Source organism: Mercenaria mercenaria, unplaced genomic scaffold (assembly GCF_021730395.1).
Source record: "Mercenaria mercenaria strain notata unplaced genomic scaffold, MADL_Memer_1 contig_4303, whole genome shotgun sequence".
Classification (NCBI taxonomy): domain Eukaryota; kingdom Metazoa; phylum Mollusca; class Bivalvia; order Venerida; family Veneridae; genus Mercenaria; species Mercenaria mercenaria.
This window is the reverse complement of record NW_026462523.1, coordinates 1-64,145: the sequence shown is the minus strand read 5'-3', so window position 1 is coordinate 64,145 and position 64,145 is coordinate 1. Positions and strand designations below refer to the sequence as shown.

The 64,145-nt window shown below is 33.5% G+C and overlaps 1 protein-coding gene across 1 annotated transcript; it reads left to right on the top strand.

The window, feature by feature from the left end:
• Positions 1-19,894: 19,894 nt before the first annotated feature.
• Positions 19,895-56,636, top strand: LOC128553771 (uncharacterized). The gene is made up of 2 exons (XM_053534948.1): positions 19,895-20,378; positions 55,750-56,636. The coding sequence occupies exons 1-2, from the start codon at positions 19,895-19,897 to the stop codon at positions 56,610-56,612; spliced, it is 1,347 nt and encodes a 448-aa protein (XP_053390923.1). The 3' UTR covers positions 56,613-56,636.
• Positions 56,637-64,145: the final 7,509 nt, after the last annotated feature.

Below are 64,145 nucleotides of genomic sequence, written 5' to 3'. Positions count from 1 at the left end.
ATTCAGCTATTGTTGTTGGTGAAATTATCCTCTTACGTAAACTGGATATAAACGTTGTTTTTGCATGTGAAGTCTCCTGCACGAAAGAACATTTAGATAAAGCGCAACGTATAAGCAATATTTATACGAATTCAGAACTTGTAATTCTTTTACATGGTGGAGGGAATGTTATAGGTTATCCGCACCATGATCACATGCGTTCAGATGTGATTCCACGTTTTATACGATTCAATATTATCATGTTTCCTCAAAGTATTTTATATTTAGAACAACAGGTCCATATCAATTTTTGCAAGAAACTGTATGCAATGCATCATAATTTAACATTCATATGGAGAGATAAAATCTCATACATACTTGGAAAAGAACATTTCCCTAGAGTGCGCTCCTTGTTGTCGCCCGATATGGCTTTCCAGATTGGATTTGTGCCTCGTTTCATGCCACCAATTTATGATATACTTTGGCTCAAACGCGAGGATAAAGAATCACCAGTATACGAAACACCTCAAGCCCCAATAGGCCTACGTATGCACGTTTCTGATTGGAAGAGTTGGAAAACTCCGAGAGGCCTTTCGCCGATGGAGGATACGTTTCTTATGACAACAAACGGCATGATGTTTCTGCAACGAGGGCGAATAGTGATAACTGATCGCCTTCACGGGCATATCTTATCAATTCTCCTTGCCATTCCACATATCTATATAGACAACAGAGAGCGAAAAATTTCTAACTATCACAACACTTGGACAGCTAGGCTGGAAGATGTAGTTTTGGCCAATTCTAGCTTAGATGCTATCGCAAAAGCAAGACAATTGCTGATTAAGCTGGATAAAGATCTGCCTGAAATAAAAGGGTTTTATGCTAATACAAGTTAATTAATGGGTTTTATGCTAGTACAAGTTAATTAATTTAGAATAAAAAATGTCTAGTGTAACAGTTACTTATTTTTAATACAAGTCATGCTTCAAACATTATTTCGACACGTCTCGACGGACTGGTATTACGATAGGAATTTTCTTTTAACTAAACAAAAATGACCAAATCTTTCGAATCCCATGAACATTGATCAGCTTGTTTCCTATACGAGCAATTACGTTGACACACTTACAAGCATCAGTTGCAATATATAGACCCAAAGTGACTCTTTCTAAGATAAAGTTGTTTCGGTCAATATTTGTCAGTATACGTATCCGACAAATATTATGGTATAAGTTATCTTTTAAAAACTGAAACTGAAAACTGAAACTGAAACTGTTTTATTTGATTAAACGCCTATTTTTACGCAAAAACATATTCAATGGCGTTTTACAAATACATAAAAAATACGACAAAAATTAAGACATTCTGACAAATGACATATGACATAAATAAGCATAAATATCATTGTGAATAAACTATTTAGTAAGCACTAAACAAAAGATCAGGCATCAGATAAGATTAATAAAATATTAGAATATTAAGATATAGTAAGACAGCTGTTTGTTATTAAGTAAGAATAAGTGGGTTATTGCGACATGTCCAGAAGTTATTACAATGTTTTTCGTATTTGTTATAATCTAGTTCATATTTGAATGTATTTACACAATAAAATAATCCAGTTCACGTTATTTCAGTCTCTTAAAATGTTCAGTCACAGTCTCTAAAAGAGTGCAAAGTTATTTCCAAAATGATGAGTTTTCAACTTCTTTTTGAAAACATATATTGTGTCTGAGTTCCTTATTTCGAGAGGCAATTCATTCCAGAGTTTAGGTCCAACAGTACCAAAACTTCTGTCGCTGAACGTTTTGCGCTTGTTGAAAGGAACAACGAAACACACAGTAACGGATTTTTTTTGAAGAACGCAAGTTCCTTGTCTGTGTTTGTTTTATGAGAAGTTCAGAAAGATATTCTGGAGAGTTTCCAACTGAATAATAACCTACTTTTAATGCTATTTTATTTCAACTATTTATTTCTTTATATTTATTTTGTTTCTTTCTTTTTTTCAGTTTTGTCTATGAAACACTTAAATTTATATTGAAGCATATTTTCTTTAGTCTCATTTCTAAACGACCTTAGCAATGCATACACATACACTCACACTTAACAAAATTTCTAACGCAATACATTTTACTTTTGAACAATATATAAAATTCCAAAGATTTTCTTATTACATTTCTACAATTTATATTTTTCTTTCTTACACGAATCGGGCAATAATACATTTTATGTCACAATGTATTGCGTCTGGAAATAGTTTATGAAAACGAAAAAATATTCTGTGTTATTATTCTTTTTATTTTGAGGCTCGCAATCAGGAATGACCCCTTTTATTTGCACCGTCATAGGCAGTGTAATGGTCGAGGCGCATCCCCTACCTGCTTTACAATGACGATATTAAAACGCATACATCTAATTTTATAAATAGAGTAATCAATATGAAACTTAAAAAATATAAAACTTCTTTTCCCTATCTAATAATTTATTAACTATGATCATGGTCATGATTCAGGTGAATACAAGCGTTACAAGCCCGTTTTTACATTACATATCGAAACGAAATGTTAAGGCATATGTGGGAGACACCTGAGCAAGGGCAGAGAGATTTATTCCCACTCATTAAGTACGTGTGCTGTTATCACCTTGCAATAGACAGCGTCAAGCATATTTCAGTCGTTATATTTCTTTTTACCTATTTGGTGTTTTCGCAAACATTATAGCATATATTTGAGACGCATGTTTGCGTTATATAATTTTGATCCGGAATGGTATATATATTGTTTGTACGTGACTGTTTCTAAATTTCTACATTTGTCATTTGGTTTCAAAGATTAGAGTATTAATTATTGGCGATTTTGTTCCCGTGATTATATCGGTATGAGCAACAATGTATGTAATTCCCGTGTTTTTTTGTTTTGTTTTTTTTATACTTTTTAAATTATCTTTTGAAATTAATTTCATATTGTTTGACTTTATCGCAATCCCAGAATAGGTGGGTACAGGTTTTTCTTTTAGTTTTGCATATTCGACATAAACCATTAGAAACTTTTATGATAGCTGATTGATGTTCCGTGAAAATAAAATTATGGGAAAACTTGAACAGTTCCACTGTTTAATTTTTAATGACGACCCGGAAGAGCATATATATATACCCATATTTAATTCCAATTCATTTGATCAGCAATAGCTTTTGTCCCCATTTTGATTCGCAGGGCAGTTTTTGCTTGTTACAACCATAATTAACTGTTTGATAATATCTTTAAGTTTTAATTCTGTGGGCATATAGCTTCTCCACACTTATTATTTATTAGTCCATGTTGGTATCATAAAGTTTTAGTCAGTCTTTTTATAACCACTTAAAATTTCTTTATGGTTACACATTCCGTTCAAAAAGAGCTAAACCATGGGTCTTGTCGAGGACAACAGGTCATATTGGTGTGTACGTCCAATCTCCGACATTTCATCTGATAAAGAACGCTCTAAGAGGCCTGGGAGTGATTCATTTCTTTGTAAAAAATATTATTCCAGTACGGAAGGGTATTTAATAGCAATGTATTAGAGAATATTCTGTGTTTTACAAGTAAAACTTGTTTCGCTAAAATCTTTTCCAACACAGCTCAAAATACAAACAGTTATTGTTTGTTCTTCTGTAATAAAAGCTTGTGTGAAGGTAAACAAGGGGATGTTACTGATGTACAGTTAAACACCTACTGGTTAAGCTACGTTTATTCACGCACACCTAGGGAAGTTTAAAATTGTCCCTTCCGCTAGCCGGATCTTTACACGATAAAACAAAGTAAGGATTTCTAAATGCAGATAGTAAATGCTGTTGAGATCGCGCTAACTGATAATCAATTATTCGAAAATCGACTAATTACATCCTTACGAAAGTTGTCGTTTTTTATTATGTTGTTTTACATTTGACAGTATTGCTTAAACTAAGTTTTCTTTGTGATATGTATATATGTTGACAGTCGTATATCTATATTACAAGACCTAGAATTGTACTTAACAGTCCGTGGACGAAAGTATGAAAATTTTGTTAGAATATTTTGTTGGGTTGATCCACTAGGTTTCTATAATTATTAAATAAACTAATAACGATAATTTTGTATAACGTAGGAATAGTTACTTAGAGAACATGCACGTACAGATCATTTTAATATTTCCACCACCAACCAAACTTGATATTGTTGATAGTAGTCAATACAGATTAAGAGTCTCTGAGCACCATTTAGTGGCGGCACAAACCACAAAAATAGTGATAATGAAAGAAGATCACAGTAATGTTACGCCCGTCTGTACATCGTCCATCCATCCATCCGTTCATCCGCCCACGCACCCAGATCCAGCATCGATCTGTCTTAATAATTTGTATATTTGATATATTGATAACGTAACACAGTCCTTGACTCCATTTTTATGCTATCATTGCTATAATTGTTGTTGAATTGCTGTTAATGATAGGATTTTGGTCGTTTGTGGATGATTTGGGTAGATAAAGTCGATAGCTTGATTTCAGCATCACAAATTATGTCATAAGGAGACCACGTATTTGTTACAGCAAGTACTCATTGGAGAAAGTTATGTATAATTTTGAACCAATCATAAACAAGTTCTATGAACAGCACCAATAAAAGCTCACGTCTGCAATGCTATAAAAAGGTAAATTAAGGACAGAGAGATCATTCGGTATCCAGCGATTGAAGAAGACATATCGGGAATTCAATTGATAATTTATCCCAGTACCTTGATGAGGAATTTATTGCAACTGCATTGTTCGGGTGAATAAATAATTAAAAAGAAAAAAAATATGAAGTTAATAGACTAAGAAGTGTTGCAGAATGTTAACCAGGTTTCCAGCTATAGGCGATATAGACGATAGCAAATATCTTTCTGACTACCTTTATTGTACACCGACGCACTACCTGAGCCGCGAAATGCAGACTATATTTTAAGGTTCTCAATTACCATTACTGTTTCGCAGGCGGGCTACCGGAGATGACTAATACTTACCAGAAAAAATGGGGAGCTCATCTCCAGAGTACATAATTCAATATTTGAATAAAAGTTTATTTTTTTTCGCAATTGAAATTCTTCTGTGGTACTTATTTGCAGAGCAAACATACTGGTATTTAGCATTGCCGGTTTATGTGAAGTCTGACTGTGAACATCGAATGTGGATTGTCTAGGGAGCGTTTCAAAACACATTTATTCATTTATTGGTTTGTTTTGGTAAGCGCCGTTTTTAGCTCACCTGAGCATAAAGTGCTCAAAGGTGAGCTTTTGTGATCACCCTGTGTCCGTCGTCCGTCGTCGTCCGTTCGTCCGTCTGTCGTCCGGCGTCAACAATTTGTCTGTTAACAACCTAGAGGTCACAATTTTGACCCAATCTTAAAGAAACTTGGTCTGAATGTTACCCTCAATAATATCTTGGACGAGATTGATATTGTGTCATCTTGAGTCAGAAACTAGGTCACCAGGTCAAACCAAAGGAAAAGCTTGTTAACACTCTAGAGGTCACAATTTTAGCCCAATCTTAACGAAACTTAGTCAAAATGTTACCCTTAATAAAATCTTAGAAAAGTTTGATACTTGGTTATCTGGGATCAAAAACTAGGTCACCAGATCCAATCAAATGAAAAGCTTGTTAACACTCTAGATATCACAATTTTGGCCCAATCTCATTGAAACTTGGTCTTAGGTTAGGTGAGGTTAAAAAATAGGTCACCAGGTTAAATCATAGGAAAAACTTGTTAACAATCTAGAGGTTACAACTTTGGCCAAATCTTAATAAAACTTGGTCAGAATGTTACCCGCAATAAAATCTTGGACAAATTTGATATCGGGTTATCCTGGATCAAATACTAAGTCACCAGGTCAAAGCAAAAGAAAAGCTTGTTAACACTGTAGTAGCCACATTTATGACCATATCTTAATTAAACTTGGTCAAGTTGTTAATTTTGATGATCTATAGGTCTGGGCCAGATAGGGTAAAAAACTAGATCACTAAGTTAAATCAAAGGAAAAGCGTGTTAACACGCTAGAGGCCACATGTTTATGACTGTATCTTCATGAAACTTAATCAGAATGTTAATCTTGATGATCTTTAGGTCAAGTTTGAATCTGGGTCATGTGGAGTTAAAAACTAGGTCACCAGGTCAAATCAAAGGAAAAGCTAGTTTGAAACTTGGTCAGAATGTTGATCTTGATGATCTTTAGGTCAATAGGTCAGGTGAGCGATACTGGGCCTTCATGGCCCTCTTGTTTTACAATATTTCTGTTATGTTATGGCAAGCAGTTGGCCTAACCAGTGTTCCTGGATTGTTTTCCTGTACAATAAACCTGTTCTCAGCAAGTAACTGTTGCTATTTTTGTTTTCATGGAAAACGTTAAAATGTAACGAGCAAACTATTTTTAAATTGCTTTAACACAGTGACAAGTCACGCCCATTAATTCTGCATACTGAAATTATAGAATGATCGGAGAGCATGTAATTACAGTTTGGTGATCATCTGAAGTTCACTTTAAGCTAGTGTAGAGATTTTTTTTAAAAGTTTCAAAATGTGTAACCCTAGTGAATAAAACTGGTAGAAGCCGTGCATTTCATTTTCAATAACTACAATTATGTGCTTAAAGTGCGCAATCCTAAACAAACTATTCTCTTTTTAAATTATTTTCTCGACAACGTGCTATTAAGTGCTAACATTAAAAACTACTTTGAAGGGACCCTGACTCCACAAATAAACAAGGATACGCAAAACAAGGCGTCATAATATAATTTCTGTGAAGTTCCGTTTAAATCCTAGCAGAGGATTTTGAGAAGCTAGATCAGACTATATGATGACGGATAGACGGACGTACATATGATGAGGGCAGAAACAAAATGTATCAAATGAAATCAGAAACATAGTTTATGGAACTTTAGTAGAATTACTATCTTTTTTAAAAGAAATCTTATTCTAAGTACATGTATATTTTAGAGAGCATTTGATAAAACACTTTACTCTTACTTGGTTAAAGTAACTCTTCTAATGTCTTATGATAACTTTCCTATACTAACATTCATTTAAATTGTCCCAAATTTAATTACTTCATATACAAGCATAGAACATAACCAAGACGCAGTTTCATTCTGTCTGTTTATATAATACTTGAATGACGTTCTGTCATGAACAAAGTCAGCTACTGTAACAGTGAATGAAATACAAGTATGTCTTGAGAAGACCCCCAGGGTTTACAGCACATTCACAGTTCATTGTCCACATCAACTTAAGCCGACAATGTCTACTTACGAAAGAGAGGCTTTAATATATTCGTGTTAGCATATGCGGTGTCTTGGTATCTTTGGAATTTTCAAGTTGAAACAGTGTTTTGTTGTTTTGTAAAGACTCTAAGTTGTATTTCTTATATAAATACACTTATATGGAAAACAGAAATGTCTGTCCTATAACCCGTAATAACTTACAATGATTCTGTGGTTAAACTGCATTCCTAATGCCTATGGTGCCGAGAGCTGACTGGAAACCAAACCAGCTGCTTAGTATTTACAGTTCAATTTCATGAATCAATATTGTTCTAAGGATATATCAAGTCGTCTTTTACTGACCGCATCTAGTAATTTAGATAACTGTCAGTCTTAATTACAGGAGTGAGCATCGCTTATGAGGCATCCGCCGTTGCATGTTGTTAGACATTCATGAATTACTAAAGATAATAAATAAGGGTAGATTTCTCGAAAGCACATAACACCGAAAATCAACCTCAGAGCATGTGATTGTCCTTGACCAAATAACCATCGAAACAATCCTAAAAATGTTATTGCAACCGATTGTGACACTAATGAAGAAAAAAAAACATATAGAAGCACTTACGCAGCATCTAAAGACCTTGATATTAATTCTGGGTTAATAAAAATGTGCTGTGAAGGAAAATACAGAGTAAAAAGTGTAAAATCGAAAACTAATGTAAAAAGATATAAATTTAAATATTTTATTTCTTCTTAAACTTTATTTTTTTGTTTCTTGCGTAACGAATTTTTTTCTAAATATAATATATAGATGGCTGTCAGAGAAATTGAGAGGTCTTTAAATCAATATATTAAGAAATTTGAAATTAAAATTACATATAGACAAGATCCAAAAAATCAATTATATTTAACTATAGAAGACTCATTTAATATTCTTAAATCTGAACTTAAAACTTTAAAAGGTATAAAAATAAATGTTGTTTTAAAAATAACTTTTCCAAAAATTAGTTAAACAGATACAATATATAAATCAGTTTATTTTCAATCAAGGGCTTTAATCATTATTAACACAAACGAAATAAAAAACACTTTACGTCAAGCCTTTGATGAAATAATAAATAGGATTGGTAATTAGATTTCAGAAGGAAGTGTTGCTAATCAGTAATAATAAAATAACACATTATGTTTGGATAAAAGATTTTAATAGGTTAATGTGTAACAAAACCAAAGATCAACATAAAAAAACATTTTTGCAAATCATGTTTACAAAATATTTCTCAAGAAAGAATATTAAATGAACATATTCCAAATTGTTTAGCTATTAATGGCGTTCAAGCTGTAAAAATGCCAAAAGATGGAAGTAAAATATATTTTAAAAATTATCAAGGCTTAGCAGTACCTTTTGTAATTTATGCTGATTTTGATTCAATAACTAGGAAAATATCTACTGTTTTACCATCACCTTAATTTTCATTTACTGAACCATATCAAAAACATATAGATTGTGGTTACGGTTATAAAGTTGTTTGTTGTTATGACGATAAATATACTAAACCAACACAAGTTTACAGAGGTCCTAATGCAGTTTATACGTTTATTGAAAAAAAAATGCTAGAGGAAGAGGAATATTGTAAGGAAATATTTAATGAAAACTTTAACAAACATTTGAAAATGTCTAAAAAAGATGAAGCTTTATTTAAAAAAACAAACCCCTTGTCATATCTGTGGAAAAGAATATAAGGGAAATGAAAATCCTGTATGAGATCACTGTCATATAACAGGAAAATTTAGAGGAAGTGCTCATTCAGAATGTAATATTAATTTTAGACTAACACACTAAATTCCTGTTATTTTTCATAATTTAAGAGGTTATGACGGCCATTTTATTTTGCAACAAATAGGAAAATTTAAAAAAGTAATTGATTTAATTCCTAACAATGTGGAAAGATACATTGCATTTATGGTAAGTGATTTGATTTTTATAGATAGTTTTCAATTTATGTCTCAATCATTGGATAACTTAGTAAAAAATATTCCAGAATTTAAGTACACATCTCAAGAATTTGATAACATTGAATTATTAAAAACAAAAGGTATTTATCCATATGATTACATGGATTCATTTAAAAAATTCAAAGAAACAAAATTACCTCCTAAAGAAGAGTTTTATTCAATTTTAAATGCAACGCATATATCAGACAATGAATATGAGCATGCTAAAAATGTTTGGAATAAATTTGAAATAAAAACAATGGGAGAATATCATTATCTATATTTAAAAACTGATGTCTTCCTTTTAGCTGATACATTCGAAAATTTTAGAAAACTATGTTTGGAATATTATAAATTTGACCCTTGCCATTAATTTAGTAGTCCTGTGTTAGCTTGGGATGCAATGTTAACAATGACTGGAATAAATTTGGATTCAGTAACTGATATTGATATGTATCTTTTCATTGAAAAGGGACTGAGAGGAGAAATAAGTTATATAGGTAATCGTTACAGCAAAGCAAACAATAAGTATATGAAAGATTATGATCCTGAATTTAAATCTAAATACATTATGTACATCGACGCCAATAATCTTTACGGTTGGGCCATGTACCCACTGGAAATTTTAAATGGGTCACTTTAAAACAATATAAGAAATTAATTGCAAAAGGTAAAACTAACTTTATAACTGAATGTGATCTTGAATATCCAAAAGAATTACATGAACTTCACAATGACTATCCTTTAGCTCCTGTAAAAATTAAAATACCAGATCAATGGCTTTCGAATTATAGTAAAAATATTAAAACAAAATTTGAAATAGGAAAAAGTAATGTAAAAAAATAGTTCCAACTTTAATGAAAAAAAACAAAACAAAATGATGTTGTTCATTTTAAAAATCTTGATCTTTATGCACAGTTAGGATTAAAAATAACAAAAATACACAGAATATTAACTTTTGATGAAGGTTCTTGGTTAAAAATGTATATTGATTTTAATACTCAAAAAAGATCTAAAGCAAAGAATTCTTTTGAGAAAAACTTTTTTAAATTCATGAACAACTCAATATTCGGTAAAACAATGGAGAATTTACGCAAAAGAATCAATATTAAATTAACACGTAATGAAAATATTTTATTGAAGTATATAGCAAAACCTTCATCTGTTAGTTCAACTATGTTTGATAAGAATTTGTTTGGTATTCATAGAATAGAAGAAAGTTTGTTATTAAACAGACCTTGTTATGTTGGAATGTGCATTCTAGATTTATAAAAATATTTAATGTATGAATTTCATTATAATTACATTAAGGAAAAGTATAAGGATTCAGCAAAGCTTCTATTTACTGACACTGATTCATTATGTTATGAAATAAACACTGAAGATGCATATGAGGATTTTTATAAGGACAAAGATTTATTTGATAATAATGATTATGATAGTAATTCAAAATTTTTTTTCGATAATAATAAAAAAGTAATTGAAACATTCAAAGATGAAGCTGCCGGCATTCCCTTTGTTGAATTTGTTGGATTAAGAAGTAAAATGTATTCATATTTATTACAAAATGAAGTTAACATTAAAAAATGTAAAGGAAATAAAAAACATGTTGTTAAGAAAGCAATAGTTTATGAAAATTACAAAGATACTTTGTTTAATTCAACCGAAATAAACAATACCTTTAAAGTTATTCGTTCTGATAAACACAATCTTTCCAGTTATGTTATAAATAAAACATCTTTATCATGTTATGACGATAAAAGATATATTCTTGATAATGGTATTAATACATTAGCCTATGGTTATATAGAACCATAAATTGTTAATTGAATATTGTTAACGTTTAAACCAAATATATAAAAAAAACATCATTCATTTTAAATTGAACAGCATAATTAATAGAAAAAGATTCATTTTTTCTGTTATTTTTTACATTATAACTTTGAATAATTTTATTTTCTTTGCCTTTTAATTCCAATTTAGCTTCTCCTTTATCTAATTTAATTGCATCTATAAGAATAATTAAGATGCAATTTTGTTTGATTGTTATATTATTACCATTTTCAATTAAACCAGGACTAGCATTTACAACATTCCATTTGAATAATCCAGCAACATCTTCTGTTTCAGATGTTAAAAGCAATAGAGGTTTTCTTACTGTTTGTCTTTTTATTTTACTTACTTTTTCATTTATATTATTGAATATTCCCATTATATAAAATGGAAATAAATGGAAATTAATCAATTGATTAGGTAAAATCTTACCTAACTTCCTGGTTCTACAGTAAATTGACCATTTGGAATTGACAATATAATTAATTGAAGAATATCTTCATGAAATAAATTAAAATACATTCCTTTGCTTAAATTAATTTTAATTTTTTTCTTGAAAACAAGTGTATGTTTTAATCTCAGGTGATATATACTCTTTTTCATTTGTTTGATCACCCCGCCAGTCAAAAATGAAATTAAATTTGGGTACAGAATAAGTGCCTTCGAATTCTATGATAATATTTACTTTAATTATGTAATCCCCGTCTTGTTCGACAAGAAATACATTCTTTTCCACTCCATGAAAGATGACATGTTTCTGATCTGTTTTAATAAAACTTTTATAATCTGTAATCTTATTAACTCGTATTCCAAATAATGCAAAACAAATTTCCGTTTCTAATACTTTTAGTTGTAACTGTTTATCTTCAATATCATATCCTTTTGCAGCAAAATGTTGTTTTACATGTAGTTGTCTGCTATTGTAATATTGAAAAAGAAACACTTCGCGTCTTACTGTTTCTAGTTCCTCTTCCAAAGCCTTATATCTATTTTCATGTTCAAGAATTACTTCAGCCAAATCATCAAGTCGTTTTGTTGTAGCAACTTCAGAAGCAGATAAATTGTCAGCAGTATTTTTTACTTTTGTAATTTCTTCTGCATTAGTGGAAATTGCTTCAGCACTAGTGGTTATTGCTTCAGTATTAGAGGTAATTAACTCTCCTTGTTTAACTGATTTTTCAACTACAAAGTCCAGTTCATTTTTATTATTTTCAATTTTATCATTAAATTCGTTAATATCTTTTTGTAAAAAACATGTAAGTTTAATTAATTCCTCGTACTTTAAATTGAAACGTACGTCAACATTACTAATCAAGTTCCGAAGCTGTTTCTTAATTTTTTTCTATTTTAGAATCAAGGTTATCTAATGTTGTATCATGGTCATCACCTCTTTGTGAAGCTGCCTTTTCAAGTTCAGACTTATATTCTGCAAGTTTATTTGAAAATGTGTTGAACAAATGTTCATTCTGTTTTGTAAGGTCATTATTTAGTTTATTTATTTCTGTTCTAACTTCTAACTGATACATATTTTGTAACTTTCTCTCAGCTTCAATAATCTTGTCTTTTAGTTCTTTGTGTTTAATCATAGTATTATTTATTTCCTGAACTTGATTGTATAAGTTTTCAAAATTGGTTCTAAATACTTTTTTTATGTTGTCATCTGTCAAATCAGATTTCTCTTCAAGTTCTTTAATAGAATCAACCATAGGTTTCATTTCTTCTTCAAGTTTACCTTGTAATTGAACTAATAATGCTTGATTGTTTTTTTTAAGTATTTTGTTAGTTCTTTAAAAAAATTTACTTGTGTTTCTAGTGTCTGTTTTATACTTTTGATATCTTCAAGATTATAGTCTACTATTATACTTTGAATTTTTTTTATATAAAAACCGTCCTGGGACTGCATCAGCGTGTTTATCTGGATTTCCTAGGTTGATTATTTCATTACCTCCCATATCTAATGGTCTGTTCATTGTGTTATCAAGTTCCTTATTTTTATGAAGATACGAGTCCATGTCCTTTTTAAGCTTTTTGAATTGTTTTTTATATACATAATCACTTAAATCAATATCAAATTTAACTTTACTTATACTTTCAGGTTCACTTATTTGTTCTATATTATTAAAAACTCCCATTATATTATACCAGTAAAGTTTTTACTTAAAAACTTCCTTGGTTTGTCAACATATAAGAAATCATATTTTTGTTTTGTTGCATTAGCCAAAGAATCACGATCTATATTTTGTTCATTACAAATTATACCATTTTCCTTTTTACCAGGACTTTCAAACATGATATAGTGTGAACAGTTAATTCGAATATCTTTTGGTGTTTTATAGTAAGACTGGCTTAAATAAATAACAGAACAGTTTTTGTGACGTCCTTGAATAAAGTATTTTGTTATTTCATTTGGAACCTTTTTTTTCTTCACATATAAAATCATCAAATGTTACTAATTTTTGTTTACCTGATTCAAGATCATTAACATCAGTTATTTCATTATTAGAACATTCAAGTATTTCATTTGGATCTAATTTAATAATTTTTTCAATTTCATTTAAGTGATCTATTAAATCCTGATATTAAGATTGTTCTAGGTTTTTAGCATACAGGTATAATTTATCATAATATATAAGAGGTTTTCGAAGAATATGCATTAGTGTATTTGTTTTCCCTGATCCGGAAGATCCACATATTAACATTCTAAAACATGAATCTGGCATAAAAGAATAAAATTGCTTAAAGTTATTAGATTTATCACTTTTTGTATCATAATTTGAAATGTCCATTATATAATAATATTACATTATCTTACAATATCTTACATTATCCTACATTATCTTACATTATTATATAAATACAATCAAAACCTAATGAAATAAAAATAAGGAAAATCTTAGTCGGGCAAAAGGTAAGAGCTCTTAGAGATGAAATAATGAGAGAAAAAATCAGAAAAGCTATCGGTCGGGAAATGTATAGTGAAATTTATAAACCGATTACGGAAGGAATAGAAAGTCAAAAAGAAGAATTGAGTCAGTTAAAAGCATTACCTGGAATCAAGGAGCAATTAGCGTTACTTCCAAAAAGGTTTGTTGATAAAATACAAGAAGTAGAACTACAACAAAAATTAGCAGAGTTATTGGAAGAATACCACCACAAAAAAACGGAAGAATATGAGGATGAAACAAGTGAAGAATCATAAGAAGAAATGGGTGTAAGACCAAAAGAAAAGAAAATACCTACAGTAAATATAGATGCTGGTTTGGATAATGATGTTTTAAAAGAATATGAATATTACAAACCGTCTGAAATGTTTAACCTTTTTTTACTGCAGACAAATCTGATCCTGATAAAATAGATAAAAAGGAACTTCAAGATACAATAGGCGATGTTACTAAGAATATTAAAAGTTTAAATGGTCTAATCGCTAGCAAATCAAGATCAAACAATCCAAATAAACAAAAAGAAAGAAAAAGAATTAAAACATGATCAAGGTGAACTGATAAAGTACAAAAGCCGGTTAAATAATATTCGTAATATGTTTTCTACATATGGACAAGGAACAAAACATTTTAATCCATATAAAGTTTCACCAAATGGACAATATGGTAATTTAATTATTGATCTTAATAAATTTTATAGTCAAAACAAATTGGTTGCTAAAAATAAAAACACTGGAAAAGAAGTTATTAACGTTACGGTTGATAATGATTTGACTGATCTAATTAATAAAAGATATAACAATAGTAAAAAACATTCAACACTTTCTAGAAAAATATTTTAAAAAATAACAGAAAAACCAGGATTACGTATCAATAAAAGATCTATGGAATTTAAAAATGTAATTAGGGGCCAAGGTTATGACGTTTGTCCATGTAATCCAGAAGAACTGGTTAATGACTTAGAACTTATTTGTGGTTCAATTGATGCTGGAAATAATAATGAAGAACTCAAAAATGAAGGTATTAGCATAATTGATAAACTATTAAAATGAATGAATTGTTACCAAAAGAACATGAAATGTTATATAAAAATATTTTTCTTGAATATAAATGGAACAAAAAAATAGTGTTAAGTTCTGAAGCAGTTAAAAACGATAATAAAATACTCCAAGCGATTTTAAAGTCAGATTCAGTCGTTCTTTAATTTTAGATAAAAATAAAACTTTTGTTGTTGGTTTGGATAGTATTAACACTATGACTTACTCTTGGCATAATATTAATGATGAATATGACAATAAAAGAATCCGTTATAATAATGGTAAAGAATGGAAAGATATTATATTTACAAATGGTTCTTACAGTTATACGGACATCAATAATTATATTAGGGAAACACTAATAAGTAATGGTGATTTTGAATTTGATAAATCAGACATTGCTCCAATAAGTTTGGAATTTGATTTAAGTAGTTTTAAGATATTAATTTCAATTCATGATAATTTTATATTGGATTTAAGAATGTCAAATTTTCATACATTGTTTGGATTTGAGAACAAAAACTTTGAGAAATACTGAATGGGGAACTACAACACCAAATATAACTAACTCTGTGAATACAATTTACAATCGTTGTGATCTTATTGATAGTTCACTTGTTGATGGAAATTTTAGTGATATTATCTATGCAGTACTGCAGATTTCACAAAAGCTTATTCATTTACAAAAGAACCACAAAGAGTTGGATATTCTGAAATTTATAAAAATGTTATGAATTCAATTAGAATATATATTACAGATGTGTTTGGTAGATTAATCAATTTTAATGGAGTTGAAACAAGTTTTACACTAATTTTAAAAGAAATATAAATTATGAAATTATAAAATTTAGTTTTATATAATGTACCAAAAAGTTTATGACAAAAATAAAAGAATATTTATTTATGTTGATGCTCAAACCGGAGAAGAAATTATACAAGGTTCAGGTATCTTTGACACTTTAACACATTTGTATTCATCTTCTGTTGCATCTTCAATTGGTAGTGCTGGAAAAAAAGCTCTGGAAACTGCAGGAAAAACTGCACTTGAGACAGGAACAAAAAAGATTGGAACGGAAGTCGGGAATTTAGCTGCTAATAAAATTACAGAAAAAAATAAAAGTTTCAAAGAACCTGTAACACCCGCTGCTGGTAATTTAATTGCTAAGGAATTACAAAAAAAAACAAATTCAAATAATGAGGAGGAGGATATAAATATAAGATTAAATAGATTATTGTCAGGATCTGGAACGCGCAAACGTATTAACAGATTAATATATAAAAAATAAAATAATATATAACATACATGTTTAGAACAAAACAATATTGTGAAAGATACGAATTAACTCCTATTCAATTAGATACAGCTTTAATATCCGTCTTGGGAAATGTTAAACAACAAAAAAGTGGATATCATTTTACAATTAATGATAGAAGTTCATATTTTGATTGGTTTAATGGTTATTTTGAAGTAAGTTTTAAAGTTGATAAACTTGCTAATGGCAATAATTATGCTGATGGAGATCAAATTGCTTTAATTAATAATGCAGCTTCAATAACTGATCAGCTAATAGTTAAACAAAAAGGAAAAATTATCTATGATTGTAATAATTTATACAAGGAAATAAATGTAAAAACATTAGTTGAACTATCTAAGGATTATGCAGAATCAACTGGAAGAAATGAATTTATTTATTTAGATACTACTGATGTTGCTGAAAGTATGAATAACCAAGCTGGATATAATCCAGGTTTCAAATTTAGAAAGGTATTAACTCAGAGTGGTAATGAGGTAAATGCTAAAATTCCGTTAAATAATTATTCATATTTTCAGGGTTTGGAACAAAAGATGCTACCACCAAGTCAAATACAAATAACATTACAATTAACAGATGATGATGAATTAATTTACAGAGCTAATGCTGCTGATGCAGGTAGAGTAATTGTAACTAAATTAATTTTGTGGGTTCCACGTTTAATTTTTAATGATTATGGACTTAATTTAATTTCTGAAAGATATACAAATGCAAGGTGGAAATACCTAAGAGAAATGATAACACAGTCAACAGATACACAACAGATTAATATGCCTTTTAGAATAACAGCTGGTGTAACAAAACCCAAACATGTGTTTGTTTATTTACAACGACCTGATAAAAGTAATTCACAAGAACATAACCCACATTTATTAGATACATTTAAAGTTAATGCAGCAAATAATAATTGTACGTGGGAATCTTGCCGTCTTGAAGTTGGTAATGGTGGGGGTGTTTTTATCCAGAAAAGGAATATACAAGTATATCAAGAATTTACGATGATGTTCGAAATTATTCTTATAAACAAATTAATAAAACCACTGGAGTCTCTTAAATAGATTAAATTTTCAAAGGTTGTTTGGATTTGTTCATTTTAACTTAGAATTAAAAAAGGAAGAAATTGCAGAAGATCCTAAGCATATTACATTAAACTTACATTTAAATAAACTTCCCACTTCAAGATATCGTGTTTACGCAATTGTATTGTATGAAGAAACAGTTGAAATATATACTGTTAGAAATGAACTTGTTATTGTTTAAATAAAATATATATAAAATATATAATGACATCAAATTATATTGAATATCAAGTAGATTTAACAGATGGACAAAAGAAAAATGTAGCACAAGCCTATAACAACAAGATCCCATAAACTTTTAGATTAAAACATGAACAATTACGTGGAAACTTTCCTTTGCTTTTAAGAAAAACACAAATTAATCAAATTGAAAAGTCTATTAGAAATAAGAAATGATTAGAAATTACAATTTCAAAAGAAAACAAAAACCAAATGTCCAGTCAAGGTCAAAATGGTGGATTTTTGGGAGCTTTCGCTGGTCTGTTAGGTCGAACAGTACTTCCAATAGCTGCAAATATAGCTCCAAAAATATTAGGACCGTTAGGCTTCGGAGCTTTGTCAGGACTTGCCAGTACTGGTGTTAGTAAAATACTTGGAAATGGTATTATTTCGGTAGCTAATGACAAAAGAAATATGATATCACCATATCTTACAACTAATCAAAGAAAACAACTAGTGGGATCTGAAGTAATTAAATTAACACAAAAACAAAAACAAGACGGCGGGTTCCTAGGTATGCTGGCTGCTAGTCTCGGAATACCTTTGATTACATTTTTGTTAAGTGGTAAGGGACAAGGTCAGGGTATACAGATTGATTCTCAACGGAGACTTTACAGACGAATTCCTGTAAAATTTATAAACAAACCAATTTCTAACTTGAAAATTAAAAACTTTAGGGGTGTGTTTAGTAGAAATAATTTACCAAAAACAAAAGAATCAAAGGTCGAATGTGGAATAATCAATTTAGATGACTCTGTCGGATCTGGAACACACTGGGTATGGTATGTAAATAAAATATACTTTGATCAAACCAAGGGTTTTCTTCATAGTACTTTGTACTTTGACCCATTTGGACTTCCTCCACCAAAAGAAGTAATTAATTACATCCCGGATATAAAATACAATAATATACAAGTGTATTATGCGGTTACTATTGTTTATTTTTCATTGAAATGTTACAAGACAAAGTACCGTTGTATAATTTACTTTACAAAAAACTAAATATTCATAATCAAAGGGAAATTGAAAAAACAATTATAAATTCTTTTAATCAATCAGAACTATTATAAATGTTTTTCAGTATGGACTTTAAATTATTCTTCCGGGTTTTTAATGAAATATATTTTTTTGTTAAAATCTGTGGGTTTTTTAAATTGGTTAAACCAGAGGTTTTCATTTGGTTTAACCAAAGGTTCTCACAGTACCAAGCTACTGGGTCAGCAGTTGTCAGTTTTAGTTCAGGGTAAGGGTTAAAATGAGGGTCAAAGTGTCCACTTATGTATTTTCTATACAACTGTTCCTCGTTTCCACTATACACACGCACCTGTTTAGTTATGTACCTCATTAATAATTTAAGTCTTTACACTTATTCCCGTTTTCTTGGAACACACAATTTTGCATTTCGCCTATACACAAACACCCGGTTTGTTGCACATTCACATCATTTGGTTTAAACACAAAATTCCCCGTTCTGAATGTGAAAACTCTTATTGCTTAACAATTGAAGATAAAAGAAGATAAATATAAGTGTTGATAGAAATATAACTGTAGCTACAGTTATAAAAAAGGTCTATAACTTGGTAGCGTTTACAAGTATGTGTATGTGTGTGTGTGTTGGGGGGGGGGGGGGGGGGGGGTGAGGGGGGTGTGCCTAGGTATGACATTGAAGACAAGCGCTTGATAACACAGCAACAACAGAGGACATTTGGAAAGACTGGAGACGTCTTGTTTTGTCAAATTGTTAAAACACCTTGAAAGTCCTTATATTACGTCCAACGTAAAGAAGTCTCCAATAAAGGGAGTCCCAATTGTCCGATAGTTTCCGGTTAGTTTTCATGGCGGGACGTTAGTGTTTATTCCCTGGACTGTTTTTGTGAGTGTGTGTGACTGAGGGATTTGTTTTTTCTAAAAACTTGATTATGTGAGATCGGATATACAGTATCAACCGTGATGTAAGTTTGGAGGAAGTACAATCATCTTATAAAATCTTTTGAAGTATATTTCGTAAACGCTTCTACCTGTGTACCTGTGTCATGCACAACTGACTATATATATAAACATTGGTTAATAAGTTTAATTGACCTACCACCTACGCTAAAATCTACCCGTAGTATACTAAGCTACACAGAAAGCGCACCATGAGCGAATCGTCATCTACACCGGCTGCAACAGACAAGAGCAAACGTGAACTCTCATCGCTGTTCGATCCAAATGATCCACAAAAAGTCAGAGCAGACTGTCATCTGAAACATCCAAGATGGATGTCCCCAATGTTCCTGCCATTCATGTAACCTTCAGAGAAGAGGCTATTGCTACAATTGGTAAACTGCTGGTCAAACAATTTCAGGATCAGATGAAAACAATGGTCACCGACGTTGTCGAGGTTGTTATGCAAAGTTTGACCACCAAAATTGAGAACATCGATCGCTCCCATCGTATAGGCAGACCTGTAGTCAGTCGGCAGGAGGGCACAACTGGAAACAGCCCGAAGCCACGAGACATAATTATTAAATTTGCTACATATAGATCCCGTGCAAACATGTTCAAACGCAAACCTAACCTCCGTGAGGCTGGCTTCCATGGTACTTTCCTCAACGAGGACCTTACCAACATCAGAAGTGAACATTTTACGAGTGTCGCCGCCTTGTCCCCTGCAAGGCCATCAACGGTTTCTCGACAACAGGTGGTGTTGTTATTGTCAAAACTAACGATAACAAAACTTATCGCATCGAAACAAGGAGGCAAATGGACGAGTTTAAAATACGGGCACATATAAACCCGTTACTTTCGTTGAACAGTACACTATTGGTTAGGCGATTAACCTCATTGAGGTTACAGTTGAACACTCGTGATATATAACGTGTAAATTCCTTTACCTACAGTAGAAGTGTCATTAAAAAAAATGATTCGTTAGCTAAGATAATTTATTTGTATGTCTCCTAAAATGGAATTTATAATACCTTATTCTTCTTTTTAAGGTGTATGTTCAAGATTTTGCTCTATATTATAAGAATGTATGTATCTAATGCATGAACTAGTACTTAACGGTGTTATGCAATTGTATCGTAATGTTTATACCAAATTATGATAGAAAAATGTACGATAACTGTTATCTATTTAAGATTAATGTACCGTACATTGACATTGTAAATAACGGTATTCTTGCCTTATGCTAAATTAGAGGAGAATTCGCAATAATAAACTAATTTCAAATAAAGATTTTCTTCCGCTATATGTAGTCTTATTGGTATAAATTGTTGTAAAACATTTGAAAATTGTAATTTTCTGCTAGGATTAATTTATTAAACTTGTTTTCACCTGACATTGTAACAATTGCAGCATAGTTATTTGTTTACGTAGTTTTGAATAGATAGCTGGTACCAAACAACAGGGGGTATTCTCTGTAGACCGAACTGTTACAAAGCTACCAATATCTTTTTTTAAATGTTAATAATTTGTTTTCATAACCCTGCCTAGTAAACGGACAATGTTCTGTACTTGCCATTGTTTTATAGTATTATACTATATGTAGTATATAGAGCGTCGCGATATTAAGGTTGTGTGGACTTATTGTCAAACCAAGGGAGAATATTAAAAAAAAATATAAAAAAATCTTATTTTAAATAATAATTTGCTTCCATTACATGGACCTTATTAAAGTCTGATAATTATTGTTTTGAATATATGGAAATTATGCTACCGCAGTTTTATGCCCGTGTACAGTTGAACATAATTTGTATGATTAAGCTGTATTTAGTCATAGTTGATAGTAAATCAAAGGGAGAATACTCAATAGAATTTAATTTTAAATAAAGATTCGCTTCCCTCACATGTACTCAATACTATCATATATTAGAACAAGAACTGTCACTAATGGTGACAAATGACCCCGCAGCACCTTGACCTTTGACCTGGCGACCCTAATGTCAGTAGGGTTGGTGTACTCATAAAGTACTATCACCATGTGAAGTCTGAAGGTCCTGGGTGCAGTGGTTCACAAGTAAAAGGCCTTCATGCAAATAGTTATCGTTAAAGTTTGAAGGTCCTGGTTAAAGTGGTTCGCGAGTAAAGTGCCTTCAGGCAAAAAGATAACGTTGGCCCCTGTGACCTTGACCTTTGACCTGGTGGCCCCAACGTCAGTAGGGGTGGTGTACTCAATCAGTACTATCAGCATGTGAAGTTTAAAGGTCCTGGATGCAGTGGTCCGCGAGTAAAGTGCCTTCATGTAAAAATATAAAATTGGCCCCTGTGACCTTGACCTTTGACCTGGTGGCCCCAACGTCAGTAGGAGTGGTGTACTCAATCAGTACTATCAGCATGTGAAGTTTAAAGGTCCTGGATGCAGTGGTCCGCGAGTAAAGTGCCTTCATGCAAAAATATAACGTTGGCCCCTGGGACATTGACCTTTGACCTGGTGACCCCTAAGTCAGAAGGGATGGTGTACTCAATAAGTACTATCAGCATGTGAAGGTTGAAGGTCCTGGGTGAAGTGGTTCGCAAGTAAAAAGCCTTCATGCAAATAGATAACATTGGCTCTTGTGAACTTGACCTTTGACCTGGTAACACCAAAGTCAGTAGCGGTGGTATACTCAATAAGTACTATCAGCATGTGAAGTTTGAAGGTCCTGGGTGCAGTGGTTCACAAGTAAAAGGCCTTCATGCAAAAAGTTAACGTTGGCCCCTGGGACCTTGACCTTTGACCTGGTGACCCCAAAGTCAGTAGGGATGGTGTACTCAATAAGTACTATCAGCATGTGAAGGTTGAAGGTCCTGGGTGAAGTGGTTCGCAAGTAAAAACCTTCATGCAAATAGATATCATTGGCTCTTGTGAATTTGACCTTTGACCTGGTAACACCAAAGTCAGTAGCGGTTGTGCACTCAATAAGTACTATCAGCATGTGAAGTTTGAAGGTCCTGGGTGCAGTGGTTCACAAGTAAAAGGCCTTCATGCAAAAAGTTAACTTTGGCCGCTGTGACCTTGACCTTTGATCTGGTGACCCCAAAGTCAATAGCGGTAGTGTACTTCATAAATACTATCAGCCTGTGAAGATTGAAGGTCCTGGGTGCAGTGGTTCGCGAGAAAAGTGCCTTCATGCAGAAAGTTAACGTTGACCCCTGTGACCTTGACCTTTGACCTGGAGACCCCAAGGTCAGTAAGAATGGTGTACTCAATAAGTACTATCAGCATGTGAAGTTTGAATGTCCTGGATGCAGTGGTTCGCAAGTAAAAGGCCTTCATTCAAAAAGATAACATTGGCCCTGTGACCTTGACCTTTGATCTGGGGACTCCAAAGTCGGTAGGAGTTGTGTACTCAGTAAGTACTGTCAGCAAGTGAAGACTGAAGGTCCTGGGTGCATTGGTTCGCGAGTAAAAAGCCTTCATGCAAAAAGTTAACGTTGTGACGAACGAACGAACTAACTAACGAACGAACGAACGGACGGACAGTTGAAAACAAATATTCCTCCCTTCGGGGGCATAAGAACGCTTGAAAGTTTGTACCATACATTGCACCTATATTCAACTCTCCGGTCACAGGAACCAACCTGTGTTTATTGTTAATACTTGTTTATGGGGACATTCATCCTAACCCAGGCACTTCGTCTTCGTCCAGCATCTCTGACACCTTATCTTCTGAATCATCTATCTACCAGAAACTCACAGAATGTGGTCTTTCCGTAATGCACTTGAATATTCAGAGTTTACGCCCCAAGCTAGACCTGTTAAAAATCGAAGCCCAGCCATACGATATTCTTGTGTTTACTGAAATATGGCTCTCTCCAGACATTCCAAGTGAATACCTCAGAATCTTGAATTTTAATCTCCCTTATCGATGCGACAGATGTAGTAAGGCTGGTGGCGTTGTTTGTATTTTATGTCCGCGACGGTCTTCTTGCCAATGTTCGCTCTAACCTTTCTATTATTAATTTGTCTTGAAGGCATTTGGATAGAATTAACAATAAATTGTAAGAAGCACCTTGTTGGTGGCATATATCGCCCTCCACTCCAGATGCAAATAACGATTTCTGGTAGCTGTCGGAACAGAGTGTAGACCAGGCGTTCTCTGCAAACTGTGAAAACGTTATCTTAACAGGAGACTTCAACATCAATATGCAATATTCCTCAACCAAACTTGGCAGATCGCTGATTGACATCATATTTACTAAGGCTAATCATCACATTATTTCCTGCTTTGGTGCAGCCTCTGGCAACCTTCTTTAATACACACCTTCGTTCTTCAAACTTTCGGTCACAGTTGAAACTTGCTAACGTTACTCCAATCTTTAAGATGTCCGACCCCTCTTTACCATCAAACTACTCAGCTGTATCGGAAAACTGATGGAACGCTGCGTACATAAATATATTTACAACCACTTAATTATGTACAACCTGTTAACACCAAACCAGTCAGGCTTTGTGAAAGGCGACTCCACAATCAACCAAATATTTTATCTTTACAATGGCATATACAGTGCTCTTGATGAAGGTAAAGAAGTCCGTGCTGTGTTTTGTGACATATCTAAAGTGTTTGACAGTGTTTCGCACCGCGGTCTTCTTTACAAATTGTCCTGTCTTGGAGTGAGAGGTTCATTACTGCAATGGTTTTCTTATCTTTCCTCTAGGCATCAGCGGGTTCAATATAGAAATTTCTCTTCTTCGTGGTCTCATGTCTCAGCTGGCGTTCCCCAAGGCTCTATACTAGGTCCTTTCTTGTATATATTAACGACATTGTTCAGGAAATCGGCTGTAAAATTAAGCTTTTCGCTGATGACATGTGTCTTTATATTGTTGTCGACACTCCGGAATCTGCTGCAACAAAACTAAACAAAGACCTCGACACTATCTTCTCTTAGTCAAAATCCTGGCTTGTGTCCTTTAATCCTGACAAAACGGAATCCATGATCTTTTTAAGAAAGACGGCAAAAGCCAATCATCCAGACTTGCTTTTTAATAATACCTTGATCCCCGAAGTTCAAGCACACAAACATCTAGGAATTACTCTGTCTCATGATGCACGTTGGAACGCCCACATTTCAGCGACGCTAGACAAAGCGTGGTCAAGAATTGGCATGCTTCGTTCGATGAAATACCTTCTGAACTGATCATGTCTACAGCGTATGTATATCTTGTTTATCCGTCCTCTTCTAGAGTACGCTGACGTTGTCTGGGACAACTGCTCGAAAGATCTAAGCAAGGAAGTCGAGTTCGTTCAAAATAAAGCAGCCAGGATCGTTGCCGGGGCAACTAAATTATGTAATCTTCAAACACTTATTCATGACCTCGGTTGGGAAACTCTTGAATCTAGACGGGAAAATCATAGACTTATCCTCCTTTTCAAAATGAAAAACAATCTTTGTTCTGATTATCTCTGTAACCTCCTGTCACCAAACCAACAGCCCCAATACAACCTAAGGCATACCAATGACATAACACCTCTCCGTTCTCGCACAACTCTATACTCAAGTTCATTTCTTCCAAGAACTATCCAGAAATGGAACTCATTATCTGAAGACGTCCACACAAGCTCGACAATAGAAGCATTTAAGGCATCTCTCAACCGTACCTCACGGCGAACACCCAAATACAGTCGAGACTGCCTTAACGACCCCCTGAATTTAGCGACTCCCTGTCATATGCGACCCTATTTTATGCTCCGGACGCAATTTACTATTAAAAGAGTCTGAATTAAGCAACCCCCTGCCTTATGCGACAAGCGACTGTGAAATCAGGCTCCCGAATCGATATTTAGACCGTTTTCAGCGACTTTGAAACGCTCCCTCGCAAGATTTTACACGATAGAGTTACTGTTCTTTATCTCGCGTGAAGTTGTTTGAGACGAGAACTTATTTGTTTACAACAAATGGCTGATGAAAAACATAAAAAAGAACTGTTTTGACATTAGAACAGTGTGTTAAGGCACTTGAATTGCTCGATTAGGGAAAACCAGCGTATAAAGTCGCTGAAGAATTCGGAGTCGGTGCATAAATTAACTTTATTCCTGGTGAAACAAAAATATGGCGGTATTTAACAGGAAACGACGAAGTAAACACAGATTAAAGATGCAGTCAATAATCGAATAAATGTCAATGAACAATTAGTACACAAAAATATAAATATTATAAAACTCAGTGTGTAAATAGTTCAAATGGAACATTTATATTTTACTGCTCCCCTTTATTTTCTTGCCAGATCATGAGCTTAAATTTGTTTTATCAACATCATACGAATGATGCAAATTATTTGAAATTTATATTTTATCAATATGCAATTAAAGAAATAGTATTTAATCATTTTCCAATCCTACCTTAAAAGAGGCCAATATATTAGTATCCGATATTCATGTACTTTAATTGGAAAAATATATGAAACCAGCGTCATCCTGTTAAGTGAGACTGTTTTAAGAGACTCCCTGTCATATGCGACCTTTTCCGATGCTTCCCAAAGTCGGTCTCTTAAAACAGTCTCGACTGTACTACAACTCGTCTTGGTCAAATCCTCCACGCTGGCCTGCGACTAGGGTGCAGTTCTTTAAAGCATGGCTTGTACAGAAGGCCGATTGTAGAGTCACCGTTGTGCACCTGTGGATCGGTCGAAACAGTTAGCCATTATTTACTTACTTGCAGTAACCATATACAATTACGCCAACAGTTTCTTTCAGATATCCCATGCCCGCGGACGCTTAATAACCTCTTGTTCGGGAACGAGCACCTATCACTTAACGCAAACACCCTTCTCTTCGTCAAAGTACAAAAATTCATGTTATCAACAAAGCGCTTTGATATGTAACTTTAATCAGTCTTTGTTGTCATCGACGACCTACCAAGTGACCAGCGCTTGTAACCGTGTGCTGAATTTACTGTGTCCATGTTTGTTTTTTATCAGTGCACTCTTGTTGATTTCTTTTTCAAAATTTGTTATGCCTCCTTACCGAAAAAACTCACTTTTTGCTACCTAATAATAGGCATATATTGTCGTAGTATTTCATCTTTTCCAAATCCCACCATCAAAAGTTTCTCTTTCGTACATAATCTGCATATGTTAAATGACCATGTTGCTGACGCATCTTTGTACTTGTGTAAATATTTCTTAATGGAGAAGAATTCATATAAGTTTTTGCACACTTTCTAATCCATTCATGTATAAATTCATGTATATTGTTACATGTGCAGTTGACTAAATAAATACTGTTTAAACCAATTGTCGTCCAACTCCAAGATGTGCGTAGGTGTGTTACGGTGATGTTGTTTTCAGCCATATTTTTGAAGGTTAAAAATAACGCTATCACTGAATCCGCGCATGTGCAAAGCCTTTAGTAAACCTGCACATGCGCTGATTCAAACAATGTGCAATGGGGTCACCAGGTCAAAGGTCAAGGTCACAGGGGCCAACGTTAACTTTTTGCATAAAGGCCTTTTACTTGCGAACCACTGCACCCAGGATTTTAAACTTCACATGCTGATAGTACTTACATTATACTGAGTACACAACCCTACTGACTAGGGGTCACCAGGTCAAAGGTCAATGTCACAGGGGCCAACGTTAGCTTTTTGCATGAAGGCACTGTACTCGCGAACCACTGCGCCCAGGACTTTCAAACTTCACATGCTGATAGTACTTTATGAGTACACCACCCCTACTGTCTTTGGGGTCACCAGGTCAAAGGTCAAGGTCACAGGGGCCAACGTTAACTTTTTGTATGAAGGCACTTTACTCGCGAACCACTGCAACCAGGATCTTCAAACTTCAATTGCTGATAGTACTTATTAAGTACACTCCCCCTACTGACTTTTGGGTCACCAGGTCAAAGGTCAAGGTCACAGGGGCCAACGCTACCTTTTTGTATGAAGGCACTTTACTCCGGCGATTTGTTTCCTTCTTTATAAAGTACCCCTAAAAGGACCTTTTCCCAACTGAAAAATGCAATCTTTTTTCCCAGTTATCATCCAAAAATTCCCAAAATGACCAAATTAAGTTTGCATTTTGATGATTGCAGAAGGAAAACTTAGTTACATCAGCATTTACCATGATTTAACAATTTAAACAGTTTGTTTGATGCTATTTACATGGAATTAAAGGAAGAAGCATTCTAAATGATTTTATTAATTAACTATAAGAATTCCCAACCTGAGTAAAAACCCGGCTATTTTCCCCAATTTATCTGGTACCGGATCTTTTCCCAAAAGGGCAAAAACAATCACTGTACTCACGAACCACTGCGCCCAGGATCTGCAAACTTTACATGCTGTTAGTACTTATTGAGTACACCACTCCTACTGACTTTTGGGTCACCAGGTCAAAGGTCAAGGCCACAGGGGCCCACATTAACTTTTTGCATGAAGGCACTTTACTCCACCAGGTCAAAGGTCAATGTGCTGCGGGGGCATTTGTCACCATTAGTGACAGCTCTTGTTATGATTAAATGTAGTTAACTGTGCCAGTCTATATCCTATGTCCAATATCATAATTTCAACATCATTCCTCTGTGAAAATCTCTAAAATTAGACTGTCTCTATGAAATAAAATTCATCAAAAATGGAAAAATGTAGAAATATATTATTATCAGTCTAGTGGCTAGTCTAACTGGTACTGTGCGTAATTCGGGTCCTATTCGCCTATTCCGAATCACCACAAATGAGCTGAAATGGCTTTCATATTACTATCCACAACAACATAAAACTACCATCTTGAATCGAAACTGAAATTATTTTATGGCAGGAATAGAAATTATCGCATTTAAGGCCAATTAAATGACTAAAACGATAGGCATGACATCCTTCTCTGGCATTATTGAAATATGCTTTTTTAAAACAGTCATGTGGGCGGTCTTGTCCTTAGTGTGAATAAAACAGTCACATGGTATTATAATACCATCGCCTTTTTCTTTACATCTGGCCATGGGTAAAAATAATAAATAAATAATATTTTGGACACATTTAATCGACATTTTTTCTGTGATCTTTAACAAGATGCAGCAGAACAGAACTGAAAATGTGTGATTCGGAATAGGCACAATGTACACTCTCTAATTCAGTTTTCATTGGAATTATGGTCCTTGAGTTACTCGAACAAGAGCGCCACCAAGCGGGACAATATACGCCCAAGGCTTACATCATAGGATGGGAGCAAAATTTTAAGAACTTGAGTGTTGTAGCCCCAAAGGACTGGAAAAGCAAAAGGAAAACTTCAAAAAACAAATCTAAATCCACAAAAAAAAATATTCAAAGTCTACAAAAAATCCTTATCAGGTACAGGTATGTAAAAATACACCTAAAAATTAGAGGTACCATCCATGTTGTACCACAGAAAAGTGGTCTCGGTTTTTCCCTACGGCCAATAATAAAAAAAGTTTCAAAATAAGCTATTTACAAACAATGTATAATAACATAAAAGGGAAGTAATTAAAAAAAAAAAATGTAAGTACAAAAAAGAGATCTGCCAAATAAAAACAAGAGCACTGCAATGCAGAGCAATATACACAAAGCAGTCATATATGACCTTTGACCCTTAAGTGTGACCTTGCCCTTGAAGCGAGTCATTCGAAACATGCGCTCTGCACATCGTTACAATGTGGTGGACATTTCTGCCAGTTTCTTTGAAATCCTGCCAGCAGTTCAAGAGTTACAGAGCGGACACGAAACAAACTGATATGAAGTGTGACCTTAAAGGTCAAGGTCAGATTGAACCAGAACAGTAGAACTTTTTTTTGCAGTGAGCATATAAATTCTGTTCGTTGTGCAATTACTGAATGCATGAAGGGGGGCATTTCGTGTTCGTCCGAAGTTCATGACGCGCCTAGCTTGAAAAGTATTTGATATGAATTGATGAAACCTTGCATGAGTCTTTATCACGATATGAACTTGCGCACCTCCTATCTTTCATCTGGCTCCTCCCCCTATTTTTAGAGTTATGGCCCCTGAAATAGTCAGAAATGCACATTTTCACCTTGTGACGCGCCTAACTCAAAAAGTGTTTGATATAGAGTCATGAAACCTTGCATGAGTCTTAATCATGATATGAACTTGCACACCTCTTATTTCATGTCTGGCTTCGCCCCAAATTTTCTGAGTTATGGCCCCTGAAATTGTCAAAAATGCACATTTTCACTTTGTGACGTGCCTAGCTCAAAAAGTAATTGATATAAATTTATGAAACCTTGCATGAGTCTTTATCATGATATGAACTTGCGCAACTTCTATTTTTCATCTAGCTCCGCCCCTTTTTTCTGAGTTATGGCCCCTGAAATAATCCAAAATGCACATTTTCACCTTGTGACGCGCCTAGCTCAAAAAGAATTGATATAAATTGATGAAGCCTTGCATGAGTCTTTATCATGATATGAACTTGAGCACCTTCTATTTTTCGTCTGGCTCCTCCCCCTATTTTTTGAGTTATGGCCCCTGAAATAGTCCAAAATGCACATTTTCACCTTGTGACGCGCCTAGCTTGAAAAGTATTTGTTATGAATTGATGAAACCTTGCATGAGTCTTTATCATGATATAAACTTGCGCACCTCCTATCTTTCATCTGGTTCCTCCCCCTATTTTTAGAGTTATGGCCCCTGAAATAGTCAGAAATGCACATTTTCACTTTGTGACGCGCCTAACTCAAAAAGTGTTTGATATAGAGTCATGAAGCCTTGCATGAGTCTTAATCATGATATGAACTTGCGCACCTCTTATTTCATGTCTGGCTTCGCCCCAAATTTTCTGAGTTATGGCCCCTGAAATTGTCAAAAATGCACATTTTCACCTTGTGACGTGCCTAGCTCAAAAAGTAATTGATATAAATTTATGAAACCTTGCATGAGTCTTTATCTTGATATGAACTTGCGCACCTTCTATTTTTCATCTGGCTCCGCTCCTATTTTCTGAGTTATGGCCCCTGAAATAGTCCAAAATGCACATTTTCACCTTGTGACGCGCCTAGCTCAAAAAGTATTTGATATAAATTGATGAAACCAAGCATAAGTCTTTATCATGATATGAACTTGCGCACCTCCTATTTTCGTCTGGCTCCGCCCCTTTTTTCAGAGTTATGGCCCCTGAAATAGTCAAAAATGCACATTTTCACCTTGTGACACGCCTAGCTCAAAAAGTGTTTGATATAGATTCATGAAGCCTTGCATGAGTCTTAATCATGATATGAACTTGCGCACCTCCTATTTTTCATTTTGGTCCGCACCCTAATTTCAGAGTTATGGCCCCTGAAATAGTCAAAAATGCACATTTTCACCTTGTGATGCACCTAGTTAAAAAAGTATTTAATATACATGATTGAAAACTTGCATAAGTCTTTATCATGATATAAACTTGATCACCGCTTATTTTTTGGCTGGCTCCACCCCATATTTGTAAAGTTAGGGCCCCTGAAACAGTAAAATTATGCACATTTTCACCTAATTATGTGTCTAGCTCAAAAAAGTATTTGATGTAAATTGATGAAACCTTGCTTGGATCTTTATCATGATGTGTCCTTGCACACTTGGCATTCTTCCTGAGAATCTTAGCATTTATTACAAAATGATGGCTCTTGAAATAGCCAAAATAGTGGATTTTTTGTTATCCAGTATATGGCCTAGAATAATAAATCCTTTTCATAAAATGTTTGTTGAGGCTATACCCAATTAAGACTGCAAACATTTGAAATATTTCTCCTTATTTGTGACAAATGTACCAGGTGGTGGGGGGGGGGGGGGGGGGTGCACACCCTGTGTCCTACAGTCACATTTTAGTTAGTACTTAAATGATTTTTCAGCAGGGCTGGGAATTGTGGGGCCAGACTTCTGGTTTGCTGTCTGTCTGACTGCCAGTCCATCTAAGCAAAGTAGGATCAATTGATAACTTTAAAAGTGCAAGACATTTTTTCATGGAATTTGGTACATGGATAGATAGATGGCAGTACGGAGAATATACATGTGCATTTTTCCTGTTTTGTTAATCCCCCGCCACGAGTGGTGGGGGTTTATAGCAATCCTTCCGTAACATTTTGTGTCTGATCTCATTCTGTATCTCCTAAACACCTTGAAGGATTTTCATGACACTTGGGTCAAATGATCACCTCATCAAGACGATGTGCAGAGCCCTTGAGTCATCCATGTTGGTTCAAGGTCAAGGTCACAACTCAAGGTCAAAGGTTGGAGCCTTTCATTTTGTGTTCGCCCTGTATCTCCTAAACCCCTTACAATTTTTAAGGATAATCATGAACCTAGGGTCAAATGATGACCTCATCAAAATGATGTGCAGAACACATGAGTCAGCCATGTCGGTTCAAGGTCAAGGTCACAACTCAAGGTCAAAGGTTTGAGCCTTCCGGGCCATTTTGTGTCTGCTCTCGGGGTTTTTCTTTGTGTTTTGGGAACGTAGCTTAGCCCTAGACCCCCAATATTGGGATTTTTGATGCGTAATTGTTCCATATTGGGAAATATTCAGTCCCATAGGATATCGTAAGGATGTGTTTAAACACTTTCTCATACACTTGTTTCATATTGTACAACCTCTTTAACTCTTTAAAAGGCAACTCTGTCAAGCATTTTGACTGAATTATGGTCCCTTTTCGACTTAGAATATGCTTATTGTAATGTTAAAGTTGGCCATGTTCGATAGCTAGCCAAATAGGTCCAAGGATTTTGGAGTTACGGCCCTTGAATAAATGAATAAATGTTAAAGTTTGCGTACCACCCCAAATATTTTCAAAGTACATTGAGATATTGCTTTCATATTTTGCATACTTGTTTACCATCATGACCCCAGTCTGTAAAAAGGAGGAGGCAACTCTATCAAGCATTTTGACTGAACTATGGCACCTTTTCGACTTAAAATAAATGTTAAAGTTTGCGTACCACCCAAATACCAAGTACCACCCATTGAGATGTTGCTGTCATATTTTGCATACTTGTTTACCATCATTATTATTATTATTATACCAGATTTATATAGCGCCCTTTTCATGATCAATTTCAAAGGCGCTTTACATAGTTCAAATGCAGCCAAACAGGGCGCATAATTCATCCTCTACTATATAGTACAGACACAAAGCGATCTGATCAGAGGGACAGAGTGAGACAAAGCCCCCATGACAGAGAGATCAGAAATCAGATAAGGCTTGTCCGGCTAACTTAGCCTAGCTCGTTGTGAATAGACAGCCTGGTTCTTTAACGTGCCTATAGCACTGATACACGCAAGGATTGCCTGGGTTCCTGACCAGTACACCTCTAGTTGGGTGGAAAAACACTGAAAAGCGTTCCTGAAAGTTTCCGAGTAGCTGCTGGGGATGGAGCCCCCGACCTCAGGATTAGAAGGCCAGTGTGCAAACCACTGAGCTATCCGTCCACCACCATCGTGACCCCAGTCTGTAAAAAGGAGGAGGCAACTCTATCAAGCATTTTGACTGAATTATGACCCCTTTTCGACTTAGAATATGCTTATTGTAATGTTAAAGTTGGCCAAGTTCGATAATTAGCCAAATAGGTCCAAGCATTTTGGAGTTACGGCCCTTGAATTACCGAAAAATCAGTCTTTTCATCTTGTTTAGTCAAACATTTCTCACCCGATCTTCACCAAACTTGAACAAAATGTGTTTGACCATAAGACCTTGGCCAAGTTCGATAATGAGCCAAATCGGTTCAGGAATTTTGGAGTTCTGGCCCTTGAATTGTAGTGAGTAAACAGTATATAAAGACTGACTTGCTATTTAGATGATTAGGCAGTTGTAGGAGATATTCGCTTTTCTCAAAAGCAGTTATAGTTTTTAGGTGTATTTTGACCTATCTCTACCTGGTTTTACCATCATTATTATTATTATTAGAGTTTGTGCAGACTTATATAGTTATATAATTTTTTTTACTATATAACTTATATGATACCTTTTGGATAATCGGCCAAAAAATGCTATATGAAAACAACTATAGGTTTTTATACATACAAATTTTAATCCAAGTGTTTTGTTATAACATATTGTATGTATATTACAATATTGTTTACACATTAGTGACAGATATCAGTTCATTATAATATACTGAGGTAGAGAAAATTTAAGGTGCCTTCCAGTAAGGTAATTTTTATTGCATAGCAATTATAACTTTATTCATTTAAACTCATAGTAGGGTATTAAAACAAAGCACTAGAAGTTAACAATGGCTGGGGCAGATCCAGTCTCCCTCCTGTTGTGATTTTTCAGGAATTTGTTCAAGACTGTCATATTTTTTCTATGTTACTAGATCTTTTCTTAAAAGAATATCAGGCTTGAAGTTGTCATTTGTTTGAGGATTTCTGTACTAGTGAAATTTAGTCATAGAAAATGTGCTGTTAAATGTGGGTCCAGACCATCCTGTAAAATCATTAATATTCGGAGGGGAGTAATTTGCTAAAATGCTTTCTTAGTTAAAAAAGACAATTTAATCCAAATGATCCTACCAAATGATCCTAACAACAAAGAAAAATCCCTTTTCTGTTTTTTTTCTGTTTTTTTTTTTTCTTTGTCTAAACTACAAAACTTAATGCCAATGAAAATAAATGATTTCACAATATTACTTTGAAATTTGTTCTCCACGTTAATACTGAAAAACTTACTCAAGAATTGCTGAATAATAAAAGGAGTTTTGTTTTCAACCATACACAAAAATATTTACTCTTTACCACACTAAACAGAAGCAAATTTTACCTCCTTTTCCTAACAGGATTAAGGGATAATCAATAAAAGGGATATGGCTGATAACAGTGATAAGCCTCTTTAATGATCTGAACATGAGGTGCTGGCATTATTTTGTGATTACATGCACACACGTGTGTTACAAATATATGATTATTTTAGTATTTTCTGTAAGTTTGACATAATGTGTAAGAGTGTTTCATTAAATTAAATTAATTGCATTTTTTTTTTCAATTTTTGAAAGGTTTTAGTATTATTGTTATAAATGTCTGTGCTAGATACTTTCTATTAGCCTTTTGCCTAGAAATAGTACACTAATAAAGGAGTCTCATAGAAACTTCATTGAAACAACAGATATAAAGAGATGCTTGGACTGTGGGAGTCTTAATGTAATTGATTGAGAATTGTGTTGCACTTACTTGCGAGCTTTTGTGATCGCCCTGTGTCTGTCGTCCGTCAGTCATCCGTCGTCAGTCGTCCGTCGTCAACAATTTGACTGTTAACACTCTAGATGTCACAATTTGGACCCAATCTTAATGAAAATTGGTTAAAATGTTACCCTATAAAAATCCTGGACGAGTTTGATATTGGGTTATCTGGGGTCAAAAACTACGCCACCAGGTCAAATCAAAGGAAAAGCTTGTTAACACTCTAGAGGTCACAATTTCAGCACTATCTTAATGAATCTTGGTCAGAATATTACTCTCAATAAAACCTTGGTTGAGTTTGATATTGGGTTACCTGGGGTGAAAAACTAGGACACCAGGTCAAATCAAAGAAAAGATTGTTAACAATCTAGAGGGCACAATTTGGGTCGAATGTTAATGAAACTTGGTCAGAATGTTACCCTTTATAAAATCTTCGAAGAATTTTATATTGGGTTAACCGAGCTCAAAAACTAGGTCACCAGGTCAAATCAAATGAAAAGCTTGTTAACACTGTAGAGGCCAGATTTATGACTGCATCTTCATGAAACATAGTCAGAATGTTAATCTTGATGATTTATAGGTTAGGTTCAAAACTGGGTCAGGTGGGCTTAAAAACTAGGTCACTAGGTCAAATGAAATGAAAACCTTGCTAACACTCTAGAGGCCACATTTATGACTGTATCTTCATCAAACTTGGTCAGAATGTTAATCTTAATGTTTTCAAGGTTCAGTTTGAATCTAGGTTATGTAAAATTTAAAACTAGGTCACCAGGTCAAATCAAAGGAAAAGCTAATTTACACTGTAGAGGCCACATTTAAGACCATATCTTATTGAATCTTGGTCTGTATATTTATCTTGATTATCTATAGGTCAAGTTCAAATCTGGGTCATGTGGGGTTAAAAACTAGGTCACTAGGGCAAATCAAAGGAAAAGCTTGTTAACACTCTATGGGCCACATTATGACTGTATCCTCATGAAACTTAGTCAGAATGTTAATCTTGGTGATCTTCAGGTCCAGTTCGAATCTGGTTCATGTAGGGTCAAAAACTAGGTCACCGGGTCAAATCAAAGGAAAATCTATTCAACACTTTAGAGGCCACATTTATGACTATATCTTAATGAAACTTGGTCAGAATGTTAATCTTGATCATCTTTAGGCCAATAGGTAAGGTGAGCGATACAGGGCCTTCACGGCCCTCTTGTTTGTATATTTCAGTGTCACAGATCATTTCAAGGGCGTAAAGTGACCTAGGAATGTTCTGTTACTACTATATGGATCTCACCTGAGCACGAGGCCACATTTATGACCCTATCTTCATGAAACTTGGTCAGAACGTTTATCTGTATGATTTCTAGGTTAATTTGAAACTTGGTCATGTGGGATTTTTAACCTAGGTCACCCACTCAAATCAAAAGAATGTTTGTTAACATATTCTAGAGGCCACATTTATAACACTATCTTCATGAAAGTTGATCTAAATGTTTATCTTCATGATTCCTAGATCAAATTTGAATCTGGGTCATGTGGGTAACTAGGTAATATCCTCAAATCACATGTAAAGCTTATTAACACTCAGACTAGAGGCAACATTTAGTTAGAAATTGTTTCTGACATATATCTACCAACTATAATATGTAAGCAACTGTGAGTTGAATTAGTGAATCTTGCATGTATTGCTTGTTATGCTCCCCAAAGGGCGACGATATAGTTGTCCCCTTGTCCGTCCGTCCATCCATCCATCACACTTTTGTCCGGAGTATAACTTGAAAAGTAATAATGGCATTTGATTGAACATTCACTTAGAGGCCATTGAGACAAAGTGCATTGTCAAAGAATCATACCCCTACCCTACCTTAGTAACCTACTTTTTGAATTATCTCCCTTTATTATACAAAATCTGGCTTGTCCAGAGCATTACTTGAAAAGTTTTAGTGGCATTTCATTGAAATTTTACAGAATGATAGAGGTCATTGGCGGGAAGTGCGGTGTCAAAGAACCATAACTCTAATTTACCTAGTGTTTGAATTATCTCCCTTAATTATACAAAATAAGGCTTCACACTTCTGTCCGTAGTATAACTTGAAAAGTATCAATTGATGGCATTTGATTGAAACTTCACATAATCGTAGAGGCCATTTAGACAAAGTGCAGCATCAAAGAGTCTTAACTATACCTTACCTAGTTTTTAAATGATTTCCCTTTATTATACAAAATAAGGTTTGTCCAGAGTGTTACTTTTAAGTATATAGAAAACGCTTTGAAAACTATCTTGTTTGAAACTTCTAAAATTGTTAAATCATCACAATAGGCTAGCCCCAACATGTTTTAGCTGTGAAACTCAGGTGAACAATCAAAGGCAGTTATTGCCCTTTTGTTTCATATACAAATCTGCTGCAAAAAGAATTGTTATGCTTGTATTTATTTTACTTCTTGAACTTGTTTTCACAGGGAGTCGTGCACCATGTAAACAATGATGTTGAAAAGTTCAGATGAGCCTGTGAACAGGAGTTAGAAGTTTTGTCTGACATAGACTTACCCACTATAATATGTAAGCTTCTTTGAGTGGAATTAGTGAATCTTACATGTATTGCCACTGCATTAAGGACCTTCAAACTTCACATGCAGATAGTACTTATTGAGTACACTACCATTACTGACTCTGGGGTCATCAAGTCAAAGGCCAAGGTCACAGGGACAAACGTTAACTTTTTGCATGAAGGCACTTTAACCACTGCACCCAGGACCTTCAAACTTTACATGCTGATAGTACTTAATGAGTACACTAACCCTACTGACTTTGGGGTCACCAGGTCAAAGGTCAAGGTCACAGGGTTTAACGTTAACTTTTTGCATAAAGGCACTTTACATGCGAACCACTTCACCCAGGACATTCAAACTTCACATGCTGATAGTACTTATTGAGTACACCACCCCTACTGACTTTGGGGTCACTAGGTCAAAGTTCAAGGTGCTGCGGGGACATTTGCCACCATTAGTGACAGCTCTTGTTTATTGAATTACTTCCCTTCTATGTTACTATAAATACATTATTTTGTAACTTTTTTTATTATTGTTCATAGGGAAAAACTAAGACCAGCTTTCTGTGGTACAACATGGATGGTACCTCCAAATTTTAGGTGTATTTTGACATTTCTATACCTGGTAATGATTTTTTTATGTTTTTCTGTCGACTTAGAATTTTATTTTGGAATTTCTTCCTTTTGTTCTTCCTGTCCTTTGGGCTTCAACAGTTAAGTTCTTTAAATTTTGCTCCCATCCTCCTCTGATATAATCCTTTGGGCGGCGTATATTGCCCCGCTTGGCGGAGCTCTTGTTTTTGAATGATCTCCCTTTATTACACAAAAGAAGGTTTGTCCGGAGCATTACTTGAAAATTATAAAAAAATGGCATTTCATTGGAACTTCACGAAATGATAGAGACCATTGACAGGAAGTGCAGTACATGTCAAAGAACCATAACTCTACTTTACCTAGATTTTGAATTATCTCCCTCTATACTACAAAATAAGGCTTGTCCACAACATAACTTGAAAAGTCTTTAATTGCCTTTCATCGTAACTTGAAGTGCAGTGTCAAAGAATCAGAACTCTTCCTTATCAAGTTTTTTAATTACCTCCTTTTAATCAATTTTCTTCTTTTTATTAGATCTCCATTTTTATAACTCGCCTGTCAGGTAGTTGATTGCCCGTCATTTTCTTGTGAACAGATAGAGACCACATTTTATAATCGATTTTGATTAAACTTGAACAAAACTGTTATTTGCATAATATATCGGTTCCTTTTGAAAACTGGTCAGACCCCATCATGGGTTCCAGAATTATGGCTCCTTAAAGGGCCAAAATTTACTTTTTGGCTTGTGAACTGGATAGAAACAACATTTTGCAATTGACTTTAATCAAACTCGCACGCAGCTTGTATTGGCGTAATATATTGGTATCTTTTGAAAACTGGCCAGATCCCATCTTGGGTTCCATCATATGGTCCCTTAAAGGGCAAAAATTTGCTATTTTGGCTTTTGAAGCCATCTTCATTTATGGTTTGATTTGATACAAACTTGTAAATTATCTTCAATAACAATAAATCTTGGATTCCATGATGAATCTGTCGGATCTAATCTTAGTTTCCAGAGTTACAGCCCCTGATTGACCCCTGAAAGAGCCAAAATTTGTTAATTTTTACATTGTGAACATGATAGAAATGACATTTTATATTTGATTTTCATCACACTGACACAGAAGTTAAGACACAATATCTCGGTTCCTTTCGAAAACCAGCTAGATTATGTCATGAGTTCTAGAGTTACTGTCCCTGAAAGAGGTAAAATTTTCATTTTTGGCGCTTTCAGCCCTATAGAGGTTACATTTATGCTTTGATTTGAAACAAACTTGAACTGAATTATTATCCTGATAATCTCTAAGTCAGGATTGAAACTGGGCCATGTCGGGTCAAAAACAAGGTCATCAGAACAAATCAAAAGAAAAGTTTGTTAACACTCTTGAGGCCACATTTATGATCCTATCTTCATGAAACCTGAGCAGAATGTTTGTCTTTATGGTTCCTAGGCCAAGTTTGAAACTGGGTCACCTTGTCAAATCAAAGGAAAAGCTTCTTAACACTTCTTCATTTGATGTGCATGAAACTTGGTCAGAATGTTTGTCTGCATGAAATATGTATTAATTTTTATCTAGGTCAAAATCTAATTCACAAGATCAAATAAAAGAATAAGCTTGATTACTCCCTAGGGGGCACATTTTTATTCTATCTTCTAAAAACTTGGTCAGAATGTTTGTTATTATAAAGTCTTAGATGATTTCAAATCTGGGTCATGTGGGGTCAAAACTAGGTCACTAGGTCAAATCAAAGGAAAAGCTAGTATACACTAGAGGCCACTTTTTTGCTCCAATCTTCCCGAAACTTTGTCAGAATGTTTGTTTTTATGAAATTTTGGACAAGTTTTATTTTAGTTCATGTGGGGTAAAAACTAGTCACTAGGTCAAATCAATGAGTGTTTGTTTACACTCAAGAAACCACTTTTTTGTCAAATTGTAATGAAAATTGGTCAGAGTATTTGTCTCATGAAATCACTAGGTTAAATGTATGTATACACTGTTATGGTTTGTTATGCAGGGGACCTAGGGCCCTCTTGTCTGGTTTCTAATTTCTTATATTGGGACAAGCGCAGGCATCTGTGATCATCATTACTTGTACTAATATTTCTAATGTTACTTCACAAGCACTCATTTGATCCCAATTTCCCCACATGAATCAGAGGTAGTGGAAAATCTGTCATCAGTTTTCAGTCAAATTGTCATAGGGACTGTTTACTGTTGGATCGAACCTAGCAAACCTCTTGATAACATTATACTGTACAAGCTGGTAAACTTACACAGAAGGGATTTCATGTAGAGTTTAATTATACTAAGAAATTTTGGCAAATGAAAAATAGACAAGGCTACTAACTTGAAAATTTTTGACCATGCAATTCTTAGTCCCACTATGATATTCGAAGATTAGGTTGAGGTTGTGGACTCGCCCATGCGTCAGCATCCTGATTTGGTTAAATTCTTGTACGTTTTTCACTGTCATAAACTGACTTACATTGCGCAGGTTCCTTAACTCTATTTTGCTCTTTTACAAATTATTCCCCTTTTCAGGTTTTAAGTCTTTATCTCACCTGAGCCAAAGGCTTATGGTGAGCTTTTGTGACTGCTCGATGTCTGTCATCCGTCGTCAGTTATCCATCTTAGCTTGTGCGTCCGTATAAAATTTCTAAAAGAATTCTTCAAAACCACTGCAGATTTACACCAAACCTCACAATAATGCTCCTTGGGTGGTCCCCTTTCAAAATTGTTCAATAAATTGAATTCCACACAGAACTCTGGTTTCAGTGTTCAAGGTCACACTTGGAGGAAAAAAGGTCAGTACGTTTTTTTATATTTTAGTCCAGTAACTTTGTCATTATGTTCCCCACCCGACCCATTGGGGGAGACATAATTTTTTTTTACCCTGTCCATTCGTCCGTCCTTCTGTCACACTTTATTTCCAAACAGTAACTTGAGGACATTTTGACCTAGAACTTTCAAACTCCATATGGTGGCAGGGCTTATACAGTAGACGACCACTACTGTTTTTTGGGGTCACTCCATGAAAGGTCAAGGTCACAGGGGCCTGATCATGGAAAACGATTGCCTATCAATAACGTGGGAACCACTTGACCCAGAATGTTGAAACCTCATAGGGTGATTGTTCATGCAGAGAAGATGACCCCTATTGATTATCATTTTGGGGTCACTCTTTTAAATGTCAATGTCACAGGAGCCTGAACATGGAAAACCATTTCCAGTCAGTAACTTGAGAACCACTCGACGCAGAATGTTGAAGCTTCGTAGGATGATCTGACATGCAAAGTAGATTACCCCTATTGATTTTTGGGTCACTCTATTAAAGGTCAATGTCGCAGTGGACAGAACATGGAAATCTATTTCTGTTCAATACCTTGAGAACCATTTGACCTAGAACCTTCAACCTTCATAGTGTGATAGGACGTACAGAGTAGATGACCCCATTGTTTTTGGGGTCACTCCATCAAAAGTCAAGGTCACAGGGGCAGGGTCCATCTGTCTGTCACACTTCATTTTCGATCAACAACTGTATAACCATTTGACCTACAGCCTTCAAACTTTATATGTTGAGTATGGTGATAGGGCTTACAGGGAAGAAGACCCCTTTTATTTTTGTGGTTACTTGATCAAAGGACAAGGTCACAGTGGCCAGAACATGGAAACAAATTTCTGATCAGTAATTTCAGAACCACTTGACCCAGAATGTTGAAACTTCATAGGATCATTAAATATGTAAAGCAGATGACCCCTATAGGTTTTGGGGTCACTTGATCAAAAGCCAATGTCACAGGGACCAGAACATGGAAAAAAATTTCCGATCAATAACTTGAGAAGCATTGGACCCAGAACCTTCAAACTTCATAGGATGACAGGACTGAAAAAGTAGATGACCCTCATCATTCTTTGGTCACTTGAGCTACGGTCAATGTCACAGGTGCCTTAACATAGAACTTGACCCAGATGTTGAAACTTAATAGGATGATTGGACATGCAGAGTAGATGACCCATACTGATTTTGAGGTCACTCGACCAAAGGTCAATGTCACAGGGGCCTCGACATGGAAAACCGTTTCCAACTTATAACTTGAGAACCACTAAGCTCATAATGTTGAAACTTTATGAGATCATTGGACTTGCCAAGTAGATGATCCTTATTGCAGCCAACCATCAGTGTATCTTTGACTTCTGCTCCTGTCCCCTATTGACTTCTTGCCTATGCAACTATGCTTATGCAACCATGCGCTTTTTAGCTCAGAGTGAACTATTTTGATCGCTCACCTTTCGTCGTACATCGTTCGTCCACACATTCCTTTAAACAACATCTTCTTAACCACCAGGCCAATTTTGATGAAACTTCACAGGGATATTCCTGGGATTATACTCTTTTAAAAATTAAACTTAGTAGCCAAGGCAACCGAAAGGAAAACAATTGAAAATCTTCTTGTCCAAAACTGCAAGGCGTAGAGCTTCAATATTTGGCTTGTGACGTCATCTGATGGTCCTCTATGAAACTTATTCAAATTATGCCCCTGGGGTGTTTCGACCCGTTCTATAAGATAAAAGTAAGAAATTGGTCAGGGCCTTCATGCTTATCTTCTTAACATTAGTCATGTCATACAACGCATTTGATCATTTTTACAAAGCCCTTTCTTTGAACGTCAATAAGCTCCGCCACCGTAGTCGTGTACTCTGCATCAACCTGCAGTCTTCAATTCTTTCTTGTTTCTTCAGTTTACAGTCTGTTTTCTTAGCTCAGCAACGCTCAGGTGAGTTATTGTGATCGCTCGATGTCCGGCGTCTGTCTGTCTGTCATCTGACAACATTTAGCTTGTGTATGCGATAGAGGCAGTATTATTAGCTCATCTGAGCACAAAGTGCTCAAAGGTGAGCTTTAGTGATCGCCCCGTGTCCGTCGTCCATTCGTCTTCAACAATTTGACTGTTAACACTCTAGAGGTCACATTTTTGGCCCAATCTTAATGAAACTTGGTCAGAACGTTACCCTCAATAAAATCTTGGAGGAGTTTGATATTGGGTCATCTGGTGTCAAAAACTAGGTGACCAGGTCAAATATCAAAGGAAAAGCTTGTTAACACTTTAGAGGTCACATTTTTGACCCAGTCTTAATGAAACTTGGTCAGAATGTTACCCTTAATAAAATCTTGAAGGAGTTTGATATTGGGTCATCTGGGGACAAAAACTAGGTCACCAGGTCAAATCGAAGGAAAAGATTACTAACACTCTAGAGGTCACAATTTTGGCCCAATCTTAATGAAACTTGATCAGAGTGTTATCCTTAATGAAGTCTTGAAAGAGTTTGATATTGGGTCATCTGGAGTTAAAAACTAGGTCACCAGGTCAAATCAAAGGAAAAGCTTGTTAACACTCTAGAGGCCGCATTTATGAATGTATCTTCATGAAACTTGGTCAGAATGTTAATATTGATGATTTAAGGTCCACTTTGAATTTGGTCATGTAGGATCAAAAACTAGGTCACCCGGTCAAATCAAAAGAAAAGCTAATTTACACTGTAGTGGCCACATTTATGTCCATATCTTAATGAAACTTAGTCAAAATGTTGATCTTGATGATCTATAGCTGAAGTTCAAATCTGGGTTAGGTGGGGTCAAAAACTATGTCACCAGGTCAAATCAAAGGAAAAACATTTTAACACTCTTATAGGCCATATTTATAACTCTGTCTTCATGAAACTTAGTCAGAATGTTAAACTTGATGATCTTTAGGATAAGTTCGAATCTGGATCATGTGGGGTCAGAAACTAGGTCACCGGGTCAAATCAAATGAAAACCTAGTTAACATTTTAGAGGCCACATTTATGACCATATCTTAATGAAACTTGGTCAGAATGTTAATCTTGATGATCTTTAGGTCAAGTTCAAATCTGGGTTAGGTGGGGTCAAAAACTAGGTCACTAGGTCATATCAAATGAAAAGCTTGTTAACACTCTAGAGGCCACATTTATGACAGTATCTTCATGAAACTTAGTCAGAATGTTAATCTTGATGATCTTTAGGTCAATAGGTCAGGTGAGCGATACATGGACTTCATGACCCTCTTGTTCAATTGATCTTGATGAAATTTTGTCAGAATGATAAATGATAGATTTTGAAAAAGGGTTATCTTGGGTCAAAAACTAGGTCAAATAAAAGAAAAACCTTTTGTATGCCAATGAGGCTGTATTTTTCAATTGATCTGCATGAATTTAGGTCAGAATGGTTACCTTAATAAAATCTAGGTTGAGTTTGAAAATGGGTTATCTGGGTCAAAAAGTAGATCACTAGGTCAAATCAAAGAAAAACTTTGTGTATGCGAAAGAGGCTGTATTTTTCAACTAATCTATACGAAATTTTGTCAGGTTGATAACCTTGATGAAATCAAGGTCATGTTTGAAAAAGAGTTATCTGAGGTAAAAAACCAGGTGACTATGTCAAATCAAAGAAAAACCTTGTGTATGCGATAGAGGTTGTATTTTTCAATTGATTTTCATGAGTTTTGGTCCGAATGATTGCCTTGATAAAATCTAAGTTAAGTTCGAATATGGGTCATCCAGGGTCAAAAACTAGGTCACTATGTCAAATCAAAGAAAAACCTTGTGTATGCAATAGGGGCTGCATTTTACAACGGATCTTCGTGAAGTTTAATCAGAATGTTTGTCAATATAAAATCTAAGTGGAATTTGAATACTGGTCATTTAGGGTGGAAAAACTAGGTCGCACGGTCAGATCAAAGAAAAGCCTTGTGTATGCAATATTTTCCATTTGATCTTCATGAAATTTGGTCAGAATGATAGCCTTGATAAAATTAAGGTCAAATTCAGATGTAGGTCATCTTGGCTCAAAAACTAGGTCACTAGGTCAAATTGAAGAAAATACTTGTGTACACTTAAGAGACCACATGTGTGGTCAAATTTTAATGAAAATTGGTCAGAATATTTGTTTCCATGAAATCACTAAGTCAAACATATTTACACTGTTATGATATGTTTCTCAGGTGAGCGACTTTGGGCCATCTTGGCCCTCTTTTTAAGTCTTTTAATTGGTGTTACTGTCAGGTTTACAGTTTTAGTTAACATTGTTACATGAACAATACCTGAAATTTACCTTGTTTTCATCCTTTGCATTAATTTTGCAACACCATTTGAGAATGATTTTACTAGTATATGGTATATGATATATCTTAACTAACATCACTCATTCCATTTTCCTCTTTTTATAATACAGGTGTGGCAAGAAGTTTGAAATCAAAGTCACAAGAAGTTGTTTGATGTTGGAAGTATCTGTGATCATTTAGTATTTCCAGTGGTTCAGAGGAACAGATTACACTCAGTTAAAACTAAATGTGATATTAATTTATTTGTGAATGAACGAAGACTTAATGACGATAAAATGATAAGAAGACAAACCTGATGCAGCAACCATTTTGTGACAGTATCAGTGTAATTTTTAACCATGTACCACTGTTTTACATTATAAATGCAGTAAAAGTTAATATAATGTTAAAACTGCTTTACACTTTTTATGCGAGGGAATATGTTGTATATGGTCAATATAGAGGTTTTTCCACTTAATGAAATAATATTGTGGGTGAAGTATATATTGTCCAAATCTGTCATGTTGACCATAATGTTCCGTGCAACCTTTATTGTACAAAAAGTAGATTTGTTATAGCACCAAATAATAGCGAGAAGATGTAAATATATACAACATAAGATATATTAAGGCAAAAATCGTCATATTGACGCAAAAACTGTATGCATGTTTGTGCTTCTTTACTCAATAAGCCCACATTTGGCGCTGAGGTGACATTATAATTCAAAAAAAAAAAAAAAAAAAAAAAATACCTCCTCATCGGTAACACTACTTATTTACGTCACTTACAGTCAAGCTTGATAAAAAATATTGAAAAAAAATCTTGATAAAAGGACAAAGTTCACTTAAGCCAGATATGGCCTTTGCAATTTTGAAAATTTTCAAATTAGCTAAAATTTGAAAAACTATATATATATTTTGCTACCAAAATGTTTATCTACTGTAAGGAACAAAGTTTTTTATAAACAGATTGATCATTTTGCTCAACACATATCACTGAATATAGCTGAAATAGCATATTTTCAAGAAATTGGGCATTAAGCCATATTTAGGCAACATAGGAATATTTTTAGTAGTGAGCATACCCAAGGACCACAAAAATATTTTGACCATAGGTCCAGCTTCTTTCACAGAATTTATGGTCATTTTTGATTGTGGTCGACAGCTGTGCTCGTAGTGAAAATTTCAGATTTGTTTAAAAATTCTGTTAAAAACTGAAGGTTTCCTATACACATAATGGTTAACGTATTTTCATTTATGTTAAATATTTTATTCTATAATGAATATTTTGTAAATTATTTCGTGCAATTTGATAAAAGAATACTTCTTGATGAAAGAAAACGTGTTCTTTAGTCCATTTAGAAAATTTCAGTTTTTAGGCCATTTTGAGGCAAAAGTGAACATTTTCCTTTATTGTACTTACGTTTTCCAAGTCTGAATAAGCCATGCCACAGAAGACTGTAGTCATTAGATGTAAATTGAGTAGTATATAAAATACCACAACCAAAACAGTTTGACTTCATTTGACCCTTGTCCCGATTCTATAGGTGCACTTTGGCCTTACCCTAAACTTAAAATACTAAACCCAGTACCCTTGGTACTGTGAAAATCTTTTGTTAAACCAAATGAAAACCTCTGGTTTAACCAAATGAAAACCTCTGATTTGGATGTAAGTGGGCTGAAGAGACCAAGGTCCGCTAACATAATTTAAAAAAAAAAACGGAAGAAAAATTCACACACTGAAAAACAATTTATAATAGTTTTGTCCTTATTAATTAAAATAATTTATAATTGTTTGTTCATTTTCCCTTTGATTATGCAAAAGCATATATTCAACAATGCGTAGGATTATGGTATAATCCTACGGTTGAGTAATTTTCACAACATATATCAAATTGGAAAATAAAAAAAACGACACCGGTGTCGTTTTCTTAAAATAGATTCTGAATCAATATCGTTTGTAAGTTTAGACAAATATTGGCTCAATGTAAAGCGACACCGGTGTCGCTTTATTGGAAAGTTAACCGATATGTTTACTCTGTAGTATACTTCCGTTTAAACTTCCCTGTTTTGTTTGATCACTTTACGTTTTACAGCTGATTTAATATAAGTGTTCTATTAAATTTAAATACATATAAATGAGTTTACAGAATAAAATATATTGTTTGAAAGAAAGAAGATTTACTGATAATATAAATCCTCATTATGTTACAGCAAAAAACGGGAAAAAATGATAATGGCTACCTGTTCATCTTGTGGAAGAATGAAATTAAAGTTTGTTAAAAGTACTACAACGGGGAGCAAAGCTTCCCACTCTGAGCCTATGCTCACAGCAGGTAATTTAGATATTCACAAAGCAGTGTTACCTTTATTACCTAAGATAGGGTTAACACTTCCAGGATATAACTATTGTTGGCCAGGAAATCCCCTATATAATGGACAACCCATAAATGAATTGGATAAAGTATGTATGACCCATGACTACTGTTATAGTTCAGGAATAAGTAAAAACAAATGCGATAAGCAAATGCTTTCCGACTTAAATAACACTAAATCAAAAACATTTGGGGAAAAGATTGCAAAACATTTAGTTGTAAAGCCTGCAATTAAAACGAAATACAATCTTGGTCTCGGACAAAAACGAAAGTCAAAAAACGGGAAAAGGGGATAGAGTATACCCCCGAAATAACTGTACCAAGCTACCGCTGGAGCGATGAATTAGCAGACGAATTACACAAACCAATTTAACAAAAATTTATGAAAACGAAGAGTGATTGTTCGTGACATTGATGATACTTGGTCTGCTGATTTAGTTGATATGCAAGCTTTTTCAAAATATATTAAAGAAGTAAAGTACTTGTTAACCGTTATTGACGTGTTTAGCAAATATGCTTGGGTTATTCCATTAAAGAATAAAACTGGAGAATCTGTTACTGAAGCATTTGAAAAAAATAATTTTTGGAGCTTCAGCTTCTGATGAGCTTCATGCTCGGCCAAAAGGTAGAACACCAACACATTTATGGGTAGATGAAGGAAAAGAATTTTATAATAAAAAGTTTGAATCATTTTTGAATAAAAATAAGATTAACATGTATCATACATTTTATGAAGGAAAAGCTGTAGTTATTGAAATATTTAATAGAACACTTAAACGAATAATGTGGAAATATTTTACAGCAAATAATACTTACACTTATTTAGATAATTTGCAGGAAATGGTTGATAAATATAACAAAACAAAACACTCTAGTATAAAGATGACACCAACCGAAGCCAGTAAAAGCTTAAATAAAGGTACTGTTTACTTTAATTTATACGGTAATTTAAAGATACCAAAGAGTATTCCAAATTTTAAAATTGGTGATCGAGTTCGCTTAAGCAAACTTAAAAGACATTTTGAAAAAGGATATACACCAAACTGGACAGAGGAGATATTTATAATTTATGTAATTAATAATACAAATCCAAGAACATACACTATTAAAAATTTAAATAATGAAATAATTCAAGGTTCATTTTATGAACAAGAACTTTTACCTACTAAACAAGAGGTTTTCAGTATATAAAAAAAGTTATTAGACGAGACTATAAGAAAAAACAAGCTTTAGTAAAATGGAAAGGATATAGTGAAAAAATTTAATAGTTGGATACCATTTAGTGAATTGGAAGAAATTTAAATTAAAAAATATATTATATAAATGAGTAATAAAAATCTAATTTCTAATGAGGAACTTGGTAGTCCTTTTGCTACCACTGGAATAGAAACAATAGATCAATTAATTATTCACTTGACTAAACTTTCTGCTGCTTATAGAAAACGTTATAAATTTTGCGGAAGAGTAAATACAGGATTACAGATTACAGCAGGTATTTTTGGTTGCTCGGCTGCATTAGCACTTGTTCCAGCTATTCCTATATTTGTAGCAGTTGCTGACACTGTTCCATCAGTAATAACTATATTTATTAATAGACTAAAATTTGAAGACAAAAAAGCTATTTTAAAATTGCATCAGCACAAAATAGAACAACTAATAACAAAAGCACATATCGGAAAAGTAAATGAAGAAGAAGAGAAAAAAGTTATTCAGGATATTTTTACAATACTGTTAGAAATGCAGAAAGAAAACATCTATTCAATGCCTCTTGAAACGTATATGAAGGAATTTAAACTTAATGGATATAGAAAATAAGAGAAGAATAAATTTAGATTTTTGACTTTTAAGTGTGTTTTTTTTTATAAGTATTTTATATAAATGAGAAAAATTATATCAGTTGAATGTAATATTGCATCAGGAAAAAGTACGTTTTTAGATATTATTAAAGAATATAATCCTAATTTTAATATAATTCCAGAACCAATTCATGAATGGCAATATGTTATGGACCCATGTTATAATTCATATAACCTTTCTGAACTTGCTGCTCAAGAACCTTCCAAATATTTATTTCCTTTTCAGCTAACAACTTTAAACAGTCATATAAAAATGTTATCTTCTGCTAAACAGTTTGATGGTGTTTCTGTCCTCGAACGTTGTTATTTAACTAACAGTAACGTTTTTACAAAACAACATCACGACAACGGTGTTATAAATGACCCCGAGTGGGCAGTATACAATCTTTTCTTAACTGATCATATTATAAAAACATACGGAAAAACCCAAATGATGGATTTGTTTATGTTAAAACCGACCCAGAAATATGCCTTAAAAGACTTCAAAAAAGAAACAGAACTGAAGAAAATAGAGTTGGTTTAGATTATATAGAAAATCTACACAAATTACATGAAGAATGGTTAAACAGAATGTCTCATGAAGGCATTAAAATTTTAACAGTTGATAACAATTTAGAAAGAATAACTTTAAAATCTTATTCAAAAGATATAGATAATATTGCCTATTTTTTAAATGTTCTTTAGGTGCGTTGTTAAAGATATTTTTTTCTTTAAGTACATTATATAATGGTTAATAGAAAAGTAGACAGAATGATTATGCCAAAATTATCTAGCACTTTAGGAGAAATAATGAATCCAGACAAAAAATCATATAAAAAGTTCTTAAAAGAAGAAATGTTATTAAATCAAAACTTGATCAAATAGTTAGCAATGAATATAAAAATCATGTGATTGATAAATTACAAAATGTTATAGATCCTTATCTTTAAAAAAATTAATTTATTTGAATGGGACTGTGGTAGTTTAATGTTAGAAGAGGAAAGTAATGTAAGATTATGTGATTGTCCCAGACCAAATAATCATCGAAACAACCCTAAAAGAGTTATTGCAACCGATTGTGACACTAATGAAGAAAATATATAGAAGCACTTACGCAGCATCTAAAGGCCTCGATATTAATTCTGGGTTAATAAAAATGTGCTGCGAAGGGAAAAAACAGAGTAAAAAGTGGAATATCAAAAACTAACGGAAAAAGATATAAATTTAAATATTTTATTTCTTCTTAAACTTTATTTTTTAATCCTTTTTTGCTTAACGATTTTTATTTCTAAATATAATATATAGATGGAAATTAAAAGATCTACAAAGCAATATTATAAGAAATTTGAAATTAAGATTGAATATAGAAATGATCCGAAAAATCAATTATATTTAACTATCAACGTCTCTTATGAAATACTTAAATCTGAACTTAAAGCTTTAAAAGGTATAAAAATAAATATTGTACTAAAACTAACTTTCGCGAAAACTAGTAATACAGATACAATATATAAATCAGCTTATTTTCAATCAAAGGCTTTAATTATTATTAATACAAATGAAATAAAAAACACTTTACACCAAGCCTTTGATGAAATAATAAATAGAATTGGTAATTGGATTTCAGAAGGAAGTGGCTGGAGAATAGAGTCAGTTGATGCTCATTATATAAATAGATATAAATATACACCACTGGCTGCTTCAAGTTATTTAGAATTACCAAAACCATTACAAAATTCAATGAAAGGATTAATAAATATAAAGAATGATGATAACGAATGTTTTAGATGGTGTCATTTAGCTTACAAATTTCCTGTTAAAGAAAACCCTCATAGAGTTTCAAAATATAAAAAACATATAGAAAAACTTAATTATAAAGGAATAAAGTTTCCTGTTACATTAAATCAAATACCTAAAATAGAAGTTTTAAATGATACTTCATTTAATATATTCGGTTATGAAGAAAATTGTATTTATCCATTGTACATTTCAAAATATCAATATTCTGAAAGGTGTGACATGTTATTAATCAATAAAGATAAGATAAACCATTATGTTTGGATAAAAGACTTTAATAGATTAATGTTTAATAAAACCAAAGATCAACATAAAAAACGTTTTCGCAAGTCATGTTTACAAAATTGTTCACAAGGAATAATATTAAATGAACACATACCAAATTCTTTAGCTATTAATGGTGTCCAAGCTGTAAAAATGCCAAAAGAGGGAAGTAAAGTACAATTTAAAAATTATCATAAAGGTTTAGCTGTACCTTTTTAATTTATGCTGATTTTGAATTAATAACTAGAAAAATATCTACTGCTTTACCATCACCTGAATCTTCATTTACTGAACCATATCAAAAACATATAGATTCTGATTACGGCTATAAAGTTGTTTGTTGTTATGACGATAAATATACTAAACCAACACAAGTTTACAGAGGTCCTAATGCAGTTTATAAATTTATTGAGAAAATGCTTGAGGAAGAGGAATATTGTAAGGAAATATTTAGAGTTAATTTTAACAAAGAACTAAGAATGTCTAAAAAAGACGAAATTGAACTTAAAAAACAAAAGTTTTGTCATATCTGTGAAAAAGAATATAGGGAAAATGATAATCTTGTACGTGACCACTGTCATATAACAGGAAAATTTAGGGGAAGTGCTCACTCAGAATGTAATATTAATTTTAGACTAACACACAAAATTCCTGTTATTTTTCATAATTTAAGAGGTTATGACGGCCATTTTATTATGCAACAAATAGGAAAATTTAAAAAAGAAATTAATGTTATTCCTAATAATATGGAAAGATATATGGCATTTATGATAAGTGATTTGGTTTTTATAGATAGTTTTCAATTTATGTCTCAACCGTTAGATAACTTAGTAAAAAATATTCCAGAATTTAAATATTTATCTCAAGAATTTGATAAAAATATAGCGAAGCTGGAACCTTTAGTTACACTAGAATTATTAAAAACAAAAGGTACTTATCCATATGATTACATGGATTCATTTAAAAAATTCAAAGAAACAGAATTACCTCCTAAAGAAGAGTTTTATTCAATTTTAAATGAAACACACATATCTGACAACAAATATAAACATACTAAAAATGTTTGGAATAAATTTAAAATAAAAACAATGGGAGAATATCATGATCTATATTTAAAAACTGACGTATTACTTTTAGCTGATGTATTCGCAAATTTTAGAAAACTATGTTTGGAATATTATAAACTTGACCCTTGTCATTATTTTAGTAGTCCTGGTTTAGCTTGGGAAGTAATGTTAAAAATGACTAAAATTAAATTAGATTATTAGAATATTAACTTTTGACGAAAGTCCTTGGTTAAAAATGTATATTGATTTTAATACTCAGAAAAGACCTAAATCAAAAAATTCATTTGAAAAAGACATTTTTAAACTCATGAACAACTCGGTATTCGGTAAGACGATGGAGAATTTACGCAAAAGAATCAATATTAAATTAACGCATGATGAAAACCTTTTATTAAAATACATTGCCAAACCTTCATTTGTTAGTTCAACGATGTTTAATAAGAATTTGTTTGGTATTCATAGAATAAAAGAAAGTGTGTTATTAAATAGACCTTGTTATATTGGAATGTGCATTCTAGATTTATCAAAATATTTAATGTATGATTTTCGTTATAATTACATTAAGGAAAAGTATAAAAACTCAGCAAAGCTTTTATTTACTGACACTGATTCATTATGTTATGAAATTAAAACATATAAGGATTTTTATAAGGACAAAGATTTATTTGATAATAGTGATTATAACCCAAATTCAAAATTTTATTTTGATTACAACAAAAAAGTAATTGGAAAATTCAATGATGAAGCTGCCGGAATACCCATTGTTGAATTTATTGGATTAAGAAGTAAAATGTATTCATATTTATTACAAAATGAATTTAACATTAAAAAATGTAAAGGAATTAAAAAAACATGTTGTGAAAAAAACAATAGTTCATAAAAATTACAAAGATACTTTGTTTAATTCAACCCAAATTAACCATACATTTAAAGTTATTCGTTCTGATAAACACAATCTTTCCAGTTATGTTATAAATAAAACATCTTTGTGATGTTATGACGATAAAAGATATATTCTTGATAATGGTATTAATACATTAGCCTATGGAGCTTCAGCTTCATATGAGCTTCACGCTCAGCCTGGTTATATTACAGAACCATAAATTGTTAACTGAATATTTTTAACGTTTAAAGAATTAATATAAATTACATCATTTGTTTGAAATTGATTAGCATAATTAATAGAAATAGATTCATTTTTTCTGTTATTTTTTACATTGTAACTTTGAAGAATTTTACTTTGTTTGCTTTTTAATTCCAATTTCGCTTCTCCTTTATCTAATATAATTGCATCAACAAGAATAATTAAAATGCAAGTTTGTTTAATTGTTACATTATTACCATTTTGAACTAAACTAGGACTAGCATTTACAACTTTCCATTGAAATAATCCGCTATCGGTATCTTGCGTATAACATGTTAAAAACAATGGAGGTTTTCTTTCAATTTGTGTGAGCTTCCAGCTCTCAGGGACTGACGTCCATCTTTCTATATTACTTACTTTTTCATTGATATTATTGAATATTCCCATTATATAAAATGGAAATAAATCAATTAACCGGATTAACCAGATAGTATTTTATATAACTTCCTGGTTCTATAGTACATTTAGGATTATTAAGATCAGGATTAGCATACTTGATTGAGCTCAGATAAAATTTAAATGTTGTTCCTTTGCTTAAATTAATTTCAATTTTTTTCTTAAAAAAACATTGTTGCATTTTTATCTTCAGATGACATATACTCAGTTCCACTCGTGTGACCATCATTCCAGTCAAAACAAATCGAACCAATATTTTCACCAGAGTATTCAATGATAATATTTATTTCAATTATATAATCCCCATCTTGTTGTATTTCATATTCATATCACAGGCACCAGTATCGGACCTGGGACCAAAAAAATATGACTAGACTGATATAAAACCCTGTTTTCATCTTAGAAATGTCCAAAATGAAAAATACATAGCGAAATATGAGCCCCCTTCAAATAATACATATGTCTAGAGAAGGCCAGAATCTCGAGATTTGAGCCTGCGAGCAACGGGTTCACTTCCCGGACCGTTGTGAAATAAGTTCTCCAGACAATTAAATAAACGATGTATCACTATTTCACACGCATATTTAGCTACAAAATGAGACCGACCCCAAGTCTCTAGCCCTTCCCGTTCTTGAAATATCTACCAGGAAACGAGCGCTTTCCTGCGGCGAGTCCCAGGTAGACAGAAATCCGGCACAACGAATCGGTACGTAATCATTGACTAACACACGTTTGTCAGCCGAGTATAGGTCATATTCACCAGAAATTACTAAAACATATTACTAAATACATAAAATGGGACCACTCACAACAGTCAGTAGCAACTAATACACGCCAGATTGGCGTTTCAATTTTCTCCACGGTCTTTCGATTGCAGTCTACGCCATTGGCACTGATACGATATTATCCGAGAAATCCCAAACATATGTCAATATAAGCAGATGTAATCAGCAGTTTCATTGGACAATGCAATAAATACTTATTTTTTTAAAAAAAAAAACATTTCTAGACATTTAATTTAACCAAAAAAAATAAATATTATTAGCAAGAAACGTAATATTTTCAAATACAGAAATGAAACATAAAACAAATCAAAACATTTGGTTCTCCGCTTGTACCTAACCAATTATTGCTGGACGGAGAACCAGTTAAAAGCGCGTGACATATGTAAACAAAGAACAAAGACAACACAAATTCATCGTGAATAATTTGCTGTTTTATCACAATTTTGATGATCTCTTCAACAATGTGAATAGCTGTTATTGTACCAAATACGTCGATTTAAAGGTAAGGTTGTGTATAATCGAGAAATTCTGTTAATTTAGTTTGTTACAGAGAAAAGATTGTCTCCGTTGAATTATTATGTAATTGTCATGTTTGTGTATTGGTCTTCCGTGTTGATCATATTTGCATTTAGACTGAAAGCGTTGTGTGTGTGTTTTAGGTGCCCAAATTTATGTTTTTGCTTGCAGACTAACATTCTGTCATACATGTTATGCGTCTGTTGTCTTGTGATGAAAACCACAGGCACAAATATAAAATTTTGACCTGGGACAAAAAATATGGCCTTGTTTTCATCCTGAATGAGTCCAAAATGAAAACTGTGAGGAAACGTTCATCATAATACAATGTTTATTTAAAAAAAAAGTATTTTCAACCTATTTTTTCTTTTTAGCCATACTGTAATTGGGCCTTTATAATAAAAAAAACACTTTAATTCTTTTTAAGGTTGGAATACTGAGAATGAATACCAAACAGATAGAAGCGTTGGATTTGGCTTTAGCAGGGCACAATCTTGTTATTACTGGCCAGGCTGGAACTGGAAAATCCTTCATAGTAGGCGAAATAGTGAAGAACTTAAGAGCTAGTGGGAGGAAAAGTGCAGCTGACATGCACAACTGGTATAGCTTGTTTAAATTACAGTAATAACCTTGACACTCAAACCATTCACAGATGGTCTGGAATGGATGATGGGAGATGCTCGTCAAAGGAGATCGTCAGCATCATCAAGAACTCGCCAAATAGTGCACTAACTCTTGAGAGAATACGGCAAACTGAGGTCCTCATAATTGATGAGATATCAATGCTGAGCCGAAGTATGTTTGAACAAGTAGCTGAAATATGTTCTATTAAAAACCCGGACTTTTTGTTTGGAGGGATGCAGGTTATTGTTGCTGGTGACTTTTATCAGCTGCCCCCGGTACCAAATAGGTTATACAGTGACAATGGGGAAATGTGTTTTGTAAGTAGAACATTTCAGAAAGTTCTCCAACACAAAGTAACACTAGAAGAAATAGTAAGACAGAAAGATGCAACTTTGTGTAGCATGATCAGGAGAGTATCTGTGGGAAATGTGGATGATGACGTCATAACATATATGCAAGGTTTGAATAGACCTCTGTCTGATACAGAAAGTGAACCAATCATGTTATTCGCAAATAATAGACTGGCAGATGTGCTAAATAGGAAGAGGATAACAAGTCAGACTGGAGAATTGTACGAATTTCAAGCCAAAGATGATGGGAAAAAGTCCCTGCTTGAACAGTTCACAGCTCCAAAGGTTCTTTGGCTGAAAATTGGTGCGCCAGTGCTTTTGTTACGGAATTTATCGCAGAAACTTGTAAATGGCCTTAGAGGGATTGTTGTGAAGGTCGAACCTGATGGTCCAGTTGTGCATTTCAAACAAGTTAACGTGACAACTAAAGTGAAGAAGATGACTTTTTCTGGTGAGTTTTACTGCACAATTGATTACAAGTTAGGGATGCTTTAAGTATAGGGGTCTGTCACAAGTTAAGATAAGATATCTAGGGGAAAGAAGAAGGAAAAAAACCCTGTTTGTTCTTTTTTTTTATTTTATATTTTATTTTAAATAATAAACACATGTACGTAAGCCATATATAGACTCTGCAAAATATACACTCATAACACATAAAATTGAGCCGCGCCATGAGAAAACCAACATAGTGGCTTTGACCAGCTTTGATCCAGACCAGCATGCGTATTCTGGTCAGGATCCATACTGTTCGCTTTCAAAGCCTATTGCAATCAGAGAAACTGTTAGCGAATAGCATGGATCCTGACCAGATTGTGCGGATGCGCAGGCTGGTCTGGATCCATGCTGGTCGTAAATACACTATGTTGGTTTTCTCATGGCATGGCTCATATAAGTTTTGACACTGTTTAAAAATATATTTTTTGATACTCGATAATTCTGATTTGATGTTATTGTATCCATGGTATCCAGGGTTTGAAAAAAAATTCGTTGATTTTTTTCTTTATTTTCGCATTAATACAAAATCTATAATTAATGAGCCGCGCCATGAGAAAACCAGCATAGTGGCTTTGCAAACAGCATGGATCCAGACCAGCCTGCGCATCCGCACAGTCTTGTCAGGATCCATGCTGTTCACTAAAGGTGTCTGTAATTGAAGTAGGCGATGAAAGCGAACAGCATGGATCCTGACCAGACTGCGCAGATGAGCAGGCTGGTCTGAATTCATGCTGGTCGCAAAGCAACTATGTTGGTTTTTTTGTGGCGTGGCTTATATATGGTTAAAAAAAAATTTAATTTCATAAAAAAAACCTAATTTAGAAATTGCTTCTTCCCTTATACATGTTATATGAGTATAATATTTGCATAAAATTTAGTTAACAATTTTCCCCAAAAAATTAAATATTACAAATTTAAATATTAAATGTGTCTCTTGATTTTTTGCTATAATTTTTTTTTAGAAATTTAATTATGTTCTTTATAACCATTAACCAAGTAGGTATGTTCATTTGCCAGGTATTATAAATCCTTGTAACTATTTATATTTCAGTATTTAGTCCATCTCTGAACAAGAATATCTGTACAAGGGAACAAGTTCCTCTCCGGCTGGCATATGCTCTCACCATTCACAAGTCACAGGGAATGACATTAGACAGGTAATCAAATGATTCAACTTAAGTGTCTAGGCCCCAAGTTATGAAAAGTTATTCACCATGGCTGAGTTGAAATGTAGGTCCACAAATCAAATCTTTATTCTGTTAATCTATGAATTTGCATGTTTTCAAAGACATGAAAACATGCTAGTTTGTCTCGAAAATGAGGAAGCCACCTGTTTAGACTTCACAGAATGTTGATTGAATTGCTACATTGTATATAAGGCTGGTCCTTTATTTCTGATTTAATTTAAAAAAATACTTTAACTAAAAATTGTTTGTTTTTCAGTGTAGAGGTTGATTGACGGGAAATATTCAAAGCTGGCCAACTAGGCGTTGCAATAGGAGAAGTCAGGAGTGAATCTGGTCTCAGGGTCATAAACTTCCACCCAAGAGTGTGCATGCCACATGCGGAAAATGTAGGACACTTCCAGACTGCTCTAACTGTCAAACCTGAAGATGACCTGAGGTGTTGCAGAAACAATATCAGGTTATAATTATAAACATTTACCATTTCATACTCTTTACAATTATAAAAGGGCCAGATTTAGTTCCCTGTTTAACAAATAAGACTGAGAAATGTGTGTAATTATGAAACACACTTGCACAATCTGTACATCACTATTATTACATCATAGTGTTAATGATCATAGTGGCTGGCTGAAAAAGAAATCCTTGAAAAACAAGCAAAATATTCATGGATGAATACAGTCAAAGTTGTTGAAAAGTCTTAGAATCAAACTCATTTCTCTGAAACAGTGAATTGCTTGTGGAAAAAAAACGTTGTTTGCTGTCAGATGCTATTATGATATAACTATAGGAGCATAATCAGAATTTACTGTATAATTAGCACTATTTAACATGTGTGAAATAATTTTTCCAGTTTATTCAAACAAGTTACAAATTGTGTTTAGTCAAACATTGATTGGAATAAACAAATTTAGAGATCAGTATGGTATTCACCTTGAAATACAGCCTAATAACTTGTATGTGATGAGAAGTGGTATCAAAAAATAAAACCATTGAACAAGTTAAGAAAAATAACCAAAATTTTTAGATATTTTAATTACAATTCATTTCAATACTAATATAATATCATGTACAAAATGTTGTAATCACATTTACAATAAATATTTTAAATGTACACATTATTTTTATCATGAACATAAGAGAGGCATATCATCAACCTATAGGACTGGAAACATAATTATGTCAATGTTCTGGATTTAAAAAGTCATGGAAAATTTGTGAAAATAATAAAATCAAATGTTGGAAAACAGGAACATGCTTAAAGCCACATGAAATATCAACAACTGAATTTTACTGATAGAGTTTAAAAATATCAGGTGTTTCATGTATAATCATCAAATTGCTGTCATATGATATTTTGACTTTGGTGATTCTTTTATTTAAGATATCAACTGGTTTTATGAAGAACAAGTAAAACTGTAAAAGAATCTTGATATGCAGTGAACTGTACTTGAAAATTTACAAAGCCCATAAATTATTGAAGACAGGCAACATGATATGAAAACAGTACCAATATCATCACAAGAAAGTTGTCTACCATCATATTTAGGTTTCAAACATCTAAGAGCCAGATGTGCTCATCAAAAAACCTTAACACTGTTTATAATCTTATTGGTTTGCATTTTTTACTGACTGGAGATACGTCATCAGATGTTGTTCTTTTTTACCAGCACTCTTCTGATAGAATTTATAAGAATGGGCCGGTCCATTCTTTGAGGATTTTCCAGCATTGGCTTTATTAGAGATAATATCCTGGCCTAAAATTATAGCATTTATGTTACTGCGATACTGTAATGCTGTTGGGTTAGTATTTGCACCGTTATAAGTGGCTCGGTGTTGGCAGAAATGATTTTCAATTACGTCTGAATTGATTAGTGCAGGCGTTACAAATGCAGTTTTACAACTTGGTATCACGAGCTTACATAATTCACAGAATCCTTGCAAACATGCTTGAATATCCTCGTGACACTGGTAGGACATAACCCTTTTCGATTTCTCCTTACTTGAAATATCTTCTAATTGTGTATCATTTAACCACTGATTGAACCATTCATTTATTTCCATCAGTTCAGAAATTCTTTCATCATTTATGTTTTTAATTGGACGCATGTCTTTGAAAAGTATAATCATTCTTGCGGTTTTCTGCAGTAACTCTATTGGTCCTGCCAATACAGATTTGTTTGTCAATGATGCCTGATACTGTGACATTAGATCTAACATTTCAGCATTCAAGACTTCCTCAGCCAAGTGGTTTCGCATTTTGGATTGCTGATTAGGATAAAGATGATCATTTCTTAGTTTTCTATGTATATGCAATGCATTTTTTTGGTCCCACTCAAAGGCATCTATCCACATTTGCCATTGTACAATTTTATCACCAGGTAGAATTATATTTCTAGTGCAGTGTTCATTAGTGCCACTTTTGATTAAATTGTTTCTTATTTTTTTTTATACAATGAGAGATATCCATAGTGAAAACAACTGGATTAGAGGGGTTTGATGGATTTTTGGCAACAAATGTTGATAATTCTTTTAAGATTAATATGTAAGAAGCTCCTGTTGCTTTGTGCTCCATCCATAGATGTGAATGCCACTGTAAAACCATACAGCTGTAACTTGTCAACTGCTCTCCAAAAAAGACTGTGCAGATCATAGGATTGCACATTTGTTGTTATGAAATGTGCAATAGGAAAGCGAAAACCTGTCAGTCCAACAAACATAAATTGTAAAGCATGTGTGCCAAGTTCTTTGTCGACTTTCCCTCTTCTCAGAATGCTGTACATATTCCCCTCATTTCCAACATCTTCAAAGCCGCACAGTTCTATAACATCACCAGATTTTGTTTCCTGTATGTCTTGTTGTATAGACATTTCATCCAAAATAAGCCCGCCAGTCCACCCGTCTGGTGGAATTTCCAGCCGTCTTGCCTCATGAAACATCCACCTGATTTTCAGAAATAAAAAAAAATTATGTAAAGAATAAATTCAACAACAGATATGCTGTGAAAATATCTATTTATACCTTTTACTGCCCTCTAACTTATTTAGAACCCATTTCATGGAGTAAGAGCTCAGTTGGCATTGGCTTTTATTACTTTTTATGAAATTTATTAATTACCTCCCTTTATCATGAAAGTCTTAAAAGGGTTGAATATTTCTATTGATTTCAATATGTTTTACCTTTGAGTTTGATAAGTATTGGGATGTTTCAGTAACCTGCCTGAAAACAGTGTGTACCTTAAGAGTTCAAAGAGTTCATCTGCATTAATGTATTTGCACAACCGAGGTAGGCGAAGGGAGATAAAAATTATTTCCTAAGCTTGCATTTCTGTTTGATTTTGGAAAAATATGTACTTCTCAGTGTAAATCTTTGACAAATTTAATAAAGTAGTGCATATATTCATATAATTCAATGGATGAAATATGAGCCGTGCCACGAGAAAAACAAAATAGTGGCTCTGCGATCAGCCTGGTTCCGGACCAGCCTGCACATCTCAAAGCCTATTGCAAATAGAGAAACCGTTAGCAAACAGCATGGATCCTGACCAGACTGCACAGGCTGGTGTGGATCCATGCTGGTTGCAAATGCATTATGTTGGTTTTCTCATGGGGAGGCTCATATGTTTCTAAATTTGTACTTCGGGTAAAATAACGGTATCTTGGTTTGGCAACCAGGGTAGAAAATCAAATGTTAAAAATACTTCAACTGAAAATCTCAGGTGTAGTAAGAACTGGATGGAACATAGATAAATGAAAAGGATTTAAACTTGATTTACCACCTTTAACACAAAAAGGAAAGATTTAAATACCTGAAAACGTCAGCCTGGAATCCAGCTTTATGTTTTATAGTGCTCTTGTACAGGATAAGAATCTTAGGAGATGGGAGAACTAGGAGCTTACTGGCTCTTAGATGTTTGTAGCCTGATGGGGATCTTGTATAGAGTTGCAGACATGAGTTCATGATTTCTCTACTCCATCTTCTACCTCTTGGATCTCTGGCATCATTTTTTGACTGACAAATTAAAAGCAGCAGCATTTCATCAGAGGCATTCGGAATTAACTTTCGAAATTCTTTTTTCAAATAATCATCACTTATCTCATTACTGGATGCTTTACTATCTGCATTTTGATTTTCTTTATTATTGTTTTTCTCATGAAAAGTCATGTGTTTACAATTGCTGCAGGTATTTATTCTTGAATTGAAATTCAAAACTTTCCGACAGTTTACAGATCTTAGAATTCGTGATTCTGCATCGTTGTTACAGTCTTTTAATAATTCTACTGTGTGATATCTGGAGCATACAACTGAAGCTGTAACTTTAACACCTTGACATATTTGCATGTTCTTCACTATTCTGCATATTGTTTCAATGTTGTCTTTGTTGTATTTATTACAAATGTGAAGGCTCTTCAGGTCTACTTCTTTTCCCTCAATACTAACTTCAAAAGTACCATCATTTCTAAATGTTAGCAATTTCATAACAGAGTGTCCATTCACACAGAACTCAGTTTTACATGATGCTTTAAAGTACTACTCGGTCATTACATTATCAGAAAAGAAATCTGGAATCAATTCTGCAATTTCCTGCATTTGTACACAGTTATTATAAGTCTTTATAGGACCTAGTGGTATCAATTCGATTCCTGAGTAAACATGTATAAAACCATCTGTCTGTCTCTTGACATCTGAAAATATTTTCATTACATAGTCAGATAGTCCCCGTTGTGTCACATCTGGTTTCATTAAGTTGTCTGTGCACTCCAGTGTGTATGTGGCAAACAGTTTCTTACATTCAATATAACTTGAAGCATTTCCTTTTATGCGTGTAAATAACCTGCAATGTAAGAAAAAAAAATTAAGGTATTTATTACAGAAATTAGTATAACCAAAACCTTTAACAGTGTTACACAAATGAGGGAAGATGAAAATGTGTATAATAAATACAACTCCGGATTTCATTACATGATTCCTCTTATAGATAGTTTTTGATATTGACCAGTCTATAGTTCAACTAAATTTTGCTGGGCTGAAATGAAAACTTGATAATTGCTCTTTAAGAATTGTTTATCATTTAATGTAATAAAACACATTCTGCATTACTTGCAGGTCTGTTGAAATAGGGCCTAAGGTAACTAGGTTTCACAGTTGACCGACAAGCAATACAATTACTAAAGTATCATCAATCAATTTTTACCCAAATTTTAATAAAGTGTAAGAAATTCAATTTTTTTATGTAATAACAATTCTTTCATAGAACTCAGTGCATCGGTATTTAGTTTATGGTAGTTTAATTTATAATAATTATTTCATAGAACTCAGTGCACTGGTATCTAGTTTATGGTAGTTTAATTTATAACAATTCTTTCATAGAACTCAGTGCTCTGGTATTTAGTTTATGGTAGTTTTATATATAAAAGCAGAATTCTTTCATATGACAATGAAAAAAAGAAAAAAACAATGTGATGTTCTTGATGAATTGCTGCATTTCAAGAGCTTCTGTAATAAAATAATTGATGGCTGTTTATATTGTTTGAAATTTCTAAGGAGACATACCTCCAGACCAACTTAAAATTTTTCTAAAAACAAGGCAGCAATTGGCATTAGATATTTAACCCTTACCATGCTGGGCATAACTGATTCTGCCATTGCATATCAGTGTAGATCATGATCAGCCTGCACATCTGTGCAGTCTGATCATGACCTGCACTGTTTACTATTCAGTCAGTATTTTTTTGGTAAGCACACCTTTTAGCAGTTAATAGTATTTTTCAAATTGAAAGATGGAGAAGTTCATTATGGAAATTTAGCATGGTAAGGTTTAAAACGATAGCACAATATTGTGTACTCAGAAAATTTAGTGTGTATGGTAAAAGAAATAAGCAAACAACTTTGATTTTATATCAAATTTCATTAGTGTGAAGATTGTTTTTGACAGTTTTCTACATATTTTATTGACTTAGTGTGGTGTGTTGGATAAATAGTACCTAAACGCACAAAGTCCTTTTAAATTTCTATTGCACTTACTAAAAAAGAAGCCGTTTCTGATTAATAATAATTAAAAAAATTCAATATATCTAGTATTAATTGACCTGTTTTTATTAAAATTCTCTGTCCTGGAGTGGATGGACTACATTTTGAATTAGACTAGATGAAAATACACATATTTGGATATTGTGATATACTCTTGCTTTAATTATACATATGAGCCACACCATCAGTAAACAAACACAGTGGCTTTGCAACCAGCATGGATCCAGACCAGCCTGCACATCCGCGCAGTCTGCTCAGGATCCATGCTGTTCACTAACGGTTTCTCTCATTACAGTTGGCTTTGAAAGCAAACAGCATG

Excerpts from the sequence above, each read along its gene's own strand:
- LOC128553771 (XM_053534948.1), top strand. The coding sequence starts at position 19,895 with ATGGATGTCCCCAATGTTCCTGCCATTCATGTAACCTTCAGAGAAGAG. Across the intron at positions 20,379-55,749 it reads TATCGCATCGAAACAAGGAG|CTTGTTTAAATTACAGTAAT; the intron begins GCAAATGGACGA and ends CAACTGGTATAG.